General features: G+C 42.7%; 2 protein-coding genes and 1 long non-coding RNA gene across 8 annotated transcripts in view; 2 read left to right on the top strand and 1 right to left on the bottom strand.

Moving 5' to 3' along the window:
- Positions 1-7,143, bottom strand: part of LOC125721414 (NACHT, LRR and PYD domains-containing protein 12-like) — a 269,652-nt gene extending 262,509 nt beyond the window's left edge. Inside the window, exons 1-4 of one of the 4 annotated variants that reach the window (XM_048997301.1) lie at positions 6,287-6,405; positions 4,316-4,434; positions 3,734-3,835; positions 3,091-3,204 (exon numbers count right to left, since the gene is read on the bottom strand). In XM_048997301.1, coding sequence (XP_048853258.1) covers positions 3,091-3,204; positions 3,734-3,795 — 176 coding nt within the window. In that variant the 5' untranslated portion in view covers positions 3,796-3,835; positions 4,316-4,434; positions 6,287-6,405. Of the gene's footprint in view, positions 1-3,090; positions 3,205-3,733; positions 3,836-4,315; positions 4,435-6,286; positions 6,411-7,022 lie in introns of those variants that run through there. The other 3 variants (XM_048997302.1, XM_048997298.1, XM_048997299.1) reach the window with 3 other exon arrangements.
- Positions 5,549-6,600, top strand: LOC125721452 (uncharacterized). Its single transcript, XR_007385752.1, has 2 exons — positions 5,549-5,736; positions 6,399-6,600. It is a non-coding gene; the product is annotated as an uncharacterized LOC125721452 (long non-coding RNA).
- A 24,205-nt stretch (positions 7,144-31,348) lies between the features above and the next one.
- Positions 31,349-70,920, top strand: LOC125721420 (interferon-induced protein 44-like). 3 transcript variants are annotated; one of them, XM_048997322.1, is made up of 14 exons: positions 31,404-31,529; positions 34,130-34,160; positions 42,317-42,434; positions 51,606-51,801; positions 57,552-57,704; positions 58,136-58,301; positions 58,761-58,861; positions 61,868-62,024; positions 64,514-64,625; positions 65,245-65,440; positions 67,630-67,782; positions 67,995-68,166; positions 68,524-68,624; positions 70,252-70,920. In XM_048997322.1, the coding sequence occupies exons 3-14, from the start codon at positions 42,340-42,342 to the stop codon at positions 70,426-70,428; spliced, it is 1,779 nt and encodes a 592-aa protein (XP_048853279.1). In that variant the 5' UTR covers positions 31,404-31,529; positions 34,130-34,160; positions 42,317-42,339; the 3' UTR covers positions 70,429-70,920. The 3 variants fall into 3 exon arrangements, with proteins under 3 accessions (XP_048853278.1, XP_048853279.1, XP_048853280.1); XM_048997321.1 differs by lacking the exon at positions 34,130-34,160 and having other exon boundaries at positions 31,349-31,529; XM_048997323.1 differs by lacking the exons at positions 31,404-31,529; positions 34,130-34,160; positions 51,606-51,801 and having other exon boundaries at positions 42,311-42,434.
- Positions 70,921-72,089: the final 1,169 nt, after the last annotated feature.

Genomic DNA, 72,089 nt, shown 5'->3' with positions numbered 1-72,089 from the left:
GAGCAGTTGCATCTTTTATCCGGCAGTGTGTCACTTGCCAGAGACTCAGAGGACCTGCAGAAGGTCAGAGGATGAGTGACCTTCCAAAGGAAGGTGTAGAGCCCTCCCCACCTTTCTCATAGTGTGGCATGGACTGTTTGGTCCCTTTACCACTAAAGAGGGAAGAAAGCAGCATAAAAAATATGGTTTGCTTTTCACTTGCTTCTGCTCACGAGCGATCATAGTGAAATGTTAGAGGATATGTCCACTGGTGCCTTTATAAATGGTCTGAGATATTTCATTGCAATTCGTGGTGCTGTTAGACAAATCCAATGTGATCAAGGCACCAACTTTGTGGGGGCAAAGAACGAATTGAACAAAGCTTTACAAGAACTTGACACTCCCAAACTCACCACCTTTCTATCCGAAAACCATTGTGATTTTGTTTTCAACGCACCTCACTCCTGTCATGCCGGAGGTGTGTGGGAGAGCCAGATAAGGACCATAAGGAGTGTGTTGAACTCCACATTATCATTGGCTTCTTGCAGACTCAATGATACTTCTCTGCGAACGTTGTTTTATGAAGTCATGGCTATACTCAACAGTCGCCCACTTACTGTGGACAACCTGTGCAACCCTGATAGTATGGAACCACTCACAGCCAATCATCTACTTACAGTGAAGTCCAACATGGCTCTACCTCCACCAGGGAAGTTTGTTAGGGAGGACCTTTATGGACAAAGGAGATGGCGCAGAGTACAGTATCTGGCGGAACAATTTTGGAGTCACTGGAAAGGGAGCATCTCCACATTATTATTGCAAGACAGCGTTGACACACACCGAAGAGAAATTTACAAGCGGGAGATACAGTGTAGTGATGCTTGTGGATGACTGGTTACCCAGATGTGAATGGAAACTGGGACGGATTTTAGAGACTGTCACTGATGAAGATGGACTGGTAAGAAAGGGTAAAATATGTATAGGAGATAAGAGACTTAAGGAGAAAGGGGAACGCCTTGGTAAGCTGTCAGTGCTAGAACGTCCAGTGCAGAGGTTAGTCTTGTTATTAGAAGCTACTTAAGTACATTTCACTGATGTTTATGCTTTATTTACCAAATGATACAGATTTGAAAATTATTTGTGTTTGTGGGTATTGCTTGGAACACACATAATTTTGGTGGGAGTGTAAATAACCCCAAGGTTTGACACGAGACTAATTAATGTTACAAAACATATTGAGTTGCGTATTGCAGATTTTGTTTAACACGTTTGTATTCTGTATTCATTTGTATACATTCATTTATGCTTATGTAGTTTTATTTAGTGGGACCCCTTTTTTTGAGGGACTTCCGTTACCAGAACATCGTTAAGCTAAGCTAAGCGAAGAACGTGTTTGTCTTTTGCTTTATGATATTTTGTAAATGGTTTAACCCCCCCCCCCCCTCCCAGTAAAGGCACAAGCTCTTACGTTGGCTACGTTTTTTTTTGGTAATTAATTTATTTTAAATAAATCGTGAACCATCAGTCAAGTTTTTCGGCTATCAATCCGAGGGGAATGCTACAGAGGAGTATGATGGATTCAAAGATTTAGTATCTACTAAAGGAAACACATCAAAAGCGACCCAAACCAGAAAAGACGGCTGGCAAAAAGTGTCTGACAAATTAAATGTAATTTTTAGTTATTGTATTTATCACTTGAAAGTAGTATTACGTTTCCAGTGTTTCATCATTCTTTTATTGTCATAATTACAGATAAAATCATGCAGGACATGGGAACAAGTTAAAGTGAAGTACAAACACAACATTTCATTCATATATATATATATATATGTTTGTATGTATGAGTTTGTGTGTGTATGTATGTGTTTGTTGATTTTACGTTGATGAATGACGAAGCCATGACTGAACCCATTTACATGTACGGACACTGATTAAGTCTGAGCTAATCCTAGTTTACGCAGAACAAACCTGCTCTGAGCAGGTTTGAGGATTTGGATGTGCTGCTATGACAACACATCCAGCAAGACTTTCGAAAAACCGTGCCAAGTGCCCTATGGTCTGACTATAGACCCAGAGAGACATGCATGCTAGTGGCTGTAACACTGTTACCTCTCAGGGCTCTTTCTCTTACACCCCACAGGGGGGCGCATTTCATGGCTTGCACTATAAATGTTGTGACTCACAGCTTCTAATGTCCTGAGGCCCCAGGGCACTGGCCCCACTGGCCCAGTTCATAACCCAGCCGAGGCTCCAGGGGGCGCTATCTTGGGGCACCTTCAGTCACCGGCTCATTCCCCAACCGTGAGCTAAGAAGCGCTACTGGGGATCTTTCCTGCCTGCTGCCGTTAGACACCACAATGCCTGCTGTCGATGTGCAGCCCCCACAGCCAGCCTTAACGTCCCATTTTTAACTATTTAAAATTTTTTATCTATATTTATGTATTGAACTATACTGTATGGTATTTTCAGGATTTTTTCTTTGTGTACTGTACACTTTTTAAACTTGTTATCCTACAGAAATTTCATTTACTTCTAAAAATGTTTACTTATATTTGCACTGAATCAGCAAAATTTAATTGTCACCTTTGGCAAACAAACCAATAGTCTTTCTCTTTTTTGTCTGATGATACTGGTTCATTATTAAGCCACATTGTTCCATTAAACATGTTAAACTAAAGCCTTCGTCTGAGCATAATCTAACGAAATCATGAGAGTGCAATTAATTTATTAAAACATCCATCTCGCATGTTGACAATCTATTGTCGAGTCATTCTTTAATGGACATGCAGGGGGGAAACAGGCAAACCAGTTTTTTCCAGCTCTGTGCTGAGGACTGAAATTAAAAATCCACTTTGCAATTAAATAATTTCCAATTCCAGCTCGCAGAAAGTCAGGTTTTACAGTAATCCTCATCCATTTACCTCAGATGTTATTTATATAGAATACAGACAAAACTTTTGTTTAAATTCTCAAGGTGAAGGAATCTGTTAAAGGTAAAAATTGGTGCATTCATTATAAATATGTTATTTCCTCATAGCTTGTATGAGTCTCTGTGCCATTTGACTGAGAGTCTGAATGTCATTAACAGTGTTTGTTTAAATGCACATTTACCTTTGATCTGTAGGAAAAGGTCCCTCTCTGAAGACGAGTGGTCGATCCATTGACGCGTCACTCTTCAGGGAAACACAGCTGGGTACAGGGGAGTCTGCTCTCTCCATCAGGACACTGTGGGCAGCGAGAGGAAACAAACCCTCATGGTATAAATATAATTCATACAATGGGGACGGCATCACACTGCTGTTTAGCCTTCTGCTCTGCCTTCATGTACTTTGATATGCTGTGAAGCTCTTCATGTAAACAGACTTATTTACAGTCAGCTTTTAAGGAAATTATCTCATCTAAAATTTAAATATTATATGAAACTTTTAGTATGACCATTAAAAACCTCCATAACTAGACTAGACTGATGTTCCTTTTTACCTGTTTATATATGTTTTTGTTTGTTTGTTTAGTTTTGTTATGTGCCCATTTTGTATAGGAGGGATGGTCTGTTACTCGCCTCTAGAATAAAAGAACTGGTTAATTGTGGAAGAAGACGGTGAAGACAGAAGATGGCGAGGTCTTTTTATGAAGCTACACATATTAAAGTGCTGCCCACTGACCAGCCCTAGCTAGGAGCCCAGTTTACTTTTATGTTCTGGCCTGACTATAGACCCAGAGAGACATGCATGCTAGTGGGCTGTAACACTGTTACCTCTCAGGGCTCTTTCTCTTACACTCCACAGGGGGGCGCTTTTCAGAAGCAGATCCATTCATTTTTATGCTGATCCAGACCAGATGATTCCTGCTGGGGCCTCTGTGAACATGAATGGTAAGTAGATAAATACACAATATCCAGTACTCAGTATTTTTACATCAAACTGATGAATTGTGTCTCCATTCTGTTATGTTCCATGTGTAGAATTACACATAGTAAAGAGGTTTAGTGCAAAATTTCAATTTCACATTCTTTTATAAATAATTATATGTATAAACATCCTCTCCTGGAGATGACACCTTATGGTGGTGGAGGGGTTTGCGTGTTCCAGTGATCCCAGGAGCTAACTGGTAGGGTCACCGAAGGCAAACAGGTCCTGGGTGAGGAACCAGACGAACTGCAGCTCATTAGACCCCTTATGATGAGGAAAAACATAGATTCACGGTTTCCCTCCCCCGGATGTGGGTCACCGGGCCCTCCCTTCCCCCCCCCCCCCCACAGCCAGGCCTGCACCCATGGGGCCTGGTCGGGCACAGCCTGAAGAAGGCACATAGGCTCCCCCTCCAGTGGGCTCATCACCTGTAGGAGGGGCCAAAGGGGTCGGGTGCAGTGTGAATTGGGCAGTGGTCGAAGGCGGGGAATTTCACTGGGATCCTCAGCTGCAGAAGTTGGCTCTAGGGACATGGAATGTCATCTCTCTGGTGGAGAAGAAGCCTGAGCTGGTGAGTGAGGCTGTGAGGTTCTGACTAGACTTATGGATGGAATTTCTAGGCACAGCCAGGGCACTGAGGGTTTGGTGACCTCAGGATTGGGTCTCTGCTTTTTGCAGATGATGTGGTTCAGTTGGCTTCACTGGACTGTGACCTTCGGCTCTCACTGGAGCAGTTCGCAGCCAAGTGTGAAGCGGCTGGGATGAGGATCAGCACCTCCAAATCCGAGACCATGGTCCTCAGTCGGAAAAGGGTGGAGTGCTCTCTGGGTCGGGGAGGAGGTACTTCTCCAAGTGGAGGAGATTAAGTATCTCAGATCTCTCAAGATCCAGGAAAATAATCACAGATCCCACACAGCCTGGACACAGACTCTCTGACCTGCTGCCCTCTGGCAGACGATATAGAAGCCTGCAGACCAGGACACCCGACACAGGAACAGCTTCTCTCCCCTCGCCATCTCCCTCCTAAACAGCTGATCTGTCACATTGCTAAACACCTACAGCACTGCAACTGCACTGTATGTACAGTCTGTGGGATATATTTCTGTAATATTTGTATTTTCTGTATATAAGATTTACGTTGCTTACTATATCGTATTGTTCATTTACACACTTTATGTATATATGTGTGTGTATGTATATATGTATGTATATATGTACACATGTATATATATATACACAGTATCCATAAATATATTTACATTTATAAATAGTATAAACATATTATACGTACAAATAACTTTTATACATTTTTTTAACATTTACCTTTATATTTATAAATATAAATCCATAATACATATTCATATTGTAGATTGTTGTTTTTACACTGTAGTGCTTGAGACCATCGACCGGAATCTAATTCCTTGTATGTGTTCGCTCACATACTTGGCCAATAAACCCGATTCTGATTCTGAGACTGATTTCCAAGGGACCTAAAAGTATGACAAGTCCAAATCGCTATTACAACAGTTCCGAATATACTTTAACCATGTCGAAGTCACAAAGATGTTCCCATTTTTTTCCTCAACTCGTTCTCACACTGACAAGAAAAAAAATTAATCAGCTCTACAAGTATCCGCTGGTCAGGCAGACGACGACTCCCATTCTATTGCGGGCGGCGCCGATTCTGTGCTGGACCGAATTTTGGCTCGTATCGATGGTATTGAAAAATCTCTAAACGCCTTGGACGATATAAAATCATCAATTTCCTCCATTGAGAGATCTCTTTCTAGCTTATTACTGTTAATGATTTGTTGTGATTGGTCGGCTCCACTACTCACGGTTTGGCGGAGTAAGTGACACCACCTTCTGTCATTCAGCTGCGCTGTGGGTTGCGTTTGACTTATTCTTTACCAATTATTAAAATCAGACTTGCGTACTATTTGCATTAAACAGTTTAAATACGACTGCAAAGTATGACTACAATTAAGATCAGCACATTTCAGATTGGAGAACACAGAACAGATCCGTAGTAAAACCTTTGATTTAATAAAATGTTAAGCATAGAGTTTAACCCGGATGTTTCGGCACACTGGCATTAATCCCCAACACTTAATAAAAGAAAAACTTAATATAGCTTCAAAATATTACAGCCTACGTCCCGGTCCATAGTTACGCAGCACAGTATATTAGGCGAACTCATGGCTGAGCGCAAGTAATTAAATATTATTGATGTTAATTTGAAAACTCTTCAGGCAAGATCTTTGAAAAATCTTCTGATACACGTACCTACTGTGCTGTACGGACGTATATTTAATGTTTAATTATATTGAAATTTTTAAATTCCGCTGTATATGTAGGCTGTGTTAAACATATCAATTTTATTATTAATTTAATCTTACCTTGAAACATAGAATATCTTTACATTACTCCAGAATCTTGATAAAATGTTTCTTGATAAAATGGCGACTCTGCCTTTAAAATGTCGACACTTAATTTCACTTTCGTTTACAGGCAGGAAATGATCAGCTCAGTCTCATGCAAAAAATGGACACGGACTCAGCGGCACTTCGTAGGGTTTTGGGGGGATATTATCTATGTGTCTATGTTGCACACTTGGACAAGGTGAATAAATTACAGGCATGCATAGGGTTCTTTTTCAATAATGTGATGATTTTTACTTCACCGGAAAAACACTGAAACACAAGCACAAAAACCCGCTTGTTAAACAGGACTGTATGCGGCGATCCTTGTCGAGTGCTCTGCATGACGCATGCGTTCTTTGCACTCCACTCGCGCTCATTCCATTTTTACACATACAATTACTTTTAAACATTTATGTCGATTCGCTTCGAAACAACTACTTAACACACAGATAAACACATTCGTTCTTATACATATAAACAATCAATAATCCCACAATTTACTTTCCTCAATACGCACACTGATAATGTTCGGGCGAGCTCGTACAACTGTATGGTCTGAGTAGCTACAGGTTTTCCCTTACTGATATTCATTAATATTTCTGTATTACTCATTCGTAACTGTTCTGATCGATTTACATTTATCCTAAAACAGTTACGTGAGTATCACACAGTAAGTTTCACTTTGCCCCTTCTTTTGAACAGTTTCGCTCACCTGAAACACAAGCACAAAAACCCGCTTGTTAAACAGGACTGTACGCTGCGATCCTGGTCGAGTGCTCTGCATGACGCATGCGCTCTTTGCACTCCACTCGGTGGACCCCCCCGCGAGCTGGCCAAAGTGCCTGTGTGTGCTCCGCTCCTGTTACCCTGCCTGCCTGAATCGCACCACAGTTGTCCCTGCCCTAAACCCATCAGCCACGCAGTACGTTACACTATCACAAGAGATGAACAATGCAAATAACAGTGCAAAATAATAACATTGAACACAATATTTAGCATATGGGAAACTAACAAGGGGTCCACATCTATTAGTAACAATAACCGTAATTCGGTTAGGCCACTTATAATAAAAAATAAATAATTAAATAATTAAAAAATAAAAAAATGGTTCTCGTCCCCTCCCGACCCGCCGAAATGCCTCTGACCCGAATTTTTTATTTTTTTTTCTTTTCGTAAAAATCGCATGGAAAATGCCCAAGAATGACGAAATTTGAATTTCCCGCGCATTCCACATCGACGATTGATCCACATTGTGTAATCCTAGTCTTGGAATGGTTTCATGAACCTAAATTTGTCTCTACCTGAGATGGGCTGGTGCAAAGATTTAAATCTGGGGTAGTGATGTGGTACATGTTCTTAAGTACTTGTTTGTAGAGTTGCATTTCCTTGTTCAACCATTCAGGTTCCTGTATTTTGTAAATTCCTCGTGTTTTAACATGTTCTAATACACTTTCTTTCTAGATATATATTTTAAAATCTTGGTTGTTCATTTAGAATGGGAATGACAAACAGAATATTGGTTTCAAATAGTATCATTTTTTTATGAGATACACATGGATCAAGGAATTTACATTCTTGTATTTTCTTACATTTAATATATTTGAAACGCAACAAACTGGAAGAACTGAGGAGGCGTACTAAGTAGGTCTGCTCTCTTCGGTATGTATTTTCAAATATGTTTTTTCTTACATATTTGAAAGTCCAAACAGTCAATCAAAATTTGTAAAAAGGACGAGAACCATTTTTTTTTTAAGTGGCCTTATAACACAGATTCAGGATGATCGTGCGTGTTAAAAGCGGTACTGCAGTATAGTGATGTGTCGGTCGCGAACGAAACGGCTCTCGGAGCCGGCTCTTTGAAGTGGACGATCGGAGCCGGCTCCTGCCTGTGAGCCGGAGTCAGAGCCGCTTTTTTTCTTTCTTTATTTTTTTTTCAAGGCGCACGGATTGGTCAACCGCACGATGCGGTTGAGCTCTGAGCAAGAAGGGGAGGGGCGATGCTACAGGATGCGTTCGACTTGGGCTTAAGTCTTAAGTCGTCTTGCTCTCGTGAAGTTTTTGTACCATGTGACATGGTGACGTTTTGCAGCGCCGGCCGAAGTTGGACAAAAAGAAATCTAACCATGATGTATTGCTTTAAGCCAGTGCCGTAAATAGCTGCGTGAAGTCGAACGCACCCATAGACAAATACAGCAATCACACGCACAAGACAGAGAAACAGGAGGGAAGGAGACGCGTGCGACAAAATGAATGACTGCAGGAAACGGAGTAAAATTTGGATACATTTCAATTACATTGATAATACAAAGGCAGAGTGTAGAGCGTGCAAGGTGCAACATGAGAACTGTACATCCATCAGTGCAGTGGGAAGTAAACAGGCAAGCAAATGAACCTGCTACTAATGAAAGTGACAGTTTGTCTACTGCAACTGTTGAAAGTGCCAGTTTGTCAATGTCTACACCGTCATCCAGTACAGCACCACAACCACCTAGACCTACAACCTAGAGCTCTATGAGACAGTTTGTGCAAAAAGCTATGACTCCAGTAAAACAGAAAACAACTGATGAGGAATTGGCTAAAATGATTGCATGCGATTTCCAACCATAGTAATTCCATCCATCCATCCATTTTCCAAACCACTTATCCTACTGGGTCGCAGGGGGTCCGGAGTCTATCCTGGAAACAATGGGCACGAGGCAGGAAACAACATAGGATGGGGGGCCAGCAGGGACGGATTATGGGTTGTGTGGGCCCCTGGGCAAAACGTTCCACACACATGTGACCCAGGCAAGACTTGAACCTGGGACCCAAAGGTGTGAGGCGACAGTGCTAACCACTGCACCACCATGCCGCCCCCCATAGTAATTCATTTCACTAATAATTTTACATTATTTTTGGTAATAAATTCATTTAAGCACCAAAAAAATCTGAAGAGCCACTTGGGAGCCGAAAGAGCCGGAATTCCCATCACTACTGCAGTAACACTTAAATCATTAACAGTGGCGATTTGAGAAATTTAGAAATGGGGGAATCCAAGCTATTGGGGGGGGGGGGGTGACAGACAAAACTGTGTAATTTTATAGTTTCATCAAAATATATTAACTGCTGTAGCGAAGTAAAGGTCAAACTAAACACTTGAATCACACTTAAAAAAAAAATTCCAATACTCAACAAGTACAGGTAATATATTTTACAGACAGAATATTAAACAAAACAAAAACAAAAAATGATATTCAGACAGAGTTATTACAAAGTAAAAGATACCATCTCAATACCAAATATGACAGAACATTTTAGCACTATGTCTATACATCAGGTAAAAACGCATCAAATCAGGATACAGTTCTGATTGTTTTTTATTTTTAGACTTTCTGATTAGATTAATATAATTTATTAGGTCTAATTTGTGAACAAGGAAAAATAGGTTAGATTTATTGTATTTACATTTATGAATATTAAATTAGTAGTATTAAATTTATCTGTATTGTCACGCTCGGCTCGTACGATCCTCCTGTGTGCCACGCCCCCCTCGTTAACCTCACGTGGAACCCCGACGTTATCAGATGTTTCTTGTTTCATTCAGTCCTGTGTATTTAAGTCCACATCAGAGTACGTATCCCCAGTTCCGTCATTGACGTCGTGCTCCGTGTTTCGCCTCGTCTGTTTGTTCTACCTAATACGCCGGAGTTCCTGATTCTCCGCTCCCTGCTCGCCCGACGGCGATCGTGACATGTATTCTTCCAGACACAAAAACCCGCAAAAAACATCTTTACAAGAAAACTGAAAATTATGACATACATTTGTTTGTATCATGTTAAGCATATCAGAGTAGAATTTTTCAGAAAAAGGGCAAGACCAAAATAAACGAACATTAGTTTTGCAGTCACACATTCACAGAAAGAACAGCTGGTGTCAATCTCTCTCATCCTTTTAGATTGAAAATATTTGGACGGATAAACTTTATGTGACAATTTAAAGGTGACTTCTACATTACTTGTTAATAAAAACTTACATGGTAAAGTCCACACATTTTTCCAAGGTATATTATCCACTATGCCATTCCAGTATGAAACAACATATGGAACGAAGGTGTAGTTTTGGGTAAAGAATGTCCTGATTTTTTAACTATTATTTCTTGAAAAGCATGTATAGAAAAACACACCTTACCAACAGCAGATTCAACAGGATCCATAGATGGAACAAAATTCTTCAACAACATAACTACTCCATCAGGGATTGTATCAAAAACAATGGCAAACTTTAGCGCTTATTGGGATTTCAAAAACTGACAGAAACTCTGAATAGCTATAAAACTGCCCAGCTCTGCTAAATAGTTGACTTATTAAAAGTACACAGCAAATGTGCCAGTGTTAAATTAACACTGCATGGTGTCTATATGGGTTCACACCATACCAGGAGCTGCACAGAAAAGGGCATCACAACTGTCCTAACACCTTTCCACATATGCTAAACATTCAAGAGCAGGACCGGCAATCAAATACACCCCCACCCCATTAAAACATATACCACTCTGGAAACGTGTGCTGTCGGTTTCCAAGAGATTTTTGCTGACTTCACACCAACATACTATAAACCCACCAGCACCACAGCTCTCTAACCTTCAGGATCAGCCAGAACTGAGCCAGCAAACCTTCAATATAAACCAAGAAACAGCTGTAAGGTCCTGTTTGGTCAGAGTCTTTCTCATGGTGGTGGGTAAATGTGGGACGGCTCTTCTGGTCCTCATGACTTCTTGTGCGCATATTAAAATGGGGCAGATATGTGGAGGTGGAGACTCAGTGACTTACAGTAACACCCTATGGTGTAAATTGAACACTATTTGAGTTAATAAGGTTTAACACTGTAAAAACAACACGCAAGGCACTCTGTAAAGTGTGAAAGATAACACTGGACCCAAATAAACACCATGCAGTGTTAATGTAACACTGGCACATTTGCTGTGTAGTGAGCGGCATTTAGCAACCAACATCAAAAACATTTTAGCTGTATTTTGTTAGTTTATTTTAAATAAGTCGCCCCCGGTTTATTTAATTACATGTATTAGCTATAGGAACTAGTGCCTGGTATTTACAGTAGTGACATACATTAAAACATTTAAAAACTTTGGTAGAATAATGCCTTAGTTATTTTAATAAACAAGCTTTTTCAGTAAATGTTTGTTCACACTCATGCGAGCGCACACACACACACGCACACACACACACAGACACACGCACACACACACACAGACACACGCACACACACACGCACGCACAGATAAGATAAGATAAGAAAAAACTTTATCCCGAGGGAAATTCTTTTGTCCTTTACATGCTCAGTGCAACAATAGGAATAAAGGTAAGGTAAAGAAAATAATAGTGCAAATAACTATGAGTAATACTTTGTATTATAATTATATAAATACTCCTAAATACTCATACTCTGTACAAAGTAAAAAAAAAAAAAAACTGTAACTAAGCTATAACAAATATAAAATAACAGATTATTAGTGCATGTGGTAATGAAAAGTGTCTTAGTGTAGTGCCTTGAATAATTGAGATAGCAGCATGTGATGATGGGATAGAACAAACATTCAATACCAAACAGATGTGTAATATTGCACAATCCAAATAAGGATTAATGACAGTTCTGAAAAAATCACCTACAAAATGAGGAAGAGTTATACAGTCTTATTGCCACAGGTAGAAAGGATTTCCTGTGTCGTTCGGTTCTGCATTTGGAGGCAGTTAGTCTTTTGCTGTGGGAGCTCTGATGACCCATCATGTCTGCGTACATGGGGTGGGAGGGGCTGTCCATGATACTGAGAAGCTTTTTCAGCATTCTCCTCTCAGACACCTCCGCCAGGTTCTCCAGTCTGACCCCCAGGACAGAGGCACAGACACACACACAGACACACACACAGACACACACACACACACAGACACACACTCACAGACACACACGCACACACACAGACACACAGACACACACAGGCACAGACACACACGCACACACACACACGCACACACACAGACACACACACAGACACACACACATACAGACACACACAGACACACGCACACACACACACACACACACACAGACACACACACACAGACACAAAACCCCAGACACGCACACAAGTGCACACCCCAAGGACTGACCTTTAGAGTTTGATAATCAAACTCAATCAAAAATCACCAGGCATATATACAATGTACTGTAGTTAACATTTTTTCTTAATATGTATAAGGATCATTTTGTTAAAGCTAAAAGAAATGCTGTAGGTGATGTCAGACACCGGAGACTTGAGGGAAAATCTGAATGAACAGCGAGGACAGCAAGGGGAATTTGGAATCTCTTCAGGAATACATCGACTGGTACTTCGACATTATAGTCATGAAGAAGAACGCAAATGCATCTTCTCCAGCCAAAAGCGAGACGCCGTCCTCCAAAAGAAGTCGCCCGGCAGACTCCCCCGGCACAGCATCGCCGACTGGTAAAGACTTTGCCGACATCCTGGATTCAATCGACAAGTGATTGTCCAGCTTCGACGCGAGGTTGGCTCTGGTCGAGATTCTACATCAGGAATTCAAATCCCTGAGGGAATCTTTGGAGTTCAGCCAGCAGCAGGTGGAAACTCTCTGTTGAAAACGGTTAAGTCTCTAACTGAAAATGTGACCCATCTAAATGAAGAAAATAAAAAACAAAAGAGACTGTCATTGATCTACAGGCCCGTAACATGAGCGAAAACCTGGTGTTTTCAGGCATCTCGGAATCTGCCGAAGAGGACGCAGAAGTTACTGTTAAAACCTTTATGAAGACCCACCTGAAAAACATCTGCTTTGAGAGAGTCCATCGGCTGGGAGCCAAGAGGCCTGGTGCACTGAGACCGCGTCCTATTGTGGCTAAATTTGGACATTTTAAGCAGAAGGAGCAGGTGAAGAGCCGCGGCAGGGAGCTAAAAGGAACGGACTTTGGCGTAAACGACCAGTTCCCCAAAGAGATCCTGGAGCGACGCAGAGTTCTGTTCCCAATCCAAAACCACTCTGACCTCATAGCGCACACAGACACGTAGGACACACACATGCACAAGCGTGTACACGCTCGCTTATACCTCATTCATTTGCATGTGCAAATGTCAGTTTCACAGTTATAGATCCAGAGGGTAGATTTATAATCATTAAATTATCTATACTTAACAAAAAGTTGTATATTGTTAGTATATGTATATAGTACAGTATATGGTACAAATGTTGATAACCCCTCATTCTTCCACGTTTTCTTTACCGCACTCTCTGAACACCTAGATTGCGCACTTGTTCTGGGGGGCGACCTCAACTTTGGACTAGATAAAGAAATGGACAGGCTCAGTACAGCTGCTCAGCGCAATTGGGAATCCACTAATATAGTTAAACAGTACATGAGCAACTACGGACTTTGCGATGCATGGCGTTCTCTTCACCCCACCCCTAGGGAATATACTTTCTTCTCACATGTCCATCACTCTTACTCTCGTCTGGATTATTTCCTAGTCAGTAGCTCACTGCTGAGTGACATTTCAGACACAGAGATACACCCTATAGCTGTCAGCCATCATGATCCTGTTTCTTTAACCCTAATAAATAGGAAGGCCATTCCACCAAGTAGAAACTGGAGATTTAATACATCATTGCTTAAAGATGGAGACTTTATTAACTATTTTAAAAAAGAGTGGGCTTTATATTTAGACTATAATGACCTGCCTGGAACATCAGCATCTGTTCTCTGGGAAGCAGGCAAAGCTGTGATGAGAGGTAAAATAATCTCATTCTCATCACATAAAAAGAAAAAAGAAAACAAGTGTATCCAGGAATTAGAAGAAACCATCAAATCCTTAGAAGAAGCCTGTGTATCATCCCAGGAACAGGAAATGCTGAATAAAATACGTAAAGCAAAACTAGAATTAAATGAAATTATTAATAAAAAAACTCAATTCTTAGCACAAAGGCTTCGCTGACAAAATTATGAACATGGTAAGAAATCAGGTAAATTTTTAGCTAATCAGTTAAAAATAAATAAGAAAAAACAGCTATATGTGCTGTTAAAGACTCAACTGGGGATACAGTATATGATCCTGACAGAATAAGCAACACTTTCAGGGACTTTTACAAATCTTTATATTCACCACAGATAAACCCATCTAAAGACGAAATTGATCAGTTTCTTGATAGTATAACCCTTCCGAAATTATCAGACAATCAAGCGATGGCACTGGACTCTCCGCTGACTCCAGGTGAACTCCAGGAAGCCCTGAACGGTATGCCCAATAAAAAGGTGCCAGGTCCAGATGGATTTCCAGCAGAATTCTATAAAGAATTCTGGACAATTCTGGCACCAACATTATACAGAATGTTGCAAGAAACCAGGGAAAATGGTAGGCTACCACCAAATATGAATTCGCTAACATTAGTCTCTTGCTAAAACCAGGCAAAGACCCTACATTGCCTACCAGCTATCGTCCAATATCCCTTATTAACGTTGACCTTAAAATAATCTGCAAAGCTCTCTCAAAAAGAATAGAGAAGATAACCCCTCTCATAATTCATCCTGACCAGACTGGTTTCATAAAAGGGAGGCACTCATCAACAAATACACAAAGATTACTTAACCTGATAGACTATTCATGCAATAAAAACCTTCAAATTACAATATTGTCTCTAGATGCAGAAAAAGCATTTGATAGAGTTAACTGGAATTTTTTATTTGCAGCTTTACGCAAATTGGGTTTCGGAAACTCTTTCAAAAACTGGTTAAAAATATTATATAGTTCCCCAACAGCATATGTCAGGACGAATGACCAAACATCCTCCAGTTTCTGTCTCAAGAGGGGCACCAGGCAGGGATGCCCTCTCTCCCCCTCACTATTTGCAATTTTTATTGAACCACTAGCAGCAGCAATTAGACAGGCTATAGTGATCAAAGGCATTAAACGCAGGAATGTAGAACATAAGGTAAGTCTTTATGCGGATGATGTGTTACTTTTTCTCCAGCATTAACAAAGCACTCTCTTTGAGGTAATTATATTAATAAACTCTTTCTCAAGAGTCTCAGATTATTCGATAAATTGGTTAAAATCTACAGTTCTCCAATTAATTGCTCCTTCCAGAATAATTCTCCCACTCCACTGCAGTCTGGAGATATTAAATATTTAGGTATTAACGTTTCACCTAGGCTGGCAGATTTAACTAAACTAAACCATACCCCACTTTTAAAAAAAGTAGAGGATGATCTGGTTAGGTGGAAGTCCCTACCCATATCACTTATGGGAAGGGTCGCCTCAATAAAAATGATGGTTTTGCCAAGAATTAATTATTTATTTGAAATTATCCTGAGCAAACCACCACCTGACTGGTTTAGATCTCTGGACTCCACCATCTCTAAATTCCTCTGGAAAGATAACCCCCCACGTATTAGCTTAAAAACACTGCAAAGGACTAAGGACAAAGGAGGACTAGATCTGCCTAACTTTCACCACTATTTCTTAGCCAACAGGCTCCAAAACATCTCAGGGTGGTTAAAACATACCCTCTTAGATGAGCCTTGGCTAGACGTAGAACAAGCACTATGCAATAATATAAAGATTTCGGATCTACCATTCATTAGCTCAAACATTAAACGACACGAATACTTCAAAAGTATCAGTATCAGCTCTTCTCTGACAGCGTGGTGGGAGTTTCTAAAAGCGACTGAGTCTTCATTAATCCCATGCAAACGTACTCCCATCTGGAACAACCCTGATGTACTACTAAATAATAATATGATAAACTTCCCAGATTGGAGTTGTAAAGGTATTAAATACTTGGAACATATATTCGAAGGAATAGACTTTATTCCCTTTGACATATTAGTTAAACAATATGGGATTAACAAGAATAGATTTTTAGAATATCAACAAGTTAAATCTATAGTAAAAAAGAAATTAAGGTCTAATCAAATCAAATTACAAATACCACCAAGTGTGGCAGAATTCCTTAATCTCAAAACCCCCAAATTACTGCCTAAAATATACAGGACACTTTCTGAAATGTACCATTCCAGCTTCTCCTTCAGTCATGGGCGACCTAGATCGTGTCACTACGGAGATTAACACAACCCACATGGCTTTCACCACCTTATGCATTGCTAAGAAGACTGTCCTTATCCATCCATCCATCCATTTTCCAAACCGCTTATCCTACTGGGTTGCGGGGGGTCCGGAGCCTATCCCGGAAGCAATGGGCACAAGGCAGGGAACAACCCAGGATGGGGGGCCAGCCCATCGCAGGGCACACTCACACACCATTCACTCACACATGCACACCTACGGGCAATTTAGCAAGTTCAATTAGCCTCAGCATGTTCTTGGACTGTGGGGGGAAGCCGGAGTACCCGGAGGAAACCCCACGACGACACGGGGAGAACATGCAAACTCCACACATGTGACCCAGGAGGAGACTCGAACGCGGGTCCCAGAGGTGTGAGGCAACAGTGCTAACCACTGCACCACCATGTCGCCCCTGACTGTCCTTATGAACTGGAAAAATAAAAATAATCTTAATATCAACCAATATAGAGACAGTTTATTGAACCATATTAGTCTTGATACAGCTTCTGCCGCCACACTAGATCAATCTCTCTGGGCTCCTTTGATCAGCTCCATCACCTAGTGGGGGTGGGGGGTCACGGTTTTGTCCCACTTTGGTCATTGCTGTTCCCTGGGGGTGGGTTGCTGGGGGGGTTCGGCGATGGGACTGCGGTCCTGACCTGGATGGGGCTTTGGTGGCTCTTGGGTGGGGTCCTTCTGGCGGCTGCAGGCGGCGCTGCTGGGGGAGTCTGTGCCGGCGGACGTAGGTTACCGGCCTGGCGGCCGTGCTGCTGCTGGGTAGATCCGGGGCGGGCTTGGGGTTCTGGGGGCGCTCTGCCTCCGGGCCGGGGTTCCGGCTGGGCTGGGGGGGCTTGGGTCCTGGTGGGTGTGTTGCTGGGGTGTGGGTTGGTGCATGCAGGGGGGCATCTGTCTGCAGGGGGTCCCTGCTTTTGGGGTATCCACTCTGCGGGGGGGGGGGGAATCCAATAGAGGAGGAGGATGGACTCAACCTGGATGTCTTTTGTCTTATGCAATCTGGGAGTTAACAGACTGTTGGGGCGGGGGTAGTTTTTCCTCTGTGGTGGGTTCTGGTGAGCTGCCCTGGGCCCCGGGGGGCCCGGTGGGGCGCCTTGGGCTCTGTGGGGCCCGGTGGTGCTGCTGCCTTGGGCCCCGGTCTGGATGGGCCTGGGCCCCCCTCCCTGGATGGATTTCGGGGAATGGGGAGTGCCTATGGGGGTCAGCGGGGGAGCTGGCTCCGGGGGGGGGAGGTATTTTGCCCCCCCCCATTCCTTTCCTCCCCATCCCTAAATGCTTCCCTCCTCCCGCTCCATCACACCACCACACATGTAGGGCTTTGAGGTGTAGGTGCGTTGCTGGGATGCAGGGTAGGTATTCCTCCTCTGTCCCCTCGCGACCACCTGTACCTCATTCATACACTACAACGTAGACACTCTCATTACTGACTCTCTCATGACACATACATTTAGGGCGTTGAGGATGGGCACACAGAATGGCATCCAGAGGGCGGTCTGTTCATTCAGCCTTACCTCTGGTGCCAGGGCCCACATCTCAATTTTAATCACACACAGACATTGAGGGCTCTGGGGAGAGGCCGAGCTAACACCAGCTGTTGGTCGGCAGGGGGTGGTTAGTGCCATGCCCTTCACCTGTTTTAAAAGCACTTTAGAACAACACACACCAACACCACATCTGAGCGGGCGAAGGGGGGCATGGGGTCTTTTCACACCTCTGTTCTCTGTTCGCCATTTGGGGCTGGGGGCTGAGAGAGGAAGAGCTGGCCGTCTGGTCGGGGTCTGGGCTGGTGGGCTTCTCGGCTGCTGTGGGGTCCGGGGTGATCTTCTGGTCTCCTCGCCAGAGGAAAAATAGGGGTCCATATAGAGTATATATGGGGAGTGAGAGTATGTGTACAGCGTTCATTTTTGTGTGTCTCTGTGTTTGGTGAATGTGTGAATATTTGTTTATGTGGGAACGTATGCTTGTATATGTGTGCGCCCGGCCGCTGGTGCGTTGGTGGTTCTCGATGTCCGGGGCTGGATGCTCGGGTGGGTGCTGGCTCACCCTCGACAGTTGCCTGGCGGGGTCCGGCACTCCTGGCTCTGTCGGGCCCTTGCTGGGCACACACTGTCTTGTTCTGCTGTTGCTTCTGTTCATTGTGATTCGTACAGATGTTGGTTGTTGTTTTCTCTCATCAGCAGGTATTAAAGCAGATTATCTGTGTTTTTTTTCTCTTTTCTCTCCCTCTATCTCTATCTCCCCTCTTTTCCGTTTTCTTCCTTCTTTCCCTCTCTCTCCCTCTCCTGAGGAAATAAAACTAAATAAATTAATAGAAATAAAGCAGTCCTCCGCAGAGGGGGGAGGGGAAAAAAATCTTTTAACTGAACAAGTAATGTTATATTTTAGAAGATCCATTTTTCAAACTGCTTCTCCTACTGGGTCGCGGGGGGTCCGGAGCCTATCCCGGAAGCAATGGGCACGAGGCAAGGAACAACCCAGGATGTGGGACCAGCCCATCGCAGGGCACATTCACACACCATGCACTCACACACGCACTCCTATGGGCAATTTAGCAAGTCCAGTTAGCCTCAGCATGTTTTTGGACTGTGGGGGGAAACCGGAGTACCCAGAGGAAACCCCACGACGACATGGGGAGAACATGCAAACTCTGCACACATGTGTGTGAGGCAACAGTGCTAACCACTGCACCACCATGCCGCCCCCTATTTTAGAACAAATTGAATGTGATATAACAAATCATAATTATGATCCACTAAATGAAAAATAGGCCAGCTATCCCTTTCTATCCAATGATTATTGAATATAATTTCAGTCCTCCGTAAAAATATCTATTATTCCAAAGAGGACTATTGCGAGGAGCGAAATTATGTGATTACAACATTTTATAATATTGTGACACCTGTTTATGATAATTAAATAATTCAATAGGTAGTATGATAAACTCAAAATCACAAATTAAAGAAATTGAGATTACACTTTGCTTGAGGGGACACAGATACTTAGTAGTAACACCGTTACCACTGAAGTACAAATCATTAACAAATATAGTTGCTACTTGAGGTGAAAGTCATGTTTGTTGACATCAGTATTTCACTTGTGTTATTTGTTACATGTTCCTTCAGTAACTTTCATAGTAGATATAGTTCAATGATATGTTATGTCTTAGGCCTTAAGCAAGAAGAGATTATTTTAAATACTAAGTGTCTTTGCCTCATGAGAGCTGCCTGCGGTTGGTTTCGCAGACCCTGAAGAGAGATCAGACTTTGGAGAGACGAACAGCAGAGTAAGGAGGGGGATGAAGGGATTCGAAGCTGCCCCACCTGGTGCACAAAGACCAGTAGTTATGAAGCAGTCGCAGTAGGCCGTACACAATATCTTACACGGTAGTACAAATGTAGGAGTAGTTCTTATGTTAATCATATTAATCATATGTTAACCATGTACAGTATTTACAGTGATTCAATGACAATATGTCAATGTGTCAATCATTAATCAAAGGACAAGCAAATATTTCCAGTAATTCAATGTCAATATAATCAATTTCTACAGTCAGACGGCAAACTGTAAGGTGCACACATGATGGGATGGTTCTACAAGCTAGGAACATGTGAGGACTGGACAGGGCACACACAAGACATGTTGGTTATGGGTAAACATACACGCCACGATCAGGAAAACGACTGACCATAACAACAACAATACAAGAGCTATTTACAATTACACAGACACAGGGCTACATACACGAGTGCTCGCAAGGCATGCTGGGATGTGCGGATCTCCCTGGTGCTACACTACACTGAATCCTGCCCATATCCCCCACCACGCGATCACGAATATTTTCAGCGGCAAAAAGTACCCATCGGCCATGCCCCCCTGTTTGAGCACCCGTCTGAAAAGCCTGTGAATGATGAAGCCTGCGCACTCATAATAAATGCCACATTTGAAGTGTCACTATTGAATAAATTTACTGTCATTTTGTGGACCACGGTAAAAGAGCACTTCATGCAGTCATAAAAGTGACCCTATCACAACCCTGTCCATCCGACAACCCACCGAAACTCAATCTACTGCAGACTCCTCACAAATAGTAACACAAATAAACAGTTAACACTAGAAGCGCCGTGTTGGTTTTACCTACTTATAGTGCGGCCAGGCGGTCATAAGAACACTAAGTCTTTCGATAAGGACATAGGTATGACTTAGATAATAACAACTTATCCAATTGAAAATATTCAATAAAAAGGAGGTAGGGGTCAAAAATGTGGGATAGCCCACTTTACCTCTCAAGGGCACAAATATCCAAGATGCAACACCTCCCAACCCCCTCACAGAGTAACACAGTTCATTGTTAGATGATTTGGCTGAAACTAATTCATATCAGGAGTAGCCTACTACCATATATTATGAGTCTCAGCTGAAACTAATTCATATCAGGAGTAGCCTACCACCCTCTATTATGAGTCTCAGCTGAAACTAATTCACATCACAAGTAGCCTACCACCCTCTATTCTGAGTCTCAGCTGAAACTAATTCATATCACGAGTAGCCTACCACCCTCTATTATGAGTCTCAGCTGAAACTAATTCATATCACGAGTAGCCTACCACCCTCTATTATGAGTCTCAGCTGAAACTAATTCATATCACGAGTAGCCTACCACCATATATTATGAGTCTCAGCTGAAACTAATTCATATCACGAGTAGCCTACCACCTTCTATTATGAGTCTCAGCTGAAACTAATTCATATCACGAGTAGCCTACCACCATCTATTATGAGTCTCAGCTGAAACTAATTCATATCACGAGTAGCCTACCACCCTCTATTATGAGTCTCAGCTGAAACTAATTCATATCACGAGTAGCCTACCACCATATATTATGAGTCTCAGCTGAAACTAATTCATATCACGAGTAGCCTACCACCCTCTATTATGAGTCTCAGCTGAAACTAATTCATATCACGAGTAGCCTACCACCATATATTATGAGTCTCAGCTGAAACTAATTCATATCACGAGTAGCCTACCACCCTCTATTATGAGTCTCAGCTGAAACTAATTCATATCACGAGTAGCCTACCATCCTCTATTATGAGTCTCAGCTGAAACTAATTCATATCACGAGTAGCCTACCACCCTCTATTATGAGTCTCAGCTGAAACTAATTCATATCACGAGTAGCCTACCACCATATATTATGAGTCTCAGCTGAAACTAATTCATATCACGAGTAGCCTACCACCCTCTGTTATGAGTCTCAGCTGAAACTAATTCATATCACGAGTAGCCTACCATCCTCTATTATGAGTCTCAGCTGAAACTAATTCATATCACGAGTAGCCTACCACCCTCTATTATGAGTCTCAGCTGAAACTAATTCATATCACGAGTAGCCTACCACCCTCTATTATGAGTCTCAGCTGAAACTAATTCCACACATATAATAGAAAAATGCAGGCACAGCTTGTTAATGAATAAATATGCATTACATTTTGTAAAAACAATGTATGTCGCAATGGATTTTTGTCCAGAAAGCTGTGCGGAAGTGTAAGCTTTTGCAATAAATAGCGTAGGGTCAGCATTACCATTTATTGAAAATGAATCACAGCATGGGGCAGCATGGTGGTGCAGTGGTTAGCACTGTTACCTCACCCCTCTGGGACCCGGGTTTGAGTCTCCGCCTGGGTCACATGTGTGCGGAATTTGCATGTTCTCCCCATGTCGTTGTGGGGTTTCCTCCGGGTACTCCGGTTTCCCCCCACAGTCCAAAAACATGCTAAGGCTAAGTGGAGTTGCTAAATTGCCCGTAGGTGTGCTTGTGTGAGTGAATGGTGTGTGAGTGTGCCCTGTGAAGGGCTGGTCCCCCATCCTGCATTGTTCCCTGCCTCATGCCCATTGCTTCCGGGATAGGCTCTGGACCCCCCGTAACCCAGTAGGATAAGCGGTTTGGAAAATGGATGGATGGATGGATAGTTTAATATGCTGTTGCAGTTAGAGTTCACTTTTTCTAATCATGTAGATGGCAGAATTTTATGTGGTGGAATTTCCTGAGCGGGAAGAAGTAGCAGTGGTGAGCAAACACTGGATGAAGGGGGAGAAGAAGTGTCCGTGGTCAACATTTGTTTCGCCAGACAAAATAGGAAAAGCTGTAACCAATCAGGTAAAACCTGACATTTCCTGGCACTGTTATGCAGGTGAAATCGCCTATTCAACAGGTAAGTTTTTGGGTCAGTGAATTAACCTTGACCATTTGTTAACACCAATTTGTTAGTATACAGCACCATTATATTGAGGCATATCACCCACTCAGCTCCAAAAAAGTTTTTGTATTTCATTCACTGATTGTATTTGTTTTGCTCTGCAAATTTTGTACGTAGAAAGTTATGAGAAAGCCAAGAAAAATGCCAAGGCGATAGAAGAGGACTCTTCGTTTTCCAGTGATCCAGAATGACAGCTGCAAAGGGGAGATCGTTGTAGAAGGTACAGCCATTTTCCTGCACCATTTCATTGCAATGAATTAAGCGCAGATTTCAGGCTTAGAATTTCTGCATTATACAATCAAATTTTATACTCTCTGCAGTTTATCTAATTAGCATCTGTGTTTTCTGTGTATGTTGTCTAAAGATTGTAATTTTCTATTATGGCTGTGTGATATGTCCAAACTCATGTGACATTTTAGGTCATTTCATATCTCGTTGATACATATCAGGATATAGCACATTTTCTGTAGGTTCAAAGCATAGTTTATGTAAAATGATCACAAGGATAAACTTATGTCTTGTTAACTTTTATTTGTCTAGTGTATCATTCAAATGTATAAAATAGCTTAAATGTACTACCACTAACTGTGATTTGCAACACAATGTAATAAATGAATATTTAATAAAACAGTTATCATTTTTCTGTCGTCACATAATATACACCTTCATTTTGGACAGCCCTATTTATGATTATATTATGCACTAGGGTGGCCCTTATAAATGGAAAAAAGGCTAAAGAATAACCAAGGACGTCGGACTGAATCGCAGACAGCAGAAGAAGGCTTCACAGAGACATTCTCTGATTTATTTGACATTGCTCACCAGATGCATTGTCATTAATTACTGCTGAAGAAGACAAAGCCTTTCTGCTTGCACAACGTGAACAAGGCCGAAAGGGTGTCATGGCAGGCGTGGATGCATCGTCGGTAAAGAAAAAAGCAGAACTGATCATTAACCGGATAAACGCTGTAAGTGGGAAGAAAAACAGAAAGTGGAACTAGATTTGTTGAACCAAAGTATTGCGCTCTCCTCAAGTCACTCTCAATCTTTTTGGTCAGTTTCTGCATTATAGAATCAGAATGTATACTCTTTGCAGTTTAATCCATTAGCATCTGTGGTTTGTGTGAATGTTGTCTAAAGATTGTAATTTTCTATTATGGCTGTGTGATATGTCCAAACTCATGTAACATTTCATTGGTAAATTCAATTAAATTCAATTCAATTTAATTTATTTTTAAATAGCGCTTTTCACAACAAAGTTGCCCCAATGCGCTTTACAGGAGTGTGTTGCGGAACATCCTTAACAGAGATAACGACAGAACACAGAAACAGTTAAAAACGTAAAAATGAAAGAGAAAGTCAGATGACAGCGGAGGAGAGGAACCAAAAACTCTCAAGTGGGGAGAAAAAAAACCTCTGGGGGTCCAAGGTCAACTGGCAGCCCCACCCCCCTGGGCATGCTAACATTACTGGACGAAGGTAGAGAAGTAGCCGGATTGTTTGCTAAGAGTAAGGTGTAAACTGTGATCTGGTCCATCAGTGAGACAGTCCTCCACATAGGCCTGTCGGGTGGCAGGATGGAAGCTGCACCGACATCGTCATAGATCGCAGGTCACATCTGTGATGGCACCCTTCTGTAGATCCTGATGGCAGCTCAGAAGGTGCCCCCTCAGGCACCCTCCAGACGTGTGGGAAGGAAGGCAGAGAGTGCAGGTGTCAGAGTGCACTGATACATTAATGGACAAGCACGGTAGGTAGAAATGGCACGTACAGCAGCATCAGCAGCCATAATTATGGTGTTAAGTGCTAACTTGTGGGTAAGCTAAACTAAAGTAATAGGTCTTCAGTCGAGATTTAAAGACAGACCAATTCAGCATCCCGAACATAGGCTGGTAAGCCATTACACTGTATAGGGGCCCTGTAGCAGAATGCTTTACCACCAACAGTCGCTTTAGTTTTATTAAATAAAAATGCAGAACTGATCATTAACCGGATAAACACTGTCGGAAGAAAAACAGAAAGCAGAACTAGATTTGTTGAACCAAAGTATTGCGCTCTCCTCAAGTCACTCTGAATCTTCTGATTCAACATAAAGAGTGTTTGGACGTGCAGATGTAGAAAACAAAATAAGCTGAAAGAGAGGAAGGAACTTACTGACTGCTGATGTTGTAGAATAACTTGACCGCACCAAAACAAGTTTTCGCAGTGCAGTGCACACACTCTGCTGCTGTTCATGCTTCTGGGCAGAAAGTCGACGACTTCAATATCAACCACTCTTCCATTTTACATGCATGCAAAAGCATCATTTTCTCAGAGCAAGTGAACTGAAGGCAAACAGTTGACCACCTTCCAATCACTGTGTCTGGGTCTGGAGTTGATCGACTTCTTTGCATTGCCAAACTGAGCGCTAGCACTGGTGAAGCAATGGCTAATGCAATGCTGGAAGAGGTTGAGTCATGGGAAATTAAGGATCGTATAAAAGCACTCAGTTTTGATACCACAGCGAGCAATACTGGCCGAAAAAATAGTGCCTGTGTGTCGTTTGAAGGCAAGATTAATTCAGACCTGTTGTATTTGACTTACCGTCATCACATTCACTAACTAATGCTAGACGAAGTATTTGTAGGAGTTATGGGTCCAACAAGTGGTCCAGAAATTGGACTTTTCAAATGTTTCAAGTCATTCAGTTCACAATGACTACAAGGCAGGAATTGGCGACTCACAAGTAGCCGCAGCAGTGCACGACTTCCGAGCAGAAGTCACACGTTTCTCAGTTGCAGACTGCATAACCCTGTCATGACTACAGAGAACGACCTGAACTAGCCATTGTGTTTCTGGGTGCTGTGCCTCCCCGTGGTGTTCATATTACCAAACCTGGTGCATTGCATCAAGCTCGCTTCATGGCCAAGCTGATATATGCATACAAAATATTCTTGTTTCGATATTCTAACTTCAAGCTTACCAACCGTGAACAAAAAGGCTTGGCAGATCTCTGCATATTTGGCCTTCAGGTCTACCTGCAATTGCGGTTCTTGTTTTGGCTGCCAATCATTGCTCCAGCAAATGAGCTGCATCTGCTGAAAATACTGTTTTCACTTCATTCACAAGCAGCAAGAAGTGCCCTAACAAAGCTCTGTGTCTGTCTCTGGTACTTTAGTGACGAGTTGATTACACTGTCATTCTTTAACAGAGATATTTATGTCATAGAGGAAAAAGTTTATGGTTTCAGCGCTTCAGAAACCAGCATCTGAAGATCCACCAAAATGAATAACAGTTAATTTCACCCAGATCAATGAAATGCAGTTACATCCATCCATACATTTTCCAAACTGCTTATCCTACTGGGTCGTGGGGGGTCTGGAGCCTACCCCGGAAGCAATGGGCGCGAGGCAGGGAACAACCCAGGATGGGGGGCCAATCCATCGCAGGGTACACTCACACACCATTCACTCACACATGCACACCTATGGGCAGTTTAGCAAGTCCAATTAGCCTCAGCATGTTTTTGGACTGTGGGGGGAAACCGGAGTACCCGGAGGAAACCCCACGATGACATGGGGAGCACATGCAAACTCCGCACACATGTGACCCAGGCGGAGACTCAACCCCGGGTCCCAGAGGTGTGAGGCAGCAGTGCTAACCACTGCACCACCATGCTGCCCCATGCAGTTACATGACTTTGTGAATTCAAAGAAGTTTTTCGACCTGTTGTCAGTTCCAGACTCATTTTGTTCAAAGTGCTCCTGAGACTTGGATAACCAACGACGACTATTTGAAGGCTGAGGAAACTGTACGGGTGCTGTGGGTGACAAATGACACTGCAGAGAGAGGCATGTCTATGATACAGGAGTACAGTGATTTACTGACAAATAGTGAAGAACAAACACAGTTTGTTTGCTGAGCATGGAAAGCTTTTCCCAGACAGTAACAAGATGTCTGTACTTCATGGATTTTCTGCGTCTACGAGTAAACCATCAACCCTTGCATGAATGACAATTATGACATCGATTACTTTAGTTAACACTAGTTACCTCAGATTTCTGAATAGAAATGTAGCCTGACATAATAAATTGCACAATGTAGCAATGACGTTACGGAAGAGTTGTTTGTTAGTGACTTTCGAATTTACCGCTTAATGCCAATCATAGCCTATTAATCGGGTTTTCGGGAAAAAAATGAATATTTCAGAATGCTTCAGCACACCCTAAATGTCAACTGAACTCAATAAATTTTTGCACATCTTTTTTTTTTGAGTTGATTGACAGGGTTGAAAAAATGATCACCCTATTAAACACATTTTTTTAATAGACCAAACAAGAGACTGGAGGAGCTGGGCCTTGGCTGCGGCAGCGTAGCTGTAAACATGTCCATCCCCACCCAAACCTCCTCCTCGTCCAGCATTCACCTCTACGCCCGAACACGCTTCATCCTCTTCTGAACAACCTCCTTCTTCTCCTGCTGCTGCATGTTCAGAGTCTCCTCAGCCAGCAGTAACTGAGCCACCAATGACTTCTGTGACAGCAGTATCACAGAACAGTCAACGTTATTCAACCTCAGAGCTCATTACAGGTACGGTTGCAAATGGTTTGTTACAAAGTAATCCCATCCCATAATGCACAAGAGGTGGCTATATTGTTATTGTACAATAACCCTAAGAACAACAACAACAATAATAATAATAATGATGCTAGCAAAAACAGTAGTGTTCTAAAGTAGTACGTGTTAGATGTCCAATTTTGTTACGTGACGTGTAGAATAGTTATGGTTTTGGCTATTAAGACTGAAAACGTTCATACATTTTAAAGGTTTACTATGTGCATGTCATAATACTTGCATACCATGCACTTATTTCAACCTCTGTGCACTAAATTTAAAAAGTCAGCCAACATGAATGATCAGGCCAGAATTAAATAATTTCCTTATCAATAGACAGTAGTGTATGTTAAATGTCTGAATACACATCGCGGTCCTATACTTTCACAGACCTAAGTTAAATTCTAAAGCCCCCCAGGCCACCGGTATGTGTGTGTTTGTGCACATGAGCGTAAACAAACATTTACTGAAAAAAAGTGTGTTTAATAAAATATCTAAGTCTTTATTCTGTCAAAGTTTTTTTTTAAAAATAAAAATAAATAAATAAAGACCAGCGGTTAAATCGGGCATATAGTCACTGTCTGGTCTCGCTGCATAGTGGATGACTAAGTTAGGGTGCTTGGTCACACATCGCGATCACCAACCTAAAGTTAAACTCTAAAGCCCCCTGACCTCTGTTGTGTGTGTTTGTGCGAATGAGCGTGAACAAAGATTTACTGAAAAAACTTGTTTATTGAAATAACTAAAGCTTTATTCTGCTAAAGTTTTTAAAAATGTGTTTTTGATGCTTGTCACTAAATGCTGCTTAATAGTTCCTACCCGGGGCTGCTCCCCCAGAGACAGTGGCTAGTCCATATAATGCTAGACCATATATTTTCGCACCTAAAACATGACAGGGCTTTTGCCGTTAGAAAATAATGCATTTACTTAAAATAATACATTAACAAACACGACAAATGTTTTTTATCCCTTAAATGATTAAAACAACTACGGTATTAGTCTAACAAAGTTTTAAAAATGTTTTTGAAGTTTGTAGCTGTCAGAGTTCGGGCTGGTGAGCGAGCGAGCAGGAAGCGGGAAAAGACCAGGTGGGCAAGCAGGGAATTCGGGGTTTATTTCGAATTGGGACAGGGAAGACGGGGCAGACAGCGACAAACGCAGAGCAACTAACCTTAACTAACATCAATGACGGACAACCAGGCAGGGCAAGACGTGGACTCAAATAGACAAGACTGGGCGAAAATAATCGGACACAGCTGGGTAAGATCGGGGAAGCACACGTGGATAATCAGGGGGCGTGGCACACATGAGGATTGGACGACAGGGCATGACAGTAGCTAAATACCGCTCACTATAGTTCCTATCTGGGACTACGTACGGCGCCATCTCCTAATCGAACGCTCTCCTTGCGGTGCCTTGTTTTATGAAATCTGCTTGAAAACTTTGTCGGTTACCTTCCATATTGGAATGTTGAAGATATTTTTGATGAATGTTGCTAAATACCGCTCACTAGTTCCTACAGCTATTAAATTAATAATAAACTGGGAGCATCTTATTTAAAATAAAACTAACAAACTACAACTAAATTGTTTTATTCCTTAGATCATATTGGTTTAAAATGTATACTAAATTGTCATACAACCATTTAAGTTATGGGACTTATCCCGCCGATTAAACAATTATAGTTAGATACTTCATCCAACGCCCCAGGCCTGCAGCAGAGGCGTCCGGGCCTATGCCAGAGCCCCAAGAGCTGTGGTGTTAGAGATTGACCTTTATTTAAATTAGAAATATATTATGTTATAATATTTACAAATAAGACAGATTGATAGAGGTAATGTGCTTTCTGACAGGTTGGGGGTGCTGGCTGTGTGCTTCTCATACCCAGTGTCATCGGTTAAACGAGATGTTACAGTCACTCTGTAGACACCCCGCAACAATTTGTCAGCCGGCGGCCATTTTGTTTTATTGACGCTTCCTCCTCATAGGCTTATCGCTCGCGGCTCCAAAAGCTCTTGCGCCGACGTCCTGTTCCTCAAGGCCACGGACATTAGCTGACCGACATGTCTAGACATGCAATATGCATAAATCCCCCTAAAAATAGGATGGCGGTGTTTTTACCGATATAAAATAGTGCATTTTGTTTAAAAAAATACCCCGTTAGCAATACACAACTAATGCTTTTACCATTCAAAACTGCCAGACCCTCTTTCCTCTCTAGCTAGAAAAGCTTGATGCATCCGGTGACCCCGTTAAAATTATTGTTAAAAATTGTATTATGCCTTAAAACATATTTAAAATATCACATTAATAAATCCATGTAATGTATTTCATTCTTTTAAAGACTACTGATTCCAATTTAGTGCCATATGCTTTTATCTTGTAGGCCGTAGGATAGCTCCATTTCTACCAGCTATAGGCCATGGTACGTCTGGGATATTTTGCTTAAATTCTTTATTAATTGTCGTTGGCTATATGCTTTATAACACATTTTATACTTAATTTACATTGTCTACTTATTGTATACACATTTTAAAGTTCAGAAAACGACTTGCCTCAGCTGTTTTCAATAAAAGACAGTGGTGTGTGGGGATCGTGGCTCTACGCACAAGTGCGACATGGCGAGAGAGCGACAGTTATTTTAACAAGGATCGCCCGCGAAAAAGGGATACGTCCCCCTCCCGCTTATGACATCATAGACGGGGAGAGAATTAAGCTCCGCCCAATGTACCACCTAATCTTTTTTAACCTTCCACTCATAAAATACTTTTTAATGAAATCAGTTAATCATAAGTTGTTAGTACAGTTTGACTGAGTTAAAAAGTGACATAAAAAGTTAAGTGAAGTAAGACTACACAGAAAATGTGCCAGTGTTAAATTAACACTGTTTATATATTGGAGTGTTTATATGGGTCCACAGCATTCGGTGTTACCTTTAACACTTTACAGTGTGCCTTGAGTGTGTTGTTTTTACAGCAGTTATCTTTATTAACTCTAATAGTGTTAAATTTACACCATAGGGTGTTAAGTCAATGAGTCTCCACCTCCACATATCTGCCCCATTTTAATCCTCTGGGGTCTAAGGGTAGGGGACATACTTTCACTGACTGGAGCATTTAACACTTTACAGAGTACAATGAGTGTTGTTGTATAGTTTTAAATTTATTAGCTATTTTAGTGTTCAGTTGACACCATATATCAAGTGAGTTAAATGATGAAAAACCCAAAAGTGGGGTGCAGGGCTCATACTGCACATAATGCAGTATACCATCTAATGTGCCCACATCATTCCCATATGTGGCATTGGGGGACTGGTTGCTTCAGGTTCATATAGTTTTTTATTATTGTCTTCCTACATTTATCCATACATTCCATTTTCATCCATCCATCCATATAATAGAATAAAACTGGATGCCATGATACTTGTATTGTTATGTACCGTGTGCGGGATGAGTGAGCGGGAAGCGAGGAAATCAGGAACGGGCTCACGGAAATCAAAAAGACGGGGTGTATTGCAAGATGAACTCCACACAGTAGGACAATGTTAATGACCGGACTGGGGAAACTAACTGGAACGCGGACTAAATACATTGGACTAAGGACGGCAACAGGAAACAGCGGGTGGGCACGGGGAGTCCACACGGGGTTAATGAGGGGGCGTGGCACACGGGAGGAGCGGACGATCGGGGCATGACATGTATGTATTTTTATTCAAAGATCAACAGCATGTAATACACAGATGTTTTCTGTACCAGACAAACAAAATAGCTACAATTAACAGTGCATGTATATGACATGATAATAAATATATATGATCTTGCTTAATTTATTAAAATGATTTCTTGACACACCTCTGTGGAGAGCGATATCTGCAGGGGACTAAGGACATATAGGGAGGCTCTCTGCACACCAAAGTTAATCTATTCACGCAGGCTGTGGTGACAGTCGCTAGGCAAATGATATAGGGGTGACGCAATAACTAGGAACATACAGAACAACATGTCGCACCAGATAAGACGAAATTGCCTGAAAGTGGAAAAGTATGGCCAGGGGCGGGGGCTGCTTGTAGAATGCCCCCGGGTGATCTCTTCTCATCCACGGACCCGGTGGAGACGGCGAACTCCAACAATCTGGGGGCTCGGGATCGAGATAGAGGTCGGCATTCGGCAAATACCAGACGAGACCTGAATGGGCACGGAAGGCTGCAGGCGCCACTAACAAAAGGTAAGCAGAGCCTGTTATATCAAAATCTGCATATATGGCTATACTAAATAAAGTAGTCCGAAGTGTCCATCAGGGCCGTCAGTACATTGAGGCGGCGAATGAGGGTAGGTAAAAGAATATTAAGGCTGGGTTGGAGTCCCACTGTGGTGTCCTTGGTGTGGCAGCCCCACTATTCGCTGACGAGCAAATAGAAGCACTGGGTTAGAGTCCCAGTGAGCTGGGTTAGAGTCCCGGGGAATTCAGGACCCCCGAATTCTACAGGTTACCGGGTGGGAGTCCCGGTAAAGGTTGGGTCAGAGGCCCAGGGTCAGGGACCCCGGATTCTGAGGTAATTATTTTGGGTTAGAGACCCAGGGGTCAGGGACCACGGATTCTGAAGTTTACTATTTTGGGTCAGAGGCCCAGGGTCAGGGACCCCGGATTCTGAGGTAAAGGTTGAGTCAGAGGCCGAGGGGTCAGGGACCCTGGATTCTGAGGTAATTATTTTGGGTTAGAGGCCCAGGGGTCAGGGACCCCGGATTCTGAGGTAATTATTTTGGGTTAGAGGCCCAGGGGTCAGGGACCCTGGATTCTGAGGTAATTATTTTGGGTTAGAGGCCCAGGGGTCAGGGACCCCGGATTCTGAGGTAATTATTTTGGGTTAGAGGCCCAGGGGTCAGGGACCCTGGATTCTGAGGTAATTATTTTGGGTTAGAGGCCCAGGGGTCAGGGACCCCGGATTCTGAGGTAATTATTTTGGGTTAGAGGCCCAGGGGTCAGGGACCCTGGATTCTGAGGTAATTATTTTGGGTTAGAGGCCCGGGGACCGAGGGCGAAATTGGCCCTGTTTAGGCAGGGAACAGATCATTTACATCGTGAGGGTCAGAGCAGAGGAGAGGGCCAGCCGGAACCCGAGAAGGGGGAACCGAGAGAGGGAGACAGGCCCTCTGCCTATACGTGTAAAAAGGTCGCCCCTTCTGCCCCGCATGCCTATATGTGCCCTATGATCACAGTTACGTCCGGGGCGATAAATGTACAAGGGGGGCATCCGGCTGGGGGGGAGACCTCGACCCCCTCAGACGCCGGATTAGGTGGGAGATCGGAGGCGGACTCGAACGTAGATACAGAGTGTAGGGAACCCAAGGAGAGACAGGCAAGCAGGGAGGAGAAAAGCAAAAAGCAAAAAGCGGCGGGGGCGGAAGGCAGACAGGACCAGGTGGCGTTTGCAGCTCGAGTAAGGAGGGAGCAGTTAGAGGAACAAGGGGGAGTAGATTCGCCTGGTCAGCGGGCAGGGACCAACACAGGGAAACTAGAGGAGGGTAAAAAGGTGGAAATGTGGGGTCACGTTTCGGGGGTATGGAAGGACGACCCAGAGGACAGGGCTCGTAGGGCCCTCGCAGACCAGGTAGAGGAGCGGATGGCCGAAATAGAGGCGGCACTACAACGGGAAACCTCACTCTTAGAGGAAAGGCTGAGGGCTCAGGGCTTTGCTCTCGATGAAGAGGGAGAGAGCGAGGGGGAGTGTCATTGCAAGGTCTCAAGGCCCCCAAAGCATCAACTACCTCTGCTAAGAGAGACGGGCCAGATGCAGGATAAATATAGACCTTTCCCGATAGGAGACGTGCAGGCACTGGCTGATAAAATGCCGCCCCCAGCAGAAGGAGGAGGACAGTGGATGGATAAGCTAGACCAGCTCACTCAGGGGACGATGTTGGCACTGGGAGATTTCCGGGCAGTGGGAGCCAGATGTCTGACTAAACACTCATTGCTGGAGGTGGAAGAGAGGGCAGGAACACTGACGCATCCTGATGACATTAGCTTGACAGCCGTAGTACTGCGCATTGGGAACGCCATGAGAGAAATGTTTCCTCCTCCAACTGGAGCAGGCGTCCCAAAGCTGGCGTGGGATAAAACCATGCACCCCAGGGAATACCTGGATAAGTGTAAGGAGGATTGGACGGCGAACCGGGTGTCACCCCGGACAGGAGGGGGTGCAGCGAGAATGGAGGGGGTTCCAGAGGGGGTGTGGGCTGCGATCCTCGACAACCCAGACTTACCAGGTGCGGACTCCCACATGTGGGATAGGCAAGTGATACACCACCTACAGAGGGCCAAGGACGAGGCAGGGAAGGAGGAGAGTGACCTTAAAGAGCTACAAACCCATTTGCTGAAGTTGCAGGTGGGGGAGGCTAGACAGAGGGCCAACGAGAATAAAAAGAGGGGGGCTGGGAAGCAGATGGACGATCTGTTTTAATATGAAACTAATATATATATTAGTTTCATATTAAAATGTATAACAGTCCTATATAACAAAAATCAGTGGAATAATGTGTACATTAACTATGGTTACATAACGTAAACCGGTTTATTTTAAAATGTCAACTACAAAAAGAAGATTCCATTTGACATTTGTTTCACTTTTAAGCAATTTATACGACATGTAAGTGCTTTTCTGGTTACATTAGGCTCTTGTACAGCATTTTAAGTCAATAATTGTACGGCAAGCCGGAAATGAGAATTGCTGCAATATTCAATATTCATGAACTGTGGTGTGGCCACCAATATGTGTGACTATATAAAACGCTGTGAGCTCATACTTTCATTTTTACAATTGTCTGTAGAACTGAAGCTTTCGAAGGTCATTTGGAAAAGGTGAGTTTAATGAAAAAGGCAAATATACCGTACAAACCGTAGGCTAGTAATCCTAATAACTCGTTCATTTTGTCCGTCTGTGGAAATATTTAAATATATTTTTAACTGTTAGTTACTCTTGTTCTCGAATCATGTTATTCCCAGGAGACTCATGCAGATGTACAGAAGATGTCAATTTCTGTATTAATATATAAGAACTTATTCTAGTAATTATATAACTGGTAAATCACAAATGTATTCATATTTTACCGTTTATCACTGTTGTCTGTGTGACTAAAATGCTTTTGAACTTCTTTCACTTTCACAATCATCTATAAGAACTGAAAAAAGTGATTTTGTCTGACAAATATAGTGCTTTCCCTAGGTATACAGCTTGGGGGGGGGTTCATGTGTGTTTTTTAATGACAGCAGTCAATATAACAACTGAACTAAACATCAGAACGTTTCTTTTTATGACAATTACCCACAAAGCGTGCAGCTTTTGTCACTGCAGTGCATCTTTCTGGGCTTCTGGAAGAACATTTCTAGAGCCTCTTCATATGAGAAGTCAGAGACGTCTGGCTATACTTTATCTTCAGGACTTAACAAACACGTACGTGCCAAACCGTAGTGATGGACAAAATGACGCTTTCGGACCATTTTGCTATTTTTTTCTGTCAAGACTAGATGGAGCTCTCTATTCAAAAAGGGGCTCAAAGTATCCCGAAAATGAAACAAAAGCGCCGCGTCTACCAAATAGCATTTCGCATTTCACAAGTCTGAGATAGAAGATGAGCAGGTCATTTTAGCCATCGGAATGCTGCAGTCTCCCTTCCTCCTATCCTTTCTTAATTCTCTGTGGATTATTACCAGAGTTGGGTAATTCAGGTCCAGAGAGTGTGCTCATCTGTGTGTGACAATGCATAGACCTGTTCTATAGGAAAGGTAACCTTAAATGACTTCTGTTGTGATCTGGCACTGTATAGTAAATAAAATAAAATTAACTTGACCTTCAAGGGAGGCGGGAGGTGCCTTTGGGGGGGCGGGGAGCCCCCTAATGTAATGGTAGGGGAAACACTGAAATATCTATAGAATATATCTCAGTAGCGTGCAAAAAAACTCCATAAATAGTTAATTTACTGGGTTTGTGAAAAGTCCTAGTCAACAATGTGTATTGAAACACCTTTGGCTAGAATGAACAGTTACCGACCTTCTCAGGGGATCTTCCTAGGGAACTCATAAATGTGAAGTAAGATTTCAGCAGCTGTATCAATATTATAATTTAGGCTCAATTCTAAAAATTCTTTAACTATTAAATATCCACTGTACCTATTGTTAGGTTTGGGGATTGGACGGGCGAGCAGGAAGCGGGGAAAGACCAGGCAGGCAGGCAGGCAGGATCTTCGGGAAAACGTGGGTTTATTTGGGAACGGGAGAGCCAGGGCAGACCGTGACAAACTGACATCAACTGACATCAACTGACATCAACTAACATCAACTAACATTAATGACAAGTCTGGGGAAGAAGGACTCAGACGCGGACTAAATACACAAGACAAGCCGAAAATAACAGGAAACAGCTGGGCATGATCGGGGAAGCACACGTGGATGATCAGGGGGCGTGGCACACACGAGGATCGGACGAGCTGGGCGTGACACTTATATTGTTCCTTTGTAAAAAGAAAGAAAAAAGAGTTCATTTTAATATACCAGATACAAAAACAGGAGAATCCACTTGTCAAGTGTTTTACTTTAAGGCAGTTTATAAGATAATGTGTATATGCCTTCATGTTCATAGCACAGCGTTTTAAGTCAACGACTGTATGACAACTCTAAAATGAGATTTGTTGCAATATTTGCTGTGGTGTGGCCACAGTAATCTGTTTGATTAAAAAATTCTGATGTAAAAAAAACCTATCAACTCCTAAATTCACTTTCACAATTGTCTGTAAAGAGGCAGCTTTTGTGGGCCATTTGGAAAAAGTGAGTTTGTTCACAAAGATATACAGACACGGAGTGGGACTAATTTTCAGCCCAGAATTTTTATGCCAAAGACCAGGGCCCACTTTCTTGATATCGGTGACTCTTAGCATCTTACAAAGACTCTAAAGAGTGCAAGGATGAAATCTAATGAAGATTGTAGTCATGTATCAGACAAAGTAATGTTACCATATAGACCAGTCATTTTTTAATTAAGTGATGTTTGGTTATGAAACTGTACCCTTAATGATTTCAGTCTTATTTTAAATGAGCAATATGAGTCAATAACAGTGATAAGAGACTAAGAGAGACTCAGACCATCTTCACGGAAGAAATACTTAATTAAAAATGTTTCGGGAAACACAGTGGAGCTGTAAGAGAATTAAGGTAGAACTTATGAACGACGTAGCATTAAGGGACTAAAATACTAAGGGGTAACGAGACTAACACTGGACAGGTGAGGCTAATTAACAGACTGAGAAAACAAATGAAAACTAATTAACTCAAAGGAACTAAAACAGGGAAACTAAAAACTAAGCAAGGAACAGGGAAACAGAATCTAACACTGGGGAATTAGGCAGGTAGGAACACAAGCAGGGGCACAAGGAACGAAAGCAAAACCAACTACAAAATCACCAGACACAGGAACTAGAAAAACTCACACAAATGAAACACTAGGGAGTGAAATACAAACACAGAGGAAGCAGGATTTGAACACATGACAAAGGGATTTGCAAGCAGTCACGTGCTCAACATGTTGAGCCATGCGGCTGACAGAAAACAAGGGAGACAAAGACTGACAAGAGGGACAGGATGGCCAGCGATGCCTGCTGGCCAAACGGGGAAGGGACACAAAAGACTGAGACAACAGGGGCTGAATCTGACAGTTAAGAAGGTTTCAGGAAACTGGGCCCAGCCAATTTTGTCTTTGTTCTGGGGGAACTTTCATAAATGATGCTACAGTATTCTGATATTTCAAGAAGAAAAAAAATAATAAATAGCATATGGAAATAAATAATTGTATACTGAACTGGGGTGGCTTTCCCAAAAGTTTTGTTATGCTAAATAGTTTATCTATTACTTAAGATTGATTACACTGCACAACAATTTTTTTTTTTAAGTTTTTCTTCCTGAAAAGTTTTTGCTGATCGTGACAGGTACCTGGAGGGCATGCACAAATATAGTTTTGGTTTTGTTGTTTCACATAGGAAATAGACAGTTAACTGTTTACTGGCAATAACGTATTTAATCGCATTTATGTTTCACATATGCTATTGTGTTTACCATAGTTAGAAATGTATTGCTGTTGATTTTCATTTGTATTCAATGTCAGGTGCATCACATTGCAGTGTTAAATAGTGGTCAGCAGAAATATTTGTATCTGGTGACAGCATTCCTGCAGTCCCGAACCCAACAATTCGGATTTTGCTTTTGACAGATCCAAATCTCTGACCAGGTCATTTAATTCCGACTGTGTTATGAGATGTGGATCGCCTGATGAGTACGGTTCAAAATCCGGATCATTGTCCCTGCCAGTTCCTGCATTGCAGTTTCTTCATCTGGCTTATCTAAGGTCCATTCCTCTGGTGGTTTCGGAATTGGAAGACTGTGGTCATGTGGCACAGGTCTCATTGCTGAAGGCAGATTAGGGTATTCAATTGGCTTCATGTTTTTGGCAGAGAAACCAGAGACATTGGTCAAACAGAAGTAACAGTCTGTTACCTGGTCTTTCTGTTCTCGCCATATCATCGGGACAGCAAACGACATTTTCTTTCGAGTGCCTCTGAGCCAGGCTCTCAGACAGACAACACATGTCACACAACAAATGTGAGGCGGCCATTGCTTGTCTTGATCACCGATTTTACAGCCGAAGCACAGATGATATGCTTTATTCACAAGAGCAGTCATTGAGCATCTTTGAGGAGCAAGCGTATATTCACCACAAATGTAGCAGTGAACGAGAGGGTAGCCTCCCTTCGCCTTCGGGTGGGGGGACGGGCCCTGACTGTTGCTTTTGCTTATGCGCCAAACGGCAGTTCAGAATACCCACCCTTTTTGGAGTCCTTGGAAGGGGTGTTGGAGAGCGCTCCTCCTGGGGACTCTCTTGTTCTGCCGAGGGACTTCAATGCTCACGTGGTCAATGACAGTGAGAACTGGAGGGGTGTGATTGGGAGGAATGGCCCCCCCAATCTGAACCCGAGCGGTGCTTTGTTATTGGACTTCTGTGCTCGTCACGGATTGTCCATAATGAACACCATGTTCAGGCATAAGGGTGTCCATATATGCACTTGGCACCAGGACACCCTAGGCCGCAGTTCAATGATGAGCATGACCTCAGGATTAGGTCTCTGCTTTTTGCAGATGATGTGGTTCTGTTGGCTTCATCAGACCGTGACCTTTGGGTCTCACTGGAGCAGTTTGCAGCCGAGTGTGAAGCAGCTGGGATGAGAATCAGCACCTCCAAATCCGAGACCATGGTCCTCAACCAGAAAAGGGTGGAGTGCTCTCTCCGGGTCGGGGAGGAGGTCCTTCCCCAAGTGGAGGAATTTAAGTATCTCGGGGTCTTGTTCATGGGTGAGGGAAGGATGGAGCGGGAGATCGACAGGCGGATCCGTGCAGCGTTAGCAGTGATGTGGGCACTGCATCGGTCTGTCATGGTGAGCCAAAAGGCAAAAGGCTGAGCCAAAAGGCAAAGCTCTTGATTTAACAGTCGATTTACGTTCCTACCCTCACCTATGGTCACGAGCTGTGGGTGGTGACCGAAAAAACAAGATCGCGAGTGCAAGCGGCTGAAATGGGTTTCCTCTGCAGGGTGGCTGGACTCTCCCTTAGAGATAGGGTGAGGAGCTCAGTCATTCGGGAGGGACTCAGAGTAGAGCCACTGCTCCTCATTGAGAGGAGCCAGAGGAGGTGGCTCGGGCATATAATTAGGATGCTTCCTGGACGTCTCCCTGGTAAGGTGTTCCAGGCATGTCCCACTGGGAGGAGGCCCCGGGGAAGGCCCAGGACACGCTGGAGGGACTATGTCTCTCGGCTGGCCTGGGAACGCCTTGGGATCCGCCCAGAGGAGCTGGATGAAATGGCTGGGAAGAGGGAAGTCTGGGCCTCCCTACTGAGACTGCTGTCCCGCGACCCAACATCGGATTAAGCGGGAGATAATGGATGGATGGATGTAACGCAGCTGCTACGACATTGACAAGACATATCGACTGACACAAATCGTCCTGCAAACGTCTATAGCATCTAGCTTACTTGTTACATTGCTATTGAGGCAATGCTATATTATGAAACAATACATACACACTATCAGGTCAATTTTAACCCAATGAGCAGCATCTGTGTATGCAAGCTGCTTTTTTGGACACAAATATAACAAAAATATATGACAAACCTGAAGATTTCACCCATCAACCACCGAGCAAAGCTGCGAGTAAAATGTCCCCCTCAACAAGACATCACTCACCGCAGTCAGAGCAAACACTGAGACAACAGATAAGACACCCAAGGAGGGCCTTAGCCTGAGTCTCATGATACGCTCCTCGAAAGGAGTGACGTCAGACACCATAGGGAAGAGCCGTTAGCAATAGCAACACCCTGAGTATGGCAGCATTCAGAATGACCAGACCAACAGCAGGTATCCGCACGTGCTGAGATCTGGCCACTTCCTGGTCTGCATGCCTCAGAGTGCCACCCCCGAAATGTGGACTTTACGACGCTTCCCCGACAGTAGAGAAAGATGGACATCTTGCCAGAGAGACAACCCAGATAGCGAAATGATTCGGTGCCGGATCCGGCAGGAGGATCTGGAACAGATCCGCATAACTGGTCTGGATCGGAGTCCACTTGCACAGCAGGACGGATCCAAAACAGTTAAAGATCACTGGATTCAGGCCAGACTCTACCCATATTTGCCAGTATCATAGTTCACCCAGCCTTACAAATAACATGTTAAATATAAGGAAATTTAATAATTACCTTCTGGTCTTACGTAATGTTTGTTGTATGTATTAAATAAAACTTACATTAATCAAATCAAGCCTATTTTTTAAGGTCGTGGAATCTTACATTATATAAATATATTAATTAATAATTATTTGTGATTTCTAATTAATATTTATTTCATCCTCTCCACCTACCTACCTACACTAAAAATATATTGTTGGATGTAAGTACACAAAGTTAAATTATCTAAGAACGGATGTACATTTTGAGTTCACAGTTCAATTTTATGTTATATAAACTGAACAAATTTTAGAAGACTGGGATTAATTATTTGAAATGAATTCAATAGCACTCATGTTCAGTCTACTTAAATCTAATTTGTATGTGGGGTTGCAATTTATCTATGAATTTTGATTATCTAGTACTGAATCATTTTGCTACCTGAGAAGACGTTCTACATACCTACCCGGATGGGCCGCCTCAAATTGGGACCCAAGTACTGCCATGCAGCAGGTGACGCCCCAGCACCACACCAGCCCCAATCCCCAACAGGCCTGACACTATTAGCTCTCCGAAGGTTTCGACTCGTCTGGGGATGAGGCTCACGAGGGCTTTGCTCCCCCATCCACTTTATGATGCATGCAGTCTACCTGTGGGCGGCTGCAGCGGAGCTACTCCTGTAGAGAACAGAAGGGTGTCGTGTCTGTTTAGACTGAGCTGCTGTGAAGTGTTTTATGATGACTGGAGTGCCAGTCCCACCACCAACCTCCGAAAATTTTTCCCTGCAAGTTGAAGATCCACTCGCAGGTCCGGATGCAGTTTAACGTCAAACCCAGGACAGTAGCTACTGTACTATAATATACACTCAGTACTCTACAGCAAATAATAATGTAAATATAAAATCATAACAGTTCATAATAAAAAGTGATACATCCATTAACATCCTGCTACATCCTCATTTAGTCGTCTTTCGATTGGTGTATATAATTTACTATGAACCTTGACGTAAATGCAATCAGTCGTTACTCGATCAGACATAAGGCGACAGATACCTGTCTTTTTTAATACATTTAAATTTTTGAAGTAGTAATATGATCAATATATAATACAATGTCACTGTGACAACATGCATGGCCCCCCTGTGGCCCCTCCTAAATTTGTATGTTACTTGGGTCTGATATAAATGCATTATTATTATTGCTGTTATTATTATTTACATTTATATATATGGGCAAAAACTTGTGCTGGAAAGAGGTGAAACAAACAAGCTCTTAACGGACTCTTAATGCAGGGATGCTGGGTGGTCGAGTCGTTTCAGCTGGTTAAAATTTTTTTTCTGTTGTTAACTTATTATTCTTGTGGAAGCAAGACAGTCTAAACAAGAAATGAGAGTGAATATTTGTAAAACCTGTGAAATGTAACCGCAAAGCTTTAGTGGCCCACCCGGAATTCTCCGGAGCCTCCTGACTGGCAACTCCGGCCTGAATATATCTATACTTCAAATGTGTGCAATGTCTAGTAAACCGCATAACTTGTTCACGTTTAGTCATTTTGTGAAAAGTTCAGCTGAATGATGGTGTATGAGGCCTGTGAGTTTAGAAATGTAAGTTTCCGATTTCCTCAAACCATTGGGGTTAGTAGTAATATATTATAAGTAGCCCAAAGAAAGAACATGTTGCTGTAAATAAAATAAAAAAAAACATCATTCAACTAATATGTGCCAGCAAGCTTGGCAAAATTCACCTGAAGAAGTAGCAGAAGCAGACTGGTTCTCACCATACCGGCCAGGGGCGCCATAAGAGGGGGGGGGGAGTTTCCAAGTGCCCCTGACTGACAGGGGCCCTAAAAATCTTCAAACATAATTGGATTGGTCTGTGTTGAGAGGCTGAAATGATATGCTTTCATGGGGCCCAAACTCTCTAGCAGCACCCCTGGTTCTAGCACTTCTTGAAAATTTGCACATTGGTAGAAATGGTCAATGTCGATGGATAATGCGGCTGTGTGTGACTCAGCCAGTTAGGACTCTGTGCCTGTAATTGGCTGGTTGCCGATCCTGTGATGGTTAAGTGTTTTTCCGCACTGGAGCCTTAAGCAATAGTCTTAACCCTAGTTTCACCAAGGAGTGGCTGATCATGCTTTCTAACCTGTGTCACTTTGGATTAAACCACCTGGTAAAGAAATGTCATTTATAATTTGTTGTTAAATGTAATTTGCGTTTAAATGGATGAGGAAAATACAATGCATTCATTGAACAGGTCTGGAAGTTGGTGTTTGGAAAATGGGAGGCGGCAGCAGTACTGAACTTGTGGTGGAACAGGAGAGGAGACCAGAGCTCCTTAAAGACCCATGGAGGAATGTTGTGTGGAACCCTAGGTATGAAGCCCGTTTTTGTTCAATATAATCAACTGATTTGTTTTTTTACTAGTATCACATAATTTTATGCATGAGTCTGACTTGCTTGTGCGAATGCTGGTGCAAACTGATTGCCGCTGCTCGCCGGTAAATTCTAACCTTTGATTTCTAATTCTAACTCTGGTAATTTGTTTTATGTGCATTTGGTCTCGACTGGAAGAGTTATTTTTCTGCTTTTACTGATCTTACTTTTTTGCAAGACCGATGTTTTAGCCCACCTGTTCTGTTTGGGCTATTGAGTCTTCCCTGGATCTAGATCTGCCCACTGGACATTTAAGTTGTTCGAGTCCTCGCCCACAATGTGGATCAGTTGCATTTTTACCTGGTTTGTGTTTATCTGGACTCCACTGTCGCTTGTTTTCCAAGCTGCGATGGGTCTGCTCCAGTATTCAGCAGCTGAGCTCCTCCAACTGCGTTTCCACCTGTCTGAGCATTTGCTGACTATTCTGCAGCTTTATCCGGACATCGCTTTCTGCCCTCGCCGGAAATACATTCACTGTGGGTCCCGCAGGGGTTTCCGGACTGACCCCGCGAAAACAATAAACTCCATCTAATCCAGCTCCCATCATCCTCCACATAACTCCAGCAGGACTGGCGACCACAGTGTGCTAGCAAGTCAAGCTCGGTCGACTAACACTTCTACTCTACGTGAAACTTCAACTGTCAACTTCGGTCTGTTAAACATCCGCTCACTTAAGAGCAAGGGACATCTCATCCAGTAGCTCTTGATCGACAGTCAGTTGTGTCTAACTGAAACATGGCAACTACCTGATGACTTTTCTCAGCTTAATGAATCTACTCCTGTGAGGTTTGCTTACATCTCTGAACCCCGTGGCTCCGGCTGTGGAGGAGGTCTCACGATAATTTAGCATGAGAAATGGAGAGTCTCGCCGGTGTCTGTTCAGGCATTTGGCTCTTTTGAATCCACTGTATGCCAAGTGTCTGGACCTACTCCTACCATCATTGCAACTGTTTACCATCCCCCTAAATCAAATGCTGACTTTTGAAATGACTTTGCTATTTTTATAACTCACTTATCTACATTATCATCAAATATAATAATTGTTGGGGGATTTTAATATACACATGGACAATAACAATAACCCTTTTACAAGATTCAATTCATCCATTCAATTTTATTTATATAGTGCTTTTAACAACAGTCATTGTCACGAAGCACTTAACTTAGTACTACATTTAACCGGCCAGAACCCCACCAAGCAAACCTGAGACGACAGTGGCAAGGAAAAACTCCCTCTAGCAAGAAGAAACCTTGAGAGGAACCTAGGCTCAGAAGGGGACCCCATCCTCTACTGGGCAACCAGGGAGCATGGAACTGCATTTATACTGAGATTCATTAGAGTTCATATAGTTATGAAGTCCCAGTTGGTTTCATGTTGTTCTCTCCAGGAGTCCAGGTGCGGGTTCACATGGTGTAGAGTCGGCTCAGTATCAGCTCAGAAAAAGAGAAGATGGAGAAGAGTTATTGCCCTACACCTAACCTAACCTCCGGCAGGACTAGAGTAACTATGGCAGCCTGGCTAAAAGAGAGACCAGGAAGGAAGCACAGACATGAGGGTTTCCAGGGGTTTTGGCATCAAGCCAACCCGCCATCCACAGCTTAAGTGATCGGCGAGAGTGGCAGGACGACAGCACCAATCCCCCCTTTCACCTTTAATATCAAATGACTATGAATCTCCAGATTTCCCTTCACCTTAGAAAAGGGGATTTAACTATCCAAATGACTGGCTAAAGAGGTACGTCTTAAGCCTTGACTTAAATGCAGAGATTGTGTCTGAGTTCCGAACACTAATAGGAAGTTTATCCCATAGCTGTGGTGCTTTATGAGCAAATGCTCTTCCCCCAAAAGTAAAGTTCTTTATTCTGGGTATGGATAGACGACCTGCATCTTGTGATCTAAACGTACGATTCGGAATGTAGTTGCAAACGAGGTCACTCACATACAGCAGTGCAAGACCATTTAAAGCTAGGTTAAGAGCAGTATTTTGTAATTAACACGAAATCTAACTGGCAGCCAGTGCAGTGAAGACAAAATTTTTTAGTTTTGGTGAGGACTCTGGTTGCTGCATTCTGGACTAGCTGGAGACCTCTTTGGACAGCCGGAGAATAAGACATTATAGTAATCGAGCCTGGAGGTAATAAACACATGAACCAATTTCTCTGCATCTTGAAAGGAGAGCGTGTTTCTTAACTTGGCAATATTACGCAGGTGAACGTAGGCAGTACGGCTAATGTTAGAAGCATGTGCATCAAACAAAAGATCAGAATGTAGAATAACACCAAGGTTTTTAACAACAGTACTTGGTGTAATAGGTAGTCCCTCCAGATTGACTGTGATGTCCGATAGTTTACTTCTGGTGGCTTTAGTGCCAGTAAGAAGAACCTCAGTCTTGTCTAGGTTCAGCTGGAGGAAGTTGTCTGACATCTGCTTTTTGATATGCATTAAACGTTCTTCCATTCTCTGAAGTTGCTATCTATCTATCTTCTGGTTTGGCCGATATATATAATTGTATATCATCTGCAAAGCAATGAAAGCTAATTCCATGCTTACGAATAACTAAGCCTAAGGGTAACATATAGTGAAAATAGTAGGGGAGTTAGAACTGAACCTTGTGACACTCCGTATCTGACCTTGACATGTTCTGAGGAATCACTATTTAGGTTCACATACTGATAGTGATCTGACAGGTAAGATTTAAACCAAGAGGGTGTCACTCCCCTTATGCCTACAGTATGTTCAAGCCTATGTAGGAGAATGGCATGGTCTATAGTATCAAAAGCAGCACTAAGGTCAAACAGCACTAGGAGCACAGGTAGTTCTGACTGGTTAACCCTGGTAAATGCTTCAAATAGGATGGTTGCAGCATTAGCACATGCCGTGTCGAGGCCAGAGAATGAAGTTATCGGAGTATTCAACATGTTCTGTCTAATTGAGCATATTCTTTGGTCAAGAAATTTCATAAAGTCGTCACTGGAAAATAACGCGGGCACACTTTGAGTAGTATTCTGGTTATTAGTCAGCTTGGACACCATAGAAAATAGGAATCTAGGATTATTTTTGTTTATTTCAATTAGCTGTGATAGATATTCTGATTTAGCGGCACTAAGAGCCTTTTTGTAGCTACCCAAAGTCTCCTTCCATGCTAGTTCCAGCACCAATAGTTTAATATGACGCCACTTACGTTCTAATTTCCGTATCTCCTGTTTTAAAGTGCGCAAGTCATCATTATACCAAGGAGCAGTTTTATTTACTCTGGTCTTTTTTATTTTTAACGGAGCAATTTTCTCTAGGGTGGAATTAAGCGTAGATGCTAAATACTCCATAATGCTATCAAGTTCAGCAGGACTCAACATTAGTTTGGTTGAAAACGATAGCTCAGGGAGATTATCGATAAAGTTACTCGCTGTATTTGACGTGATTGTACATTTGGTATAGAAGCGAGTCAGGGGGCTAATATTTTGAGGAAGGTAAATATTGAACGTAATAAGATGATGGTCAGAGATAATACTGGACTGAGGCAGTAGAGTCACATTATCTATATCAAGACCAAACGATAGGATTAAATCCAGGGTATGACCGCAGTTATGGGTAGGCCCAATTACATTAGGTTTTACCCATGTCTCTATTAGACAGAGAATGTTTAGGACGTGGTCAAAAATGATTTCTTTTAGAATAAGTGCCTTAGTAGTTAATGATCTAATATTTTGTAATCCTATTTTTAGCTTAGTGGTGCAGGTGGTCTGCATTAGCTGCTCTAATTTCATACAAATTCAATTTGAAAAGGACGTTTTTGCAGTCTACCTGAACTATTTTTAGTTCAGGGCACAGACACAATGTCAATACGGTGGGACCTAGGTGACAACTCAAGACAACTCGCAGGCAGCCAGTTTAGGCTTTCTGCTTGCGGCCTGGCCTTAGCTCCGGTTTGTCAAAGGCTGCCTAAACCTGTACCTGCATATAGGCTAACTGCTAAGTTCATTGAAATACGGGCAGCACCCTCCCACGAGGGGTGGATACCGTCCCGGCTCAAAAGACCAGGCTTCCCCTCGAAAGTGGACCAGTTATCTACAAAACCTATGCTATTTTCAGAGCACCACCTTGACAGCCAGCAGCTCAGCGACCAAAGCCTGCTGTAGGTCTCAGCGCCACGTCTAGCTGGGAGGGGGGCAGAGATGATTACTGCCTGGGACATTGTCTTGGCTAGGTTACACACCTCTTTAAAATTACTTTTCGTAACCTCAGACTGTCTGAGCCTGACATCATTGGCACCAACGTGGACAACTATCTTGGAATATCTACGTCTATTTCTGGTCAGCACCTTAAGATTGGCCCTAATGTCCGGCGCTCTGGCTCCCGGTAAACAATTTACCTCGACTGCTGGTGCCGCTAGCGGTCTATGGCCGCTATTTTCACATGTCGTACTTCCAACAGGCGTCTCAGTGGGTGTTTCACTGAGCTGGGAAAACCTGTTCGACACCCTGGAGATGGAAGGTGGTGCTCAGGGGTAGCCTTCGCCGAAGCTCGGGCTCTCCGACTATGTCGCCGATTTGTCACCCACCCGCCCAGCTGCATGGGCTCTAATGCCGGAGTGTGGGCCATGCTATCTAACTCTAATACTGAAGCCCCCAGACTCCCTGACTGCGAACCTGCAGCTAGCTGGCTACCTGGCGACTGCGCTAACGTCTGGAGGCGCGACTCTAGCTCTATAACTCTTTCCATCAGGGCTTCTACTGCCTTGCACTTCTTGCAGATAAAGTTATCACTGTTTAAGCTATCATTGCTGATGGACAAACTAAGGCTAAACATTCTACATTCGCTACAAAACACAACATCACAACTAGCCATCTTAGAATAAAATCTCACTTACGCTATTTCTTGTTGCGCAGTTTCGCTGAAGAGCTGGTTCTTGCGATAATGGGGGGATGAGGATGAGCTGCTGTAAAGTCCGCGCATCCGGGTTAAAGGAGCATAATAAGCTTGATAATCTTGCGTGGAAAGTTTAAAAGTCTAATCGGTTGTCAGTCTCTCCAAGTTAGAAGTTCGAGTCAAAAAATACATATAAATGCAATTTAGGCATCGAAAGACAAAAAGTTTGGAACACCAACCAGTGTAGTGAGTGGCGCACAGACACTACTGAGGAGCAGGAAGACAAGAGACTTTACATCTTGTCTTGAGAGTTCTGGACTTCAGCAGTACACTGATATTCCGACTCACTCTAAAGGGCATATTTTGGATTAATTTGCTGCTCTGCTGTTAGCCCCTCTGATTGTACAGCAGTTGAACTCCCTATAACTGATCATTTCCTCCTCTCATTTAAAGTTGAACTCACATTTTCCGTTCATAAGCTCCCTCGTTTCATTTCCTTTCACAATATTAAAAATATCAGCTTAGATTTACTTTTTTTCTAGCATTAACTCCCTTATGGACATTCCCAATATATCCACCCCAGAAGAGTTACTTTCCTATTATAACTCTGGGCTTCATGACATTCTTAACTCTGTTGCCCCATTAAAAACCAGATCTGTCTCTTTTTGTATTTCTGCCCCCTGGTTTACATCTGAACTTCGGCTTTTGAAAGCCAAAGGTCGCCAACTAGAGAGGCTTTACAGAAAGACTGGACTCACTGTTCACAAAGAGATGTTCAAAGACCATATATCATACTACAGGGATTCAAATGCTTAAACCAAATCCAACTATTATTCCCATATAATTTCATCCGATAAGGGTAATACTAAGGCATTGGTTTCGATACTCAACAATATTATCCAACCCCCAGATTTTCTACCATCCCATCTTTATTCAGCAAATCGCTGTAATTCCCTTATGTCCTTCTTTAATGAAAAAATACAGAGGATCCACTGGGACCTTGGATCAACCTCATTTGAACTCATTTGAGCTCCACTCCCCTACTCTGACATTTTCATCCTTTCAGCTTCCCACCCTTTCAGAAATTTCAGATATTCTCTGTAAGTCCAAGTCATCCACCTGTCAGTTAGACCCTCTGCCCTCAGATTTGGTTGAGGCCTGTCTCCCTTCTCTGGTTCCCCTCATTTTGTCTATCATTTACTCTTCTCTCACCACTGGAACTGTTCCTCCATCATTCAAAACTTCTGTCATAACTCCAATACTGACGACCTGGTGCTGAGCCTACTGACTTCAATAACTTCCGTCCAATTTTTAACTTACCTTTTATCTCTAAAATTCTTGAAAAAACAGTAGCTATTCAACTTCATTCCCACTTACCTCACAATAATTTGTATGAACAGTTCCAGTCTGGTTTTCGCCGTCTTCATAGCACAGAAACTGCACTTATAAAAATCACTAACGACCTACTTATGGCTGCTGACTCTGGTTTACTAACTATTCTCATTCTTCTTGACCTGAGTGCAGCCTTTGATACTATTTGTCACAACACCCTTGTAAATAGATTATCTTCCATTGGTATCAGAAACACTCCATTACACTGGATCAAATCTTACCTCTCTGGCCGCACTCAGTTCATTCAGCTCAAATCTTTCACATCTCAGCCCTCCACTGTCACTTCAGGTGTGCCCCAGGGCTCTGTCCTGAGGCCCCTCCTCTTCATTATCTACCTCCTTCCCCTAGGCAAAATCTTTCACAAGTACAATATCAATTTCCACTGTTATGCAGATGACACCCAGCTCTACTTCAGTAGCAAACCCAACTCTTCCATTTTACCTTCCTCCCTCATTGATTGTTTAGCAGAAATTAAGTCCTGGTTCTCTTTAAACTTTCTCAAATTAAATAAATTGGGTGTCATCCTCTACAGTACCTTACCCTTCCAGTCTCACATCAATAATATCACTCATATTTCCTTCATATTTCCACCTAGGTAATATTAATCATCTACGTCCTTCCCTTACTCCACATACCACTGATATTCTTGTTAACAGTCTTGTTACTACTCACTTAGATTACTGCAACTCTCTCCTCTTTGGTCTCTCTAAGAAATCCCTTCATAAGCTTCAATTGGTTCAGCTGCCCGTATTATCACCCGAACCTCCTCCATCCACCACATCACTCCCGTTCTGCAGCAGCTTCACTGGCTGCCAGTTGAGTTCCGTATTAACTTTAACATCTTGCTGTTAACATTTAAGGCCATCCACAACCTTGCCCCTCCATATCTGTCCGACCTCCTACAAATTGCCACTCCCCCTCGCACCCTCAGATCCTCATCCTCCATCCATTTCACTGTCCCCCTCGCCCGTCTTCCCACCATGGGGAGCAGAGCTTTCAGTCGCTCAGCTCCTCGGCTCTGGAACTCATTACCATCAGAGCTCAGATACACTGACTCACTTCCACTCTTCAAATCGAAACTTAAAACCCATCTGTTCAAGCTGGCTTTCTCTCTGTGAATTCAGTTGCTTTGTCTAATTTAACCTATATTTTATATTCTTGTATTTTTTGTATTTTATGGTTTTATGATTTATATTGTTCTTTTGCATTCACAGTACAGTGTCCTTGAGTGTCCAGAAAGGCATCTATAAATAAAATGTGTTACTATTATTATTATTATTATTATTATTATTATTATTATTATTGTCATGCCCTGCTCGTCGGCTCCTCATGTGTGCCACGCCCCCTGCTTACCCACGTGTTCTTTCCCGATCGTACCCAGCTGTGTCGGATTATTTTCAATCAGTCCTGTGTATTTCAGTCCGTGTCTTACCTGAATCCTTTGTCTGTCATTGATGTCAGTCGATGTTTGTGCCCTCGTCCCTGAGATTAAACCTCTCGTTTGCCCTGATTCTCGGCTGTCTGCCTGCTTCTTACCCGCCTGCCCGCACGATCGCCGCTCTGCCCGCGATCGATCGTGACAATTATTATTATTATTATTGTTATTATATACCTGTGTTTTTTAAATATTCATGAATAATATACTGTAAACCTTCTGCTATCAAACACACCCAGACACACATACAGCCTGCATATGGTGGTGTGTGGCACTGCAGGTTAGGTCTCTGCACCCATGATAAGACGTTCACTAGTTGTAATCCCATGGCTGGTAGTGATTTCACCAGTGGGCCCATGAGTATGGCTATTATTGTAGCAAAATTATTTGCAAATGTGTGTGGAGAGTTGTGTGACTGTATCTCAATCAGTGTGTGTATCATCAGATTTGTAAATGTAAAAGAATCTGTAAATGCATACTGAGATTTACAAAAGTGTATAAGAATCTGTAAATGTGTATTCAGAACATTTGTGTGTGTAATGAGATTTGTAAATGTGCAAAAAAATCTTAATGAGATTTACAAGTTCTGGAAGCATATTACATTATTCTGGGAAAAACGAATTGGAGTATTTTTCCAAAATAAGGACATAAGAACCCTGTTTTTATAAGTAAAATTTTCAGTTTTTCTGAAATAATGAGATCATCCTGTTTTTCTGAGTAATATTTTCTGTTTTGAAACCGATCACTTGAAACGGTACGGCATACTTCATGGATATAAGCTGATGCATCGAAAAAGCATTCAGGTTTATGATTCCACATGCCATAAAAAGTTTGGACCTATATTCTAATACAAACATCTCTGAAGATGATTCCGGCAACAGAGTTGCGTTCCATGAGGATCCAGTAGGCCTATTTGCAGCAATTGTCTTGAGTCACAACAAAGCCGGCCTGAATGCATTTTATATTTCCGTGCAGCATGTCATACTGTTTCAACTGATCCAGGATAAACACTCCATGGTTTAAATAAATAATCAAGCAAGTATTATTCGTTATGGCTTATTGGTGTTAACCTACAAATACCACTTGGAATGTTGTATAAAAGCAATATCATACTCAAAGTTGTGTTAGTACTACATTATATGACGGCTCGGCCGCATGACCGAATCACAGAGATGATATATTGGAGTACAGCCACATTCCTTCTCATATGTTATTGCTTAACGGTTTTTAGATACCCCTGTAAAGCGGAGTGATATATCTGATATGAAATGTCCAAGTGTGGTTATACTTTAACAGCACTCATAAAAAACATTTTGTCCAATCAGATTTCTTGGTCGAAACTAACTGTTGTATATTAGATATAGAACTATTTGTGTTTCTTATAAATTTTGACTAATTCCCATTTCCATTCGTATAGCACAAGAAAGGACCTCATGAACTACATACAGGATTACAAGCCCCTTATCGATTCAGTGCCTCAGGCTCGGATACTTCTCATTGGTCAGATTACAGCTGGAAAATCAAGCTTCTTCAACTCCATCAACTCTATCTTCCGTGGCAACATAACAAGCCAAGCTGACGTAGGATTTGTAGGAACAAGCCTGACCTTGAAGGTAATGTGATTATGTGAGTCTTCGTTTCACATGAAAGACTTGCTTATACAGATGTCCACCATTCTGGTTCAGTGTTTGTTCCACATCTGCTATGTTTATTTGCAGTTTGTTACTCGTTGCTCTTTGTTGCCCTCATTTAGGACAGTACTGAATCCCTTGTATGAAATTTAGTTTGAGCCCATTGTCACAAAAATTTTACCCAGAGACATAGTTCTGAAGTGATGGGAAATTATTTCTTCTTGCAAAAGGGAAGCAGAGTGATACACAAGAGATGATCACAGACAGCTTCAATGAAAAGGAGATACAATGTTCTAATTTATACAATGGGACAAGCTATATATAAATGGTCTACTCTCCATAAGTATTCCAGTCATTCTTTCTTTTCTTTGCTAAGTTCAATTCTTTGTGTTGCACACCAGGGCAAAAGACTTGGGGAGCAGGTAGGGAGGGGGGGGGCAAAGAAAAGGTGGTTGATTAATAGAAAGGGAACTGGCAAACAGGATCACAGGGGAAGAAACAGGGAGGTGTGGATATGGACAACAGGCAAACAACGTTAATGATGGAACTGGGGACCACAAGACTGGGAAGCACTTAAATACTGAGTTAATGAGGGCCCAGACAAGAGGCAGTTGGGAATTGCTAACCTGAGGGCAAGAACAAGAGGTGAAAAACGAGCACCAGTTGTGGTTTGTTAGAGCAGTGGCAGGGAGGAAACTGGAGGATCAGGCAGACATCATGGGCAGGGAAGGACTGTACCCCACCCCTCCCCAGAATCTGGATGGGACAGGACAAACACTGACAGGGGCACAGACCAGGCAGGGACCAGGCCAGGAATGGACTGAAAATGACCAAGGAGACCCAGGAAAGAGATGGGGGCAAATAAAACAGGTCACACCTGGACAGGACAGATTTTACTACACTTTAGAGGCGCGGAACCCATGGACAAAACAGGACTGGACAGGAACACACCACCCTAGGGCTTTGACTGTGGAGCCTAACACCAGGATAGACATACAAAGTCACCAGATACAAGGACAAGACCAGGAACACAGGACCAGACACCATTAGGAACACAGAGCAGACAAAAAGGACCACAAGGGACACAGATTAGGGAAGAACACAGTTGGGAAGGGGCAAGAGGGCAAAACCAGGGCAGAGCAGAAGGGGCTTGGCAGGGGATCATCCAGACCCTGTGATGTGGGGGGCAGACTAAAGGACGCAGAGCCTCCTGGGGTTGGAGAACTTGTGGGACCAGGTGGCACTGAGGGGTTAGAGTGGCTAGGTGGCACCAAGAAGACAGCAGGGCCAGGGTCAGATGGTGCTGCAGAGACAGTGGAACCAGACCGGGGGGCACTTAGGAGACAGGATAGGAACAGGAGGATAAGGGACCTGCAGGGTGAGAGATGGAGGGACAGGAGGGCATTGAGGAGCTTGAAGGGCATGATGACTGGGACAGCTGAAGATGAGCAGGACATGCTGGAGGGAACCTGGAGGCCTAGACACAGAACGGATCCAGGACGTCCAGATATGGGCAGAACAGAACAGCTCTCACTGGCCTGGCAGCTGAGAGTGAAGCTATATCCAACAGGACACCATGCAGTGAGCGGGGTAGAACCAGGCCTTCCAGAAATGGGCAAGGCAGATGACCTGGCATGTTGGGAGCATGGGCAAAGTGGCGCCCTTGGAGCTGGGAGCAGCAGAAACCTCATCTGTGGTGGCCACTGCGGGTGCAAGGTGGGCAGCCCTCTCGGGGCTGGAAGCCTTGGGCCAGGCGCTAACAGAGTGATGAAGGCCTCTCCTGGGCTGGGGGCTAGTGGAGCGACAAAGGCCTCTCCTGGGCTGGGGGCTAGTGGAGCGACAAAGGCCTCTCCTGCATCTAGTGCAGTAGCAACTTCTCCTGGCCCAGGCATGGTGCAGGCCTCTCCTGGGTTGGGAGCTTAGGGTGCTCCCCAGTAAGGATCATTACATGTACATCTGTATATTCTATTTATTATTATTTATTGCCACTCAACTCCTTATTCTTCTATACCACGGCATTTTTGCACAGCATTTTTGCACAAATAACCCTCGCTGCTACCATACAGTAACTCAAATACTGTATCCAGACTGATACCACCATTAATTCGGCGCTTATGATGTTGCTCGTCTTTGTCCTACTCTGTGTTGCATCATTGTCCTGGAGGAACGGTAACTCATTTCTCTATATACTGTGTGTATGGCTGAAATGACAATAAAACCTACTTGACTTGACTACTTGACTTGATCCGCAAGGAGGCCAAGCCAGGTACAAAGCAGCAGCGTGTCCAAGCAATAGAGTTATTATGGGAGAGGAGAGTGACCCAAGATATGTGTAACAGACTAATTACAGGCCTAAACAAAGTAATAAGATTGATTGTGGAGAATAAAGGTGGACAGAGTGGAAAATAATAAATAAAAAACATATGGTTCTGTACTGTGCTTGAATAAAATAGACACATTCCTTAGTGTGTTCTATCTGGCTAACAGTCTGAAAGGCTGCTGATGGCTGCATATTCACGGGGTGGGGGTGGGGGGCAGTCACAATGACGTGTGAATGTGTCATTAACTTCTCTGCTTGGCCACAATGAAAAGAGATATGTTTGCAGGGGATCAAGGTGAGGTTGCTTTCTTATTACCTAAGAACACTGAACCAATGGTCAAGCAGGGTGGTGGTAGCATCATGCTGTTTTGCTGACAGCACTTTACATCACTACATTGCACATAGAGGATTGCATGATGAAGTAGCACTGGATAGATAGATTGTGAATTAGATAGATAGAGGAACATAAAAGAAACATAGCATAATAAGTATTTACTGTAACCCTATGGTGTCTGAGGCCTCTCACCCTCTTTCAAAGTAGTCTGACATGCCTTGACATTTTACAGTTTTTCTGAATTGCTAAAACACATTTCCTAAAATCTCCTCTCCTTTAATTAAACCACTAAGCACAAACCCTAAAATTCAAGCTAAACTCACAAAAAAATGAAAACGCTACCAGTCAAAACTGTTGTTAGCATGTAAATTAGAAACCGCAAGACTATTGTCACGATCGCCGTAGAAAGAGGGTGATCGTTCAGGCAGGCGAGCGGGCAAGAAGCAGGCAGGCAAGCGGAAGACGGGGAAACGGGGATTTATTGGAGAAACTAGAGGCAGGAAACGTCAGACGTCGACTAACATCAATGACGGACAAGAAACTAAGGCAAGACATGGACTGAAATAGACAGGACTGGGCGAAAATAATCAGACACAGCTGGGCTAGATCGGGGAAGCACTCGTGGATAATGTTGGAGTTCGACTCCACCGAGTCCGTTGATGAGGAAAAGATGCACACATGAGGCGAAGGATGGTTGTAAGTCAGCTCTCTTTATTCTCAGCACAGATCGCGATCCAGGAGCCACACTCAGATGCACAAACAGTACATACCGAAGGAAGCTCTCTCTCTATGGTCTGTGTCTGGTTTTTATAACCCGTTTAGGGCGTCTGCTGTCCTTGTTGGTACCTTTCCAGTTGCGTGACATACAACTATTGTTTTGACAATGCTGGCGTTAGTACCCACCCCCTTTTCCTTTTATCCTATCCTGTTATGTTGCAGAGTTGCAGCGTCAACGACCCTCAGCGACCCCCTTCATTGTTAGGCCCCACAGCCAAGCCGGTCAAGCATAAGCATAATGTCACCATGACCCTGATAATGCACCTTCTGCTTTCCTAATTTCACTTGCATTATGAGAAGGGCTGAAGCCCCCCTTTACTTCCTGCCTGTGTTTCAGTTTGTTCCCATTTCTTAGTGTGACAAAGTTTAGCACGAAGCCTAACCCCCCCTCAATAATCAGGGGGCGTGGCACACACGAGGATATGAGCCGGGCGTGACAACTACAGTATAGTAAAAAAAAAAGTATGGTCGATTACCAAAAATATTTGTATACTGTACAGTTATGACTGACACTAATATATAACGTTTGCCGTACAAAGTACTCCAGAAAAGTTACTGTAAAGGACAAAGCCAAAATGTAAACAAATGAGAGGCATATTACTGCTGTGTTTTCTATTTTGCATCAAAGTTCACCATAGCGCAAAATGTGTTTTAATGAATGAGAATGTGTTTTGAGTTTTGCAAAAAGGGTGACTGAGATCTGCAAATTGTCTCTAACTAGGTGAACATCGTTTAAAGTTTTGCCAAACAAGTGACTGATTCAATAAATGACTGTTGGCAATTGGCAGTTTTGTTCCCAAAATGATTTTTAATAATTCAGCAATTCAGAAAAACTGTAAAATATTTCACTTATGTAAACAACATTTATCCCAAAGTGCTACAAATGCTTTTATTCAGCACAAACTCAGCACCAATAATCTGAGATCATTTAGAATGTGATTATTCTATTTTTTTTTGTTAAAATCTACTTTAAACATATACTTTTCAAAAACCTATTTTCAGTGGTGCTGACAAATTGTAAAACATCACATTATAAACATTTCTAGCCAAGACGTTTGAGCTCTGAAGCTTATAGACATTGGGGCTGGCTACACAAAGGTGAATGAGACATTCAAAGAATTGTATGAGGTTTGATACTAAAGTGTTACAACTTTGAAGTGATTTTGGAGTCACCACACCTTTGCATACTGTCAATGGCCCATCAGTCTGGAATGTCTGTCACTGCTCCTCACACCAATCAGTTTGGAGAGGCAGTGTGAATTTTAGTTTATTTCAGTTGCTAAATTTCTTCCACACTATGAAACACTCACACTACACAGTGAGAACATGTAATCCCTATGCAGAGAGAGCAGGAGGCAGGATTCAAACCCCCAAACCACCCACCAAGTCACTGTCCTACCCTCATGCGCTTATTGCCATTACCCATCATTCCTCTGGGTTCTCTGGCTTCCCTCCCCATCACCCACCAAGTCACTGTCCTACCCTCATGTGCTTATTGCCATTACCCATCATTCCTCTGGGTTCTCTGGCTTCCCTCCCCATCACCCACCAAGTCACTGTCCTACCCTCATGTGCTTATTGCCATTACCCATCATTCCTCTGGGTTCTCTGGCTTCCCTCCCCATCACCCACCAAGTCACTGTCCTACCCTCATGTGCTTATTGCCATTACCCATCATTCCTCTGGGTTCTCTGGCTTCCCTCCCCATCACCCACCAAGTCACTGTCCTACCCTCATGCGCTTATTGCCATTACCCATCATTCCTCTGGGTTCTCTGGCTTCCCTCCCCATCACCCACCAAGTCACTGTCCTACCCTCATGTGCTTATTGCCATTACCCATCATTCCTCTGGGTTCTCTGGCTTCCCTCCCCCATCACCCAAACACATTGTAGAGTGAAGTGGAGTTTTTAAATTGTCCATAGGTGTGAATGTGTGTGGGAATGGTGTGTGTCACTCCCCATCCTGGGTTATTCCCTGCTTTGTGGGATATGCTCCGGACTTCTGTGACCCTGCGTAGACATAAATGACATTTCTCACATCCATCGTTCCAATAACATGTACTTTAGGGGTCTGACAGGATTTTTAATCAGCATTAAATCTGGCCCACAGAACAACACATGACCATCTTAATGCTGCCTGTTTAGTAGATTATCTGCATTTGGTGTTTTTCTTAAGCAAATCTGAGTGGGCTGCCTGAGCTGAAGACCTCCACATCAGTGCCCCCATGTTATTTGAGCTTGAGATGCCTGCTGAAGTGATTAGCAGCAAGAAGATGAATGAAACCATTTGTTTTCTTCCAGTATCGCACTTACGAGGTGAAGGCAGGTCGAGGCGGACAGCCTATGGGATTCCTACTGTGTGACACCATGGGATTGGAGGTAAATAAGGATGGAGGGGTGAAATATGACGATATAGTGAGCATCCTGAAGGGCTACATACCAGACGAGTACCTGGTAAGAACTGTGTATCTAACCACACCTCAAAACTAATGCTATATGAATACAGGAAATTAAGTCTCAAAAAAAGAAAATGAAGGGGTGAACATTGAAGATATTGTGAGCATCCTGAAGGGGCTGCATAAAAAATGGGTACCGGGTAAGAGCTGTGTATCTAAGCAGGTCTCAGTAACAGCTTCCATATGAATGCATGCATGTCTGATCCCATTAATGGCTTATAACAGTCACATGTTTACAGATACTGGTCGTCTTCTCCCTACATTCTCTTCTGACAAAATTAAATCTTATCCATTGATTTGTTCTCACATAAATAAGGAATTACACAGATGTCATATGAGATACACAACATTTTGCTTCAATTTCTCATGATCTCAAAGTCAGTGCATGTCTGTTTGTAATGTGTCATTAACAACGTTTTGTCTGTTTAGTTCAACCCTGCATCACCATGGCAACCTGGTGCTGGTCAGACAGAGTTACAAATTAAGGACAGGATCCACTGTGTGGTGTATGTGATAGACAGCTCAACATTAGGAATCATGGCTACAGAAATGAAGAAGAAAGTTGATGAAATCCGAAAGAAAACTAGTTTTCAAGGTTAGTGAGTGGGGAGGAATGTGGCATCTGTTATTGAGTGCGTGTTGTTGGGCAGGGGTACATGAATAACACAGAATAATCACACAGGAACCTGCCAAAGTAAGAACAAGAGCAGCTTTCTGGAATGGAAAATGGCAAACCATGTTTTCTGGGGCTTTGGCAGGAACAGTATTCATGCTGTAACTGAAGGAGCTCCTGGATGCTCCTCCACACAGAGCCGCTCCATCTGTGAGAAGCTGGAGGGCTTTCTGTCACATAGGGCCCACTTTTAAAGGGTTGGGACTGAAGATTAGGGTATGAACATGAGCTGAGCTGAACACATGTGGATTGAGGAAAGGCAGAGTGATGCTGGCAGGTGCTTCTGAGTAAGACAGACATCAGTGTGCTGATTGCTATGATGGCTTATTCCATAGAACATATAATATGTCACTAGTGAGACGTTTCTGTTGATGTTTTTAGATGTGCCTCTATTGGTGCTACTGACCCATGTGGACAGAGCGTGCCCGCATGTGGAAAAGGACTTGAAGAAGGTGTATCACAGCTGCTACATAAAGGATATGGTGAGTTTCAGGGTCTAACACTGGAATCAGTACTAAAAGCTCGCAGCAGACACATACACAGTGAACAAGTGAGAGATAGCAGTTCATCTGGGTGAATGTCTGTGGGCTGTAGGAGGAAACAGAGTGAACAAGCAAACGTCACACATGCAACCAGCGGCAGGGATCGAGCCCACAGCCCTGGGGGGTCTGAACCTTTGGTTTATTATATTCCAATGGCTCACAAAACTTTATCTCAATTTTATTTTCTAAAACATATTTTCAGGCAGCAAAATGACCCTGTGGGCAGCACTGTGGCCTCACGCCTCCATAAACCAGGATGCTGGCCTGGGTGTCTCCTTCCTCAGGTCCTCTGTTTCCTGGGATTGGGGGTTATGGATGGATGGATGACAAATTTGTGTCCAAAATTTGGATTTACATTTACTGCATTTGGCAGATGCCCTTAGCCAGAGCGACTTGCATAAGTGGGTAGAAGTCTTATCAGTGATTACATTCTGATACTTATTCAGTAGAAGCCGGTTAATACTATCACAATAAAAAACTCTGTTGGCAAGTAGTACAATTCTTTGACATTTAATTGCCATCAGGAGCTTTAGAACTTCAGTTATACAGTGGTACCTTGGAAGACAAACTTACTTCATTCCAGAAGGCTGGTCGACTTAGGATTTGGTTGAGTTCCAAGTTAAATTTCCCCATAAGAAATTATGTAAATGAGTTTAATCCCTTGCAGAGCCTCCATGTTTACCTATTGAAACCTATCAACTCAGCGAACTAATGATACAATCATTCAACAACTGATAAAGTCATACAGACATGAAAAACCACACATCCATCCATCCATCCATTTTCCAAACCGCTTATCCTGCTGGGTCGCGGGGGGTCCGGAGCCTAACCCGGAAGCAATGGGCACAAGGCAGGGAACAACCCAGGATGGGGGGCCAGCCCATCGCAGGGCACACTCACACACCATGCACTCACGCACTCCTATGGCCTATTTAGTAACTCCAATTAGCCTCAGCATGTCTTTGGACTGTGGGGGGAAACCGGAGTACCCGGAGGAAACCCCACGACGACATGGGGAGAACATGCAAACTCCACACACATGTGCCCCAGGCGGAGACTCAAACCCGGGTCCCAGAGGTGTGAGGCAACAGTGCTAACCACTGCACCACCATGCCGCACCTAATAATGATAAGAATGATAATAATAATAATAATAATAATAATAATAATTGCATTTTGTCCAATCACCGCCAGTTACTGTAAACAGTAAAGTACACTTAACTAGACAATTCTGTATTATTTTGGTTTATACTGATTAATCCATTAATTCTATCTTTTGTACTTTAAATGGACAGAGTACAGTTATTATTAGTAGCGGAAAAGTATTGTGAGGGAACACAAAGCTATTGAGTTTTGCCTATTTGTCACATTTGTGGCTTCCCTCCTGTTTATTTGTGGATTTCTGTACAGTTCGTACCACTGAATTGCCCCTAAGAGGTCAGAGTGGCAAAACATTTCCTAAGTAATTTTGCATTCTCTCACAATACTTCAGTGTTGCCACACAATAGATTTGTGATCCCACTGCACTTGCCCGCTTGTGATTTGCTGTACTGTAATACAGACATGTCCTGTGTGCTTTAAGCATTAAACTATGGGGGACAATGTACACCAGACAACTATAATATTATGTTTATATACATATTTATTATTATAATCATCATCATCACAATTGTTATTATTTATGACAATAATGATGATGATGATGATAATAATAATAATAATGATAATAATAATAATGATTATAATAATTGCACTGTGCCCAATGACCGCCAGTTGCTGTAAACAGTAAAGTACATTTAACTAGACATGTCTGTATTATTTTGGTTTATACTTATTAATCCATTAATTCTATCTTTTGTATTTTAAATGGACAGAGTACAGTTATTATTAGTAGCGGAAAAGTATTGTGAGGGAACACAAAACTATTGAGAGGAAACACAAAACAATTAAAAATATATTTTCTCACCCTGACATCTTTAGGGACTCAATATACTGCAGATGATCTATAGAAAAAAATCACAAATACATCACTATCAACAAATATGTGGTTTTATTTATGATGTATGAAATCAAAATCATTGGGACGCAAAGGAAAATGGCTCTTCGCAATTTTCTTTTAAACCGTAATCATAGGCTAATTGATTAATCATAAGTATTGATTTATTTCCATGACAATATTGTATATACAGTAATACTTATTTTGTCACCCTGGTCTATTTAATTGCACATAAGGAAAGTCACAGAGAATAATAACCAAAAGGGTGAAGAATTTGATTTTGTTATGGTGTTTGTGGTTAGAAGTTAATGGTGCTTTTATTTTGAAAGATCAGTTTGTTGACATCAAGACATGTTGCAAAATGCCGTCTGTATGTGAAGTTATATGTCTATCTTTAGAGATAAAAATTCCGTTTCTATGCGAAAAGTTTAAGACGTTTTGGCCCTAAAGGGTTTCCACAAGAGGGTCCAGCGAGCGCGTAGACCGGATGGGTTTTCTGCTCACGAGCGCATACACGCGTGCCTCATATTTTGAGAGTAATAATTTAATACTGATTGAGCAAGTGAGTATTGTGTAGAGTCAAGTGTATAGTGAGGATGATATTTCTGCTGGCGAGTGCATATGCAAGCATGGTTTTTATGTGCGTGTGTTTTGAGACTAATTAAACGCCATAGACCCTTTCGAAGTCCGAATTTGTACAGTTGAACGCTTCTCGACCCATAGAAGTTCTAGTAGGAAAGGTTGAGATCCAAGACATTGCATTGAAAAAAAATACAGGTTTGATATCAGAGTTATTCGAGTTCCGAGGTTCTACTGTACATTCACATTCAGCAGCATCTGCTAAAGGCAGATTTATACCATTTCAGTTGTGACTTATTACAACCCTGTTTGACACAAGTCTTGTGATACAGCAGCTGGAAAATATACATGAATGTATGTGTCTCTCTGCAGATCTACAGAGCTAGCGGGTGTCTGGGCATCCGACCATCAAATGTGATTCCAGTGAAGAATTACCATGATGAGAGTGAGCTGAATAATACCTGTGACATCCTGCTCCTCAAGGCCATGAAGCAGATGCTGGACTTTGCTGACAATTACTTTGACAACTGTGAGGAAAACACGAAGTAGATAAATTTACCATATTGAGAGGTTGTGCCGTGGCCTCAATCTGTCCATGTCCCTGTGTTTTACGCCACAGGTTAGGTCCCTATAAACCTGCATTAGGCTGTTTTTGTACCTTTCCTGACACTCAAACCTTTTCATAGCCTGGATTTATAATTGTCTTTTCACTTGAGTATGAATGATGCTGAAATATATATATATATATATATATATATATATATATATATATATATATATATATGATAATAATAATAATAATAATAATAATAATAATTATTATTATTATTATTATATAATTGAGAAATGATTGAAACAGAAAATTTTGCTATGGTCTCAATTTTTCCAGGGCTGTGTGTGTGTGTATGTGTGTGTGTGTATATATATATATATATATATATACACATACACAGCCCTAGAAAAAATTGAGACCACAGCAAAATTTTCTGTTTCACTCATTTCTCAATTTATGGGTACATGCCTGTGTAAAATGTACATATTTTTTTGCAAACTCCAGCCTGATTTTTCCCTGCTTCTCATTAATGAAGAGCTTCTTCCTTGCTTTATGGGTCTTCAGTCCTGCTTCTAGGAGCCTGATATGATCCTAACCCTAGCAGTGCACTTCACACCTACACGTAATGTTTTTCCCATTCCTTTTTAAGGTCACTTGAGGTCATCCTCCGATTTATGAGGCACTGCCGGATAAATTGACGGTCATCTCTGGCGATAGAAAGTAGCTTCTACCTTGTGACTGTCTAGTTTTTGGTTATTGCCTCCTGCTTCACCTTATTCTTGTTTGTTGCTGTCTTAGAAACTTTGAGCCTGGAAGCAGCCTGCCTCGTAGTTTAGCCTCCAGCAGTAAACCCAGGAATAAATCAGGATTTAAAAATATAGAATGATTTCTTGTTTTTTCCAGAGCTGTATAATTTCACATTCAGGTATACATTTTAACCCAGCACTAGATTAGATGCCATGCTAATAAAATTACCTGATGATTCCAGCATTGGTCACTTTCTGTCTCAGTCTTAAAATATATGCAAATATATATAAAATTATATTTATCACGGATGAGGAGTTTATTTAAAATGCTACATCTAGGGGATACCTCTAACATCTGACAAGATTTTACCTTGGGCCCCTCATTAGGGTTCATTTCTTAAGAAAAAATGGAGTTTTGACATTTGATCCCCTTAAGATGATAACTAAAAAACTATTTGCTGGGTGTTGTTCAAACTTTGTATGGGTGCCAACTGGCACTGATTAAATTTTGACACAGGTCACCCCAAAATTTAAGCAATGCAGCTTAGTGGCAGCAAAATGAAGGGTGAAAGCAGACTACATTTGATTTTGTAAAAAAAAAAAAGTGTTGGATGAGTTTTATTAATGTGTAACAAAAACATTATTTAAATGAAGATCTATGCCTGGTTTTATTTTCAGATAAATTGTCTCAAAAATGAAGCAGCAGCACCGTGTGGTAGCAAAGGAAGGAAATGACAGCTATAGAAGATACTCAGTCTTGTGAACACAATAACTCTAAAAGTATTTTATGAATCTTTTTCAAACAGCATAATGAAAGCAAAAAAAAATAAAAAAAACAGTTGTAGTACTTGACATTTGATCCCGGTTGTATGATAACAGATAAAAGTAATTCCCAGATTCTTTTAAACCTTTCTAGACATGTTGTAAGGGCAAAAGGGGGGGGGGGCATCAAATTTAATGACGCATCTGGCATTGCATGGATACACTTAAAAGCAGATGGATGCATAGTGTTGTGTAAATTTGTTAAATGTTCTGTATTTATATATATTTATATATTGAAGTTAATTTATTGTTCAATCTGACATTCAAATTTCCCTTTAAAATAAAAACGGCCATTATTTAATGTTGTAGATTGGTTTAGGCACTGTTTAGTCACCAGCATCTTTATTTCTTCACTCTTATTGTTTCTACATTTATTTTGGAGTTTGCATTGGGGAGGGGGGGCACTGCCGGTAATTCCTGCCCAGGTCGCCACATGAGTGAGGACCAGCCCTGAATGTACTAGGTATAATAGGTATAAGTACAAATTCGGTGCTTGAAGTGGGCTGTTCAGAGAGAGGCTGTACCTAGCACCTCTTTGTCTCCCTTTTCAGAGAACCGGCAACATTTCTACTATGTTTGATTTGCTAGTAATGGTAAAAGATAACAAGGGGAGTACCGGCACTCGATTTTCCCTACTTCAAACACTGTAAAAATCCATTTAAGAAACATTTTACTCCAAAGCCAGCTGTAGCATAAGGCATATTGAAAATGTATAAAGTATATTGTTAAAAAGGTTCATGCAAAAGGGTAATGGGTCAGTGTGTGGCTCAGTCGGTTAGGGCTCTGTGGCCGTAGTCAGCAGGTTGTTGGTTCAGATCCTGAGAACAAGGCCCTTAACCCCAGTTTCTCCAGGGACTGGTGGACCGATAATGAAAACACAATGCTTTCCTTGAACAGGTCAGAAAGTTGGTGTTGGGAAAATGGGAAGTGGGAGCAGTACCCCAGTGACAGAGGAGAACAAACCAGAGCTCCTTGGTAAAGCCTGGAGGGATGTTGTGTGGGACCACAGGTATGAAGCCCGTTTTTATCCAATATAATCAACAACTTGTTTTGTTTATTTTTTACTAGCATCCCATAATTTTATGGATATATGTTTAAAATATGCATAAGTTCTATAACCTTCCCCTCCCACACAAACACACATATAAACATTGGGCAGTGTGCAGCCCTGCAGGTTACCTCACCAGCTGCTAACTGCATTTATCACCTACACTGCATTTATGTATCTCTGCTGGGTATCTTTTGCCTCATATTTAATCTGTCTGCTTATGCCCTAATTGTTAATGGTCTATTGTAATGGGCGTCTCCAATTGTAACAAGCTGTGCCAAAGCAAGTTTTATTTTATGTTGCAATAAAGATTCTGAAGATTCTGATTTTATGTTCCGCAGAGTGATGTCACCATTGGGCCCTTGAACAAGACCCTTGCATAGCTTTGGTTAGCAAATGTAAATAAAAAATAAACAAACACTTTCTAATAAGCATGTATGATACTTCATTAAGTGGTTTTAGTTGCAGATGACTAATGAGATGTAAAGGAAGCCATAGTAATATGCTATTATGGGATCGTTTATATTCCTTATGAATTCTGGCTAATCCCTATTTCCAATTCAAATGTCTGTTCTTTTAGCACACGAACTGATCTCAAGCAATACCTGCAAGATTACAAGCCCAACATTGATTCAGTGCCTCAGGCTCGGATTCTTCTAATTGGTCAGATTACAGCTGGAAAATCAAGCTTCTTCAACTCCATCAACTCTATCTTCCGTGGCAACATTACAAGCCAAGCTGCAGTAGGAGAAATGAAAACCAGCCTGACCTTGAAGGTAATGTGACTGTCTAACTTCATTTCCTGGTATAACATTCGTGTATCCAGATGTCTTTATATGATGTTCTTGCTTGAGAGGAAGGACGATATTCTGTTATTTTTAGCTTCACTCTGCTTCAGTTGCTGTTTGTTATCCTCATTGTGATTTAAGAAGGGATTGACTCTATGGCAGGATATGGAAAACCCACATAACACAGCAAGAACATGCAACCTCCACATACACAGAGCCAGAGGCACGATTTGAGCTTCCAGCCCTAGAAGTGTGAAGCTGCAGCACCATCCACTGAGCCACTGTGCCACCCTCATCATGTTCTTATTGCCATCTTTCAAAAAAGGGGATAGAAGTAATTTGTCTAACTATAGGCCAATCAGTCTAACTTGTATAACTGGTAAAGTTATGGAGGCTATAATCAAAGAGAAAATGGTAGATTACCTGGACTCCAATAACATTTTGCGGGATAGCCAGCATGGATTTAGGAGAGGTAGATCCTGTTTAACAAATCTGTTGGAGTTTTTTGAGGAAGCTACTCAGGAAGTTGATGATAAGAAGGCCTATGATGTCATCTACTTAGATTTCCAAAAGGCTTTTGATGTTGTCCCCCACAAGAGGCTCCTACTTAAACTCAAAGTGACAGGTATTTTAGGTACCGTAGCGACCTGGATTGATAACTGGTTAACAGATAGGAAACAGCGAGTAGTTATAAGAGGCACAATGTCACAGTGGGCTTGCGTTCATAGTGGGGTACCGCAGGGTTCGATTTTAGGACCACTATTGTTCCTAATTTACATAAATGATATGGATACCAATATATACAGTAAACTGGTGAAATTTGCAGATGACACCAAGGTGGGTGGTGTAGCAGATACTGAATTAGTAGCTCAGCAGCTACAGCGGGATCTTGATTTAATTAGTGACTGGGCCGATACCTGGCAGATGAAATTTAACGTCGATAAATGTAAGGTACTCCATCTAGGGAGCAGAAATATAAAGTACAGGTATTTCATGGGTGTCACTGAAATAAAGGTAGCTGATCATGAGAAAGACCTTGGTGTGTATGTTGATGCTTCCATGTCCCATTCTCGCCAGTGTGGGGAAGCAATAAAAAAGGCCAATAGGATGTTGGGGTATATCTCCAGGTGTGTGGAGTTTAAGTCAAGGGAGGTAATGCTAAGATTATACAATTCCTTGGTGAGACCTCACCTAGAATATTGTGTGCAGGTTTGGTCACCATATCTTAAAAAGGACATTGTGGCCTTAGAAAAGGTGCAGCGTAGGGCCACAAAAATGATTCCTGGTCTTAGAGGAATGTCATACGAGGAACGGTTACTTGAGCTAAATCTGTTCAGTCTCAAGCAAAGGAGACTGAGGGGGGACATGATCCAGGTATATAAGATTCTAACAGGTTTGGATGCTGTTCAACCAAATAGTTACTTCAGCATTAGTTTAAATACACGAACTCGTGGCCATAGGTGGAAATTAGCGGGAGAACATTTCAAGCTGGATTTAAGGAAGCACTTCTTTACACAGCGTGTAGTCAGAGTATGGAATAGCCTTCCTGATAATGTAGTGCAAGCTGAATCCTTGGGTTCCTTTAAATCAGAGCTAGATAAGATTTTAACGACTCTGAGCTATTAGTTTAGTTCTCCCCAAGCGAGCTTGATGGGCCGAATGGCCTCCTCTCGTTTGTATAGTTCTTATGTTCTTATGTTCTTATTACCTACAGGACATGTGCTGCTGAAATGTATTTTCCGTGATATGAAATCACATCGTACCGGTTGAGCACATAATGTGATTCTTAATGGTTATTAAATCCAATCCGCAGACCAAGTGATTGGTCTCCCTGAAAAATAAAACACTAATCAGCAGTGTCACCAAGCTTAGTGAATCTCCCCACACCCCCATTTTAATGCTGGTTGTTAAGTCCATTATCCTTGTATTGTTTAAATAAAGTGGGTGGCCTGAGCTGAAGACCTCCTCACCAGTGGCCACCAAGTTACATCATTTTGAGATGCCTGCTGAACTGGATAAGCAGGTAGAAGGTGAATGACATCATGTGTCTTCTTCCAGTATCGCACTTACCAGGTGAAAGCGGGCCGAGGCGGACAGCCTCTGGGATTCCTACTGTGTGACACCATGGGACTGGATAAGCAGGTAGAAGGTGAATGATATCGTGTGTCTTGTTCCAGTATCACACTTACCAGGTGAAAGCGGGCCGAGGCGGACAGCCTCTGGGATTCCTACTGTGTGACACCATGGGACTGGAAGAAAGGGAGGATGGAGGGATGAAAATTGAAGATATTGAGAGCATCCTGAAGGGCTACGTTCCAAACAAGTACCAGGTAAGAACTGTGTATCTAACCACACCTCAAAAACTACTGCTATATGAATACAGGAAATTAAGTCTCATTCACTGATTGTTTTTGGCATAAATAATGTGCTGTTGTTACATAAGTGTCATATGAAAGGACTCGCATTGCTTTTCGCTTTAGTTTTCTATGATCTCACAGTCAATGCATGTCTGTATGTCATTCACACCTTTTTGTTTGTTTAGTTCAACCCTGTGCGGCCAATGAAAGCTGATAACTCTCAGGCATGGAGCACATTGGCTCTTAAGGACAGGATCCACTGTGTGGTGTATGTGATAGACGCCTCCACAATTGGAATTGTGGACCAAGGAATGAAGAATAAAATTGATGAAATCAGAAAGAGAACTAACTCGGCAGGTCAGTGAGTGTGGAGAACAGGGAGGGAGGTGGCATCTATGACGGAGTGTGTGTCAGTGGGGGAAGGGGTGGATCTGGGGGTCACAATTCACAAGCAACTATTTATATACATGTTGTAATATGCTTTAACACCTGCTTTTCCTGAACCATGAATAATACTGAACAATCATACGGGAAAGTAGAAATGTAAGTTCACCCATGCGAACTAATGACTTTAATAATGTATTTGGATATTCAGTATGAACACAGAGAAGTTCAGTTTACCGGACTGGAATATGGCAAGCTGAACGTTTTCCGTGCCTTTGGCAGACAACATATAATATGTCACTAGTGAGACGTTTCTGTTGCTGTGTTTAGAGGTCCCTCTATTGGTGCTACTGACCCATGTGGACAAAGCGTGCCCACATGTGGCAAAGGACTTGAAGAAGGTGTATCACAGCTGCTACATAAAGGATATGGTGAGTTTCAGGGTCTAACACTGGAATCAGTACTAAAAGCTTGCAGCAGACACATACACAGTGAACAAGTGAGAGATAGTTCATCTGGGTGAATGTTTGTGGGCAGTAGCAGGAAACAGAGTGAACAAGCAAACGTCACACATGCAACCAGCGGCAGGGATCGAGCCCACAGCCCTGGGGGGTCTGAACCTTTGGTTTATTATATTCCAATGGCTCACAAACCTTTATCTCAATTTTATTTTCTAAAACATATTGTCAGGCAGCAAAATGACCCTGTGGGCAGCACTGTGGCCTCACGTCTCCATAAACCAGGATGCTGGCCTGGGTGTCTCCTTCCTCAGGTCCTCTATTGCCTGGGATTGGGGGTTATGGATGGATGGATGACAAATTTGTGTCCAAAATTTGGATTTACATTTACTGCATTTGGCAGATGCCCTTAGCCAGAGCGACTTACATAAGTGGGCAGAAGTCTTATCAGTGAGTACATTCTGATACATATTCAGTAGAAGCCGGTTATGAATACTATCACACTAAAAAACTCTATCGGCAAGTAGTACAGTTTTTTGACATTTAATTGCCCTCAGGAGCTTTAGAACTTTAGTCGTACAGTGGTACCCTCCAGCATAGTCCCTGGAGAATGAAGAACTTGGTGGTGAGGGCAGCGGGCGTAGCCGGGACCTCCTGCTGGGGTGCAGCAGCTGCAGCAGGCAGAGGCGAAGGGAGCGCCTCGGGCGGTGGACCTGCAGGCAGCGGGCGTAGCCGGGACCTCCTGCTGGGGTGCAGCAGCTGCAGCAGGCAGAGGCAAAGGGAGCGCCTCGGGCGGTGGACCTGCAGGCAGCGGGCGTAGCCGGGACCTCCTGCTGGGGTGCAGCAGCTGCAGCAGGCAGAGGCAAAGGGAGCACCTCAGGCGGTGGACCTGCAGGCAGCGGAGGCGGCCACTCGGGCTGCGCGGCGGCCCGGCGTGTTCTCCGGACGGGAGAAGCTGCCCGGGGAGGCAGCTTAGCTGCGCAGGTGACCTCAGGAACAGCCGGAGAGTCCTCCTGTTCCCCGGCTGAGAGGGAGGCGGGGGCGAGTGCGCACGTCCCCAGAACGATCGGCGGGACGATCGCGTGCTTCTTCCTTTTTCGGGTCCTCGTCGGGAAGGGAGGCTGCGCGCTGTCCACAAAGGCAGACGGCGGGAGGACAGTCCCGGGCTCACTCGGAGCGACCCACCGCTCCGTCCGGAGCTCGGCCAGCTGCCGGAAGTTATCGCGCACCTCCTCTCCGAGGTGCGCATCCTCCTCTAGGGACAGCTGGTCCAGGATGACCCAGCTCCGGCTGATGAGACCCCACGCCGGGGGATCTTCCCGGATGCCGGGCTGGGCGATCCAGAATAGCACCTGGTCAACGTAACCGGCGTATTCTTCCTCAATCACGGAAGGTGCTTTCTTCCTAGGGTCTGTCATTCTGTCACGCTTGAGTTAAGAGTTATTAAAGTTCCAAGGTTCTACTGTACATTCTCATTTGGCAGCATCTGCTAAAGGCAGATTTATACCATTTCAGTTATGACTTATTACAGCCCTGTTTGACACAAATCATGTGATACAGCAGCAGGAAATTATACATGAATGTATGTGTCTCTCTGCAGATCTACAGAGCTAGCGAGTGTCTGGGCATCCTACCATCAAATGTGATTCCAGTGAAGAATTACTTTGATGAGAGTGAGCTGAGTGACACCTGTGACATCCTGCTCCTCAAGGCCATGAAGCAGATGCTGGACTTTGCTGACAATTACTTTGACAGCTGGGAGGACGACACAGAGTAGATGAATTGATCATATTGAGGGGTTGTGCCATTGCCTTTCTCTGTCCATGTCCTTGTGTTCTACACCACACCTTTGTTTCCTGTAAACCTTCGTTAGGCTCTTTCTGTACCTTTCCGACACAGAAACCTTTTCATAACATGGATTTATAATTGTCTTGTCATTTGAGTATGAATGATGCTTAGATATATTCTATACAATATAAATTCGATATATCCTTTATATATGTGTATCCCCAAAGAAATCTCCTCAATTATAGAAGTACATATGGACTTGATGTTTTTCCTAGACAGCCCAGTCTTACAAGAGAAACAAAATAGTTGATTTTCACAGCATTTTCTTCCCGGCCAATGCCTTCTCTAGTTAAACCATAGAGACTATACTATCTCGCGTAGTCACTGGCTAACATACAATAGCCATTTCTGTGGTTTTTGTTCTCTTGCCCTATTCATCACAATCGTGGTGAATTAAAAAAAATCTGTTAAGTCAAAAACAGTACTGTGTCATGTTATGCAAATATACATCCAGCACCATTGATCTACAGGGGAGTGGGCGGTACCAGGAACTACACCGAAAAGGGTATCACAACAGTCCTAACACCTTTCCGCATATGCTAATCATCCAAGGGCAGCACTGGCAATTAAATACACCACCAACAATTAATTATTGTTATATTAACTTCTTTTATTAAGAAGTACTGTTAGGTTTTACAGTGTATACACATGCTGTCTTATCCATTTTGATTGTGATATCATCCTTTGTCCATTATGTTCGGAAGTTTTGAAGAAGAATCGAAGCTGCGATCAGCTCAGCATCCCCCAACATGTGCCCAGAACGCTTCTTAATTCCAGTCTGAAGCGCATCAACAAGAGGCTTGCAGTACTTCAGCTGCAGCCTGACTCTGTCAAGTTCGATGGTCAGGAGGTTGATTGTCGGAAGTAGCCACCCCATTTGGGCATTAGATTCCGCTTGCAGAATGTTGGTTGCCCGGGCGACAGGGCTCATTACAGCAGCATACTCAGTAAGGAACGCAAGTCGGCTGGGTTGAACCTGTAATGAAAACAAAACAAACAGCACCGCAATTTTAAGCCTACCTTTACATTGAATTAAATCAGAATATTATACAAAAAGAAAAAACTGAACACATTCATTTTAATTAACTAATAAAACACATAGCATATTTCTTACTTACATTGGGACCTTTAGGCCGGTGCACATTACTCCTACTGCCCCCTCACCCTTGTCTTCGATTATCCTACATAGTCTTTCCACTGCCAGGAACAAGGAATTCCACCTTGTCTTATTCGGTGGGAGAAGCTGGAGGGAACAGTGGACCTTCCACATTTGTTCCGCAGACCATTACACTTGCTAAATGTAGAATGGTACAATTTCCTGTATGCCTCACTGGATGTTGCATTTATGCCATCTTCTCTAGCTACTGGGTTTAGTAGATTACAAGCACAGCGCTGGTGTTTTGGCAGCTGGAATTCAAAACTGTCGTCTTCATTTAGAAGTGCAGAAGTATCAATGAAAAAAAAAAGGTTTGCATCCTGTTGGTTGTCAGTCATGGGTTGGAAGGGATTTTTTTTTTCTTTCCCAGTGGCAGCTGTGGATAGGAAATTTATTTTAGTTTTTACTTTTCTTTACAGCAGTGATGCTATTTT

This window comes from Brienomyrus brachyistius, unplaced genomic scaffold (assembly GCF_023856365.1).
Source record: "Brienomyrus brachyistius isolate T26 unplaced genomic scaffold, BBRACH_0.4 scaffold33, whole genome shotgun sequence".
NCBI lineage: Eukaryota > Metazoa > Chordata > Actinopteri > Osteoglossiformes > Mormyridae > Brienomyrus > Brienomyrus brachyistius.
This window is presented reverse-complemented; position numbering and strand designations above follow the sequence as displayed.

Coding starts and splice junctions, on each gene's coding strand:
- LOC125721420 (XM_048997321.1), top strand. CDS start 31,376: ATGCCCCCGGGTGATCTCTTCTCATCCACGGACCCGGTGGAGACGGCG. Junction 57,705..58,135: donor ACATACCAGACGAGTACCTG/GTAAGAACTGTG, acceptor TTGTCTGTTTAG/TTCAACCCTGCATCACCATG. Junction 58,862..61,867: donor GCTGCTACATAAAGGATATG/GTGAGTTTCAGG, acceptor GTCTCTCTGCAG/ATCTACAGAGCTAGCGGGTG.